The sequence below is a fragment of the Triticum urartu genome, chromosome 4 (genome assembly GCF_003073215.2).
Source record: "Triticum urartu cultivar G1812 chromosome 4, Tu2.1, whole genome shotgun sequence".
Classification (NCBI taxonomy): Eukaryota; Viridiplantae; Streptophyta; class Magnoliopsida; order Poales; family Poaceae; genus Triticum; species Triticum urartu.
Window position 1 is genome coordinate 124959285 of NC_053025.1, and position 72089 is coordinate 125031373.

At 46.6% G+C, this 72089-nt stretch overlaps 1 protein-coding gene across 3 annotated transcripts; it reads left to right on the forward strand.

The window, feature by feature from the left end:
- Window positions 1-31640: 31640 nt before the first annotated feature.
- LOC125551047 (protein ZINC INDUCED FACILITATOR-LIKE 1-like) lies at window positions 31641-42895 on the forward strand. 3 transcript variants are annotated; one of them, XM_048714198.1, is made up of 18 exons: window positions 31641-32168; window positions 32299-32502; window positions 32908-32948; window positions 33391-33451; window positions 33576-33678; window positions 33801-33903; window positions 33984-34037; window positions 34125-34187; window positions 34273-34322; window positions 34403-34478; window positions 35164-35364; window positions 40552-40639; window positions 41050-41135; window positions 41224-41331; window positions 41559-41603; window positions 41700-41788; window positions 42225-42268; window positions 42435-42895. In XM_048714198.1, exons 2-18 carry the CDS (start codon window positions 32346-32348, stop codon window positions 42536-42538), a joined length of 1473 nt encoding a protein of 490 aa, XP_048570155.1. In that variant the 5' UTR covers window positions 31641-32168; window positions 32299-32345; the 3' UTR covers window positions 42539-42895. The 3 variants fall into 3 exon arrangements, with proteins under 3 accessions (XP_048570155.1, XP_048570156.1, XP_048570157.1); XM_048714199.1 differs by lacking the exon at window positions 33391-33451; XM_048714200.1 differs by lacking the exon at window positions 31641-32168 and having other exon boundaries at window positions 32402-32502; window positions 33296-33451.
- The last annotated feature ends 29194 nt before the right edge of the window (window positions 42896-72089 follow it).

The window sequence follows — 72089 nt, forward strand, 5'->3', positions numbered from 1 at the left end:
CAAGTTGACCTCTGCCCCCGTGCTTGCTCCACCTGATACTAAGAAGGACTTCGTCATTTACTGCGACGCTTCCCGTCAAGGATTAGGCTGTGTCCTAATGCAAGAGCGCAGAGTGATTGCTTATGCCTCTCGTCAACTGCGCCCTCATGAAGAAAACTACCCAGTTCACGACCTCGAGCTTGCTGCTATCATTCATGCACTGAAGCAGTGGCGACACTACCTTCTCGGTAATCGTTGTGAGATCTTCACCGATCACCAAAGTCTGAAGTATCTGTTTACTCAGCCAGATCTGAACCTCCGTCAGCAAAGATGGATGGAGACTGTTGCAGACTTTGACGTGGGTATATCATATACCCCCGGCAAGGCTAATGTAATGGCTGATGCCTTGAGACGCAAGTCTTACTACAACCACCTCCAGGTTCACAAAGTTCAGCCCTCGCTTGTCGAAGAATTTAGAAAGCTGAACCTCCATATTGTTCCTCCTGGAGCACTCGCTCCCCCTCCCCCGGAGTTCCGCAAGATGAATCTTCTTGTTGTTACTAAGGGTTCTCTAAATACCCTGGCTGTCGTACCAGATCTCGTAGCTGGTATAAAGACTATTCAAGGTTATGACTATGAAGTCCATAAGATTAAACGCCATCTAGCAGAAGGAAAGCCCTCATTCTTCACTATCGCCGACGATGGCACCTTGTATTTCAAAGGCCGCCTAGTGGTACCATGTTCGAAGAAAAACCTGGATAAGACTAAAAGGGTTATGCAAGAAGCTCATGATACGCCTCTGTCCATCCATCCTGGTAGTACGAAGATGTACCAGGATATTCGTCAAAGATTCTGGTGGTCTAATATGAAGCAGGACATTGCTCGTTATGTTGCGGAGTGTGACGTTTGTCGCCGAATCAAAGCAGAGCATCAAAGGCCTGCTGGAACTCTGCAACCTATCTCTATTCCTGAATGAAAATGGGACCATGTTGAAATGGACTTTGTCACTGGATTTCCCAAATCGCAGAAAGGTAATGATGCTATTCTTGTCGTCATTGACCGGCTTTCCAAAGTTGCCCATTTTCTAGCGGTCAAAGAGACAATCACTGCTAGTCAGCTTGCTGCTCTCTACATGGCCAGAATTGTTTCACTTCACGGTATTCTACTAGTTATCAGTTCAGACCGTGGCAGCTTATTCACTTCAAGGTTTTGGGCGAGTTTCCAAGAAGCTATGGGAACTCATCTGTCGTTCAATACTGCGTTTCATCCTCAGTCGCAAGGACAGGTTGAACATGTCAACCAAGTTCTCGAAGACATGCTTCGAGCTTGTGTAATATCATTCGGCAAGAAATGGGAGGAATCTCTTCCATATGCCGAGTTCTCTTATAATAATAGCTATCAAGCTAGTCTGAAGATGTCCCCCTTCGAAGTGCTATATGGACGAAAGTGTCGAACCCCTCTGAACTGGTCAGAAACGGGGGAACGTCCACTCTTTGGTCCGGATATTATCCAACAGGCCGAAGAACAAGTTCGCATTATTCGCGAGAATCTCAAGACTGCTCAGTCACGTCAGAAAAGTCAGTATGGCCGTCATCACCAAGACATGGTCTATCAACCTGGCGAAAGGGCTTATCTTCGAGTTACACCAATGAAGGGTGCACACCGCTTCGGGATCAAAGGAAAGCTAGCTCCCCGCTATATTGGTCCTTTCACTATTCTCAAAAGGCGTGGAAAGGTGGCATATCAACTGGAGCTTGCGCCGAACCTTTCTCAGGTTTACGATGTGTTCCATGTGTCACAACTCCGCCGTTGCTTCAAGGATCCAATCCGAGCGGTGGATCATGAAGTGCTCGAATTGCAACAGGACCTCTCTTATAAAGAGCATCCGGTCCGCATTCTTAACCAAGCTGAACGCCGCACACGTCAGAAGGTGATCAAATTCCTCAAAGTCCAGTGGTCGAATCACTCTAAAGACGAAGCCACTTGGGAACGCGAGGACCGCCTGCGTGATGAATACCCCGCACTGTTTCCTTCTACCTCCTAAATCTCGGGACAAGATTTCTTGTAGTGGAGGAGTTTTGTAACGCCCGGGTAATCAAGCTACAGCAAAACTCTCCTAATGATGCCATGTCATCTGCGATTACTGTTACTAATCTCGGGATAATTTGAAACCGCATCAAATTCAAACTTAAAATTAAAATCGACAATAAAAGTTTTCAAAATTTAAACTAAAATGTTCGGTTTGTACTAAATATTACCTAGATAATTATGGTGTAGAAGATACAGTTTTATAAAATGCATAAATATTTTAAATGGAATAAAACAGAAAAGTAAATAAGTAAAAGAAAAGAAAATACAAAACAGAAAACAAATAGAAAAAAAAGAACTCCCCCCACTGGGCTCCGGCCCAGCAGGCCACAGCCCCACTGGGCCAACCCCCCAGGCCCAGCCGGCCGCCCCCCCTACTCTCTCCATAACCCCCCGAAACCCTAGTCGTTTCCCCCGTCGCCCCACTCGCCCCACGACTCCCTCTCGTCCCCCCCTCTCTCGCTGGATCTGGATCGGGAGGGCTCGATCCCGTCCCCGTCGCCGCCGCCCGGATCGAACCCCGCCATCGCCGTCGCCCGGAGCTCCCCCACTATACTGCCTCCTCTTCGGCGCATCGTCTCCAACCTCCTCCCCGTGCCCCACTGCCACGCTCCCTACATCTACGGTGAGGCTCGGCCTCCACCCCCCTCTCTCCCGTGCCTCACGCCCCGCTCCGGCCACAGCCTTGCCTCGCCGCTCGTACCAGCCGCCGTGGCCACGCTGCTTGCCGTCGCGCGCTGCCGGCCGCGCCCGACCGATCCTGCCGTTGCTTCTCCGCTGCCCGCACCGCGCCACCTCCTCGTGCACGCCGCAGCCGCCTCTGCGCTCCCGCGCCGCATCGGTACCCATCCACGCCCGAACGCGCCCCCCCTGACCGCACCCGCGCCCGTGGACCCCCCCCTGCTCCGGCTCCTCTCACTATCGCGCGCCCCCTGCGTCCCGCCGGTGCCTGCACCGCTCCCCAGCCTCGCCTCCAGCCTCGCGCGCTGCTCTTGCGGCTGCTTGCTGTGCTTGCACGCCGCCGCCTGGCAGCGCCCGCCTGGGTGCGCCCCACCGCATGCCCCTGCTCCCCGCGCCCTGCCTAGCTCGCCGTGGCCACCGGCCTGTCCCTGCTCTGGCGCCCTGCCGGGCTTGCCCGCCCGCTCGGGCTGCGCCCCACGCCCGTGCCCGCTAAGGCCATAGGGGCCTTTTGACAGCTGGGCCCCAAACCCCCTTTGTGTCTATGACGAAGGGGGCCCCCACCCCCCAGAACGGATTTAAAAAAAATAAGTAAATAAAATTATTAATTAATTAACCTAATTAATCTTAATTAATTAATTAACTTAATTAATTAATTAAAGAATTAATTAAACTAATTAATCTTGATTAGATTAGCCTAAGCAGATAACTAAACCCTATTTAACCTAACAGAGTATGACAGGTGGGTCCCACTGGACCCATGCATCAGTTGACCCAGTCAACCCCTGTTGACTGGTGATGCCAGCATGACATCATGCTGTTGTCATAAATCCAAATTTTGAATTAAATTAAATAATTAATTAAATTCCAGAAATTAGTAAAATCTTTAGAAAATCATATCTTTTAATCCGTAACTCGGATTAAATTATTTTCAACATGAAAGTTGCTCAGAACGACGAGACGAATCCGGATGCGCAGCCCGTTCGTCCGCCACGCATCCCTAGCATAGCGAACACGTAACTTTCCCCCTCTGGCTCATTTGTCCAAAAACGCGAAACACCGGGAATACTTTCCGGATGTTTTCCCCCTTCACCGGTACCACCTCGTACCGCATTAGGGCACACCTAGCATCACGTTTTGTCATGTCATGCATCATTATGCAGCTGTTTGCATTATATTTATTGTTTCTTCCCCCTCTTCTCTCGCTAGACACCGAGACCGACGCCGCTGCTACCCAGTACGACTACAGTGTTGACGACCCGTCTCTCTTGCCAGAGCAACCAGGCAAGCCCTGAAGGAAATATGCCCTAGAGGCAATAATAAAGTTATTATTTATTTCCTTATATCATGATAAATGTTTATTATTCATGCTAGAATTGTATTAACCGGAAACATAATACATGTGTGAATACATAGGCAAACTTAGTGTCACTAGTATGCCTCTACTTGACTAGCTCATTAATCAAAGATGGTTACGTTTCCTAACCATGAACAAAGTGTTGTTATTTGATTAACGAGGTCACATCATTAGTGGAATGATCTGATTGACATGACCCATTCCATTAGCTTAGCACCCGATCGTTTAGTATGTTGCTATTGCTTTCTTCATGACTTATACATGTTCCTATGACTATGAGATTATGCAACTCCCGTTTGCCGGAGGAACACTTTGTGTGCTACCAAACGTCACAACGTAACTGGGTGATTATAAAGGAGCTCTACAGGTGTCTCCAATGGTAGATGTTGGGTTGGCGTTTTTCGAGAATAGGATTTGTCACTCCGATTGTCGGAGAGGTATCTCTGGGCCCTCTCGGTAATGCACATCACATAAGCCTTGCAAGCATTGCAACTAATGAGTTAGTTGCGGGATGATGTATTACGGAATGAGTAAAGAGACTTGCCAGTAACGAGATTGAACTAGGTATTGGATACCGACGATCGAATCTCGGGCAAGTAACATACCGATGACAAAGGGAACAACGTATGTTGTTATGCGGTCTGACCGATAAAGATCTTCGTAGAATATGTAGGAGCCAATATGGGCATCCAGGTCCCGCTATTGGTTATTGACCGGAGACGTGTCTCGGTCATGTCTACATTGTTCTCGAACCGTAGGGTCCGCACGCTTAACGTTACGATGACAGTTATTATGAGTTTATGCATTTTGATGTACCGAAGATTGTTCGGAGTCCCGGATGTGATCATGGACATGACGAGGAGTCTCGAAATGGTCGAGACATAAAGATTGATATATTGGAAGCCTATGTTTGGATATCGGAAGTGTTCCGGGTGAAATCGGGATATTACCGGAGTACCGGGAGGTTACCGGAACCCCCCGGGAGCTATATGGGCCTTAGTGGGCTTTAGTGGAAAGGAGAAAGGGGCAGCCCAAGGTGGGACGCGAGCCTCCCCCCTCCCCTAGTCCTATTAGGACAAGGAGAGGTGGCTGGCCCCCTCTCTCTCTTTCCCCCCTCGAGGAATCCTATTCCAACTAGGATTGGGGGGGGGGAATCCTACTCCCAGAGGGAGTAGGACTCCCTTGGCGCGCCCTCCTTGGCCGGCCGCCCCCTCCCCCTTGGCTCCTTTATATACGGAGGCAAGGGGGCACCCTAGAACACACAAGTTGATCCTTGAGATCGTTCCTTAGCCGTGTGCGGTGCCCCCTGCCACCATATTCCACCTCGATCATATTGTAGCGGTGCTTAGGCGAAGCCCTGCGACGGTAGAACATCAAGATCGTCACCACGCCGTCGTGCTGATGGAACTCCTCCCCAATGCTTTGCTGGATCGGAGCCCGGGGATCGTCATCGAGCTGTACGTGTGTTAAGAACTCGGAGGTGCCGGAGTAACGGTGCTTGGATCGGTCAGATCGGGAAGACGTACGACTACTTCCTCTACGTTGCGTCAATGCTTCCGCAGTCGGTCTGCGTGGGTACGTAGACAACACTCTCCCCTCTCGTTGCTATGCATCACCATGATCTTGCGTGTACGTAGGAAATTTTTTGAAATTACTACGTTCCCCAACAGTGGCATCCGAGCCTAGGTTTTATATGTTGATGTTATATGCACGAGTAGAACACAAGTGAGTTGTGGGCGATATAAGTCATACTGCCTACCAGCATGTCATACTTTGTTTCAGCGGTATTGTTGGACGAGACGACCCGGACCAACATTACGCGTACGCTTACGCGAGACCGGTTCCCCCGACGTGCTTTGCACATAGGTGGCTTGCGGGCGACTGTCTCTCCAACTTTAGTTGAACCGAGTATGGCTACGCCCGGTCCTTGCGAAGGTTAAAACGGAGTCAAATTGGCAAACTATCGTTGTGGTTTTGATGCGTAGGTGAGATTGGTTCTTGCTTAAGCCCGTAGCAGCCACGTAAAACTTGCAACAACAAAGTAGAGGACGTCTAACTTGTTTTTGCAGGGCATGTTGTGATGTGATATGGTCAAGGCATGATGATGAATTTTATTGTATGAGATGATCATGTTTTGTAACCGAGTTATCGGCAACTGGCAGGAGCCATATGGTTGTCACTTTATTGTATGCAATGCAATCGCGATGTAATGCTTTACTTTATCACTAAGCGGTAGCGACAGTCGTGGAAGCATAAGATTGGCGAGACGACAACGATGCTACGATGGAGATCAAGGTGTCGCGCCGGTGACGATGGTGATCATGACGGTGCTTCAGAGATGGAGATCACATGCACAAGATGATGATGGCCATATCATATCACTTATATTGATTGCATGTGATGTTTATCTTTTATGCATCTTATCTTGCTTTGATTGACGGTAGCATTATAAGATGATCTCTCACTAAATTATCAAGAAGTGTTCTCCCTGAGTATGCACCGTTGCCAAAGTTCGTCGTGCCCAGACACCACGTGATGATCGGGTGTGATAAGCTCTACGTCCATCTACAATGGGTGCAAGCCAGTTTTTGCACACGCAGAATACTCAGGTTAAACTTGACGAGCCTAGCATATGCAGATATGGCCTCGGAACACGGAGACCGAAAGGTCGAGCGTGAATCATATAGTAGATATGATCAACATAACGATGTTCACCTTTGAAAACTAGTCCATCTCACGTGATGATCGGTTATGGTTTAGTTGATTTGGATCACGTGATCACTTAGAGGATTAGAGGGATGTCTATCTAAGTGGGAGTTCTTAAGTAATTTGATTAATTGAACTTAAACTTATCATGAACTTAGTACCTGATAGTATCTTGCTTGTTTATGTTGATTGTAGATAGATGGCTCGTGCTGTTGTTCCGTTGAATTTTAATGCGTTCCTTGAGAAAGCAAAGTTGAAAGATGATGGTATCAATTACACGGACTGGGTCCGTAACTTGAGGATTATCCTCATTGCTGCTCAGAAGAATTACGTCCTGGAAGCACCGCTAGGTGCCAGGCCTGCTGCTGGAGCAACACCAGATGTTATGAACATCTGGCAGAGCAAAGCTGATGACTACTCGATAGTTCAGTGTGCCATGCTTTACGGCTTAGAATCGAGACTTCAACGACGTTTTGAACGTCATGGAGCATATGAGATGTTCCAGGAGTTGAAGTTAATATTTCAAGCAAATGCCCGGATTGAGAGATATGAAGTCTCCAATAAGTTCTATAGCTGCAAGATGGAGGAGAACAGTTCTGTCAGTGAGCATATACTCAAAATGTCTGGGTATAATAATCACTTGATTCAGATGGGAGTTAATCTTCCAGATGATTGCGTCATTGACAGAATTCTCCAATCACTGCCACCAAGCTACAAGAGCTTCGTGATGAACTATAATATGCAAGGGATGAATAAGACTATTCCCGAGCTCTTCGCAATGCTGAAAGCCGCGGAGGTAGAAATCAAGAAGGAGCATCAAGTGTTGATGGTTAACAAGACCACTAGTTTCAAGAAAAAGGGCAAATGGAAGAAGAAGGGGAACTTCAAGAAGAACGGCAAGCAAGTTGCTGCTCAGGAGAAGAAACCCAAGTCTGGTCCTAAGCCTGAAACTGAGTGCTTCTACTGCAAGCAGACTGGTCACTGGAAGCGGAACTGCCCCACGTATTTGGCGGATAAGAAGGATGGCAAGGTGAACAAAGGTATATGTGATATACATGTTATTGATGTGTACCTTACTAGAGCTCGCAGTAGCACCTGGGTATTTGATACTGGTTCTGTTGCTAATATTTGCAACTCGAAACAGGGACTACGGATTAAGCGAACATTGGCAAAGGACGAGGTGACGATGCGCGTGGGAAATGGTTCCAAAGTCGATGTGATCGCGGTCGGCACGCTACCTCTACATCTACCTTCGGGATTAGTATTAGACCTAAATAATTGTTATTTGGTGCCTGCGTTGAGCATGAACATTATATCTGGATCTTGTTTGATGCGAGACGGTTATTCATTTAAATCAGAGAATAATGGTTGTTCTATTTATATGAGTAATATCTTTTATGGTCATGCACCTTTAAAGAGTGGTCTATTTTTGATGAATCTCGATAGTAGTGATACACATATTCATAATGTTGAAGCCAAAAGATGCAGAGTTGATAATGATAGTGCAACTTATTTGTGGCACTGCCGTTTAGGTCATATCGGTGTAAAACGCATGAAGAAACTCCATACTGATGGGCTTTTATAACCACTTGATTATGAATCACTTGGTACTTGCGAACCGTGCCTCATGGGCAAGATGACTAAAACACTGTCCTCCGGTACTATGGAGAGAGCAACAGATTTGTTGGAAATCATACATACAGATGTATGTGGTCCGATGAATATTGAGGCTCGTGGTGGATATCGTTATTTTCTCACCTTCACAGATGATTTAAGCAGATATGGGTATATCTACTTAATGAAACATAAGTCTGAAACATTTGAAAAGTTCAAAGAATTTTAGAGTGAAGTTGAAAATCATCGTAACAAGAAAATAAAGTTTCTACGATCTGATCGTGGAGGAGAATATTTGAGTTACGATTTTGGTGTACATTTGAAAAATTGTGGAATAGTTTCGCAACTCACGCCACCCGGAACACCACAGCGTAATGGTGTGTCCGAACGTCGTAATCGTACTTTATTAGATATGGTGCAATCTATGATGTCTCTTACAGATTTACCGCTATCATTTTGGGGTTATGCTCTAGAGACGGCCGCATTCATGTTAAATAGGGCACCATCAAAATCCGTTGAGACGACACCTTATGAACTATGGTTTGGCAAGAAACCAAAGTTGTCGTTTCTTAAAGTTTGGGGCTGCGATGCTTATGTGAAAAAGCTTCAACCTGATAAGCTCGAACCCAAATCGGAGAAATGTGTCTTCATAGGATACCCAAAGGAGACTGTTGGGTACACCTTCTATCACAGATCCGAAGGCAAGACATTCGTTGCTAAGAATGGATCCTTTCTAGAGAAGGAATTTCCCTCGAAAGAAGTGAGTGGGAGGAAAGTAGAACTTGACGAGGTAACTGTACCTGCTCCCTTATTGGAAAGTAGTACATCACAGAAAACTGTTTCAGTGACACCTACACCAGTTAGTGAGGAAGCTAATGATGATGATCATGAAACTTTAGATCAAGATACTACTGAACCTCGTAGATCAACCAGAGTGAGATCCGCACCAGAGTGGTATGGTAATCCTGTTCTGGAAGTCATGCTACTAGATCATGATGAACCAACGAACTATGAAGAAGCGATGGTGAGCCCAGATTCCGCAAAATGGCTTGAAGCTGTGAAATCTGAGATGGGATCCATGTATGAGAACAAAGTATGGACTTTGGTTGACTTGCCCGATGATCGAAAAGCAATTGAGAATAAATGGATCTTCAAGAAGAAGACTGACGCTGACGGTAATATTACTGTCTATAAAGCTCGACTTGTCGCAAAAAGTTTTCGACAAGTTCAAGGGATTGACTACGATGAGACCTTCTCACCCGTAGCGATGCTTAAGTCTGTCCGAATCATGTTAGCAATTGCCGCATTTTATGATTATGAAATTTGGCAGATGGATGTCAAAACTGCATTCCTGAATGGATTTCTGGAAGAAGAGTTGTATATGATGCAACCAAAAGGTTTTGTCGATCCAAAGGGAGCTAACAAAGTATGCAAGCTCCAGCGATCCATTTATGGACTGGTGCAAGCCTCTCGGAGTTGGAATAAACGTTTTGATAGTGTGATCAAAGCATTTGGTTTTATACAGACTTTTGGAGAAGCCTGTATTTACAAGAAAGTGAGTGGGAGCTCTGTAGCATTTCTGATATTATATGTAGATGACATATTACTGATTGGAAATGATATAGAATTTCTGGATAGCATAAAGGGATACTTGAATAAGAGTTTTTCAATGAAAGACCTCGATGAAGCTGCTTATATATTAGGCATTAAGATCTATAGAGATAGATCAAGACGCCTAATTGGACTTTCACAAAGCACATACCTTGACAAAGTTTTGAAAAAGTTCAAAATGGATCAAGCAAAGAAAGGGTTCTTGCCTGTGTTACAAGGTGTGAAATTGAGTAAGACTCAAAGCCCGACCACTGCAGAAGATAGAGAGAAAATGAAAGATGTTCCCTATGCTTCAGCCATAGGCTCTATCATGTATGCAATGCTGTGTACCAGACCTGATGTGTGCCTTGCTATAAGTTTGGCAGGGAGGTACCAAAGTAATCCAGGAGTGGATCACTGGACAGCGGTCAAGAACATCCTGAAATACCTGAAAAGGACTAAGGATATGTTTCTCGTATATGGAGGTGACAAAGAGCTCACCGTAAAAGGTTACGTTGATGCAAGCTTTGACATTGATCCGGACGATTCTAAATCGCAAACCGGATACGTGTTTACATTAAACGGTGGAGCTGTCAGTTGGTGCAGTTCTAAACAAAGCGTCGTAGCAGGATCTACATGTGAAGCGGAGTACATAACTGCTTCGGAAGCAGCGAACGAAGGAGTCTGGATGAAGGAGTTCATATCCGATCTAGGTGTCATACCTAGTGCATCGGGTCCAATGAAATTTTTTTGTGACAATACTGGTGCAATTGCCTTGGCAAAGGAATCCAGATTTCACAAGAGGACCAAGCACATCAAGAGACGCTTCAATTCCATCCAGGATCTAGTCCAGGTGGGAGACATAGAGATTTGCAAGATACATACGGATCTGAATGTTGCAGACCCGTTGACTAAGCCTCTTCCACGAGCAAAACATGATCAGCACCAAGGCTCCATGGGTGTTAGAATCATTACTGTGTAATCTAGATTATTGACTCTAGTGCAAGTGGGAGACTGAAGGAAATATGCCCTAGAGGCAATAATAAAGTTATTATTTATTTCCTTATATCATGATAAATGTTTATTATTCATGCTAGAATTGTATTAACCGGAAACATAATACATGTGTGAATACATAGACAAACTTAGTGTCACTAGTATGCCTCTACTTGACTAGATCATTAATCAAAGATGGTTATGTTTCCTAACCATGAACAAAGTGTTGTTATTTGATTAACGAGGTCACATCATTAGTGGAATGATCTGATTGACATGACCCATTCCATTAGCTTAGCACCCGATCGTTTAGTATGTTGCCATTGCTTTCTTCATGACTTATACATGTTCCTATGACTATGAGATTATACAACTCCCGTTTGCCGGAGGAACACTTTGTGTGCTACCAAACGTCACAACATAACTGGGTGATTATAAAGGATCTCTACAGGTGTCTCCAATGGTAGATGTTGGGTTGGCGTATTTCGAGAATAGGATTTGTCACTCCGATTGTCGGAGAGGTATCTCTGGGCCCCCTCGGTAATGCACATCACATAAGCCTTGCAAGCATTGCAACTAATGAGTAACTTGTGGGATGATGTATTACAGAACGAGTAAAGAGACTTGCCAGTAACGAGATTGAACTAGGTATTGGATATCGATGATCGAATCTCGGGCAAGTAACATACCGATGACAAAGGGAACAACGTATGTTGTTATGCGGTCTGACCGATAAAGATCTTCGTAGAATATGTAGGAGCCAATATGGGCATCCAGGTCCTGCTATTAGTTATTGACCGGAGACATGTATCGGTCATGTCTACATTGTTCTCGAACCGTAGGGTCCGCACGCTTAACGTTACGATGACAGTTATTATGAGTTTATGCATTTTGATGTACCGAAGATTGTTCGGAGTCCCGGATGTGATCATGGACATGACGAGGAGTCTCGAAATGGTTGAGACATAAAGATTGATATATTGGAAGCCTATGTTTGGATATCGGAAGTGTTCCGGGTGAAATCGGGATTTTACCGGAGTACCGGGAGGTTACTGGAACCCCCCGGGAGCTATATGGGCCTTAGTGGGCTTTAGTGGAAAGGAGAAAGGGGCAGCCCAAGGTGGGCCGCGCGCCTCCCCCCTCCCCTAGTCCTATTAGGACAAGGAGAGGTGGCCGGCCCCCTCTCTCTCTTTCGCCCCTCGAGGAATCCTATTCCAACTAGGATTGGGGGGGGGAATCCTACTCCCAGAGGGAGTAGGACTCCCTTGGCGCGCCCTCCTTGGCCGGCCGCCCCCTCCCCCTTGGATCCTTTATATACGGAGGTAAGGGGGCACCCTAGAACACACAAGTTGATCCTTGAGATCGTTCCTTAGCCGTGTGCGGTGCCCCCTGCCACCATATTCCACCTCGATCATATTGTAGCGGTGCTTAGGCGAAGCCCTGCGACGGTAGAACATCAAGATCGTCACCACGCCGTCGTGCTGACGGAACTCCTCCCCGATGCTTTGCTGGATCGGAGCCCGGGGATCGTCATCGAGCTGTACGTGTGTTAAGAACTCGGAGGTGCCGGAGTAACGGTGCTTGGATCGGTCGGATCGGGAAGACGTACGACTACTTCCTCTACGTTGCGTCAATGCTTCCGCAGTCGGTCTGCGTGGGTACGTAGACAACACTCTCCCCTCTCGTTGCTATGCATCACCATGATCTTGCGTGTACGTAGGAATTTTTTTGAAATTACTACGTTCCCCAACAAGCCCCCCCTTTGATCACCAAATATCGCCTACTCTTTTCTCTACTGCTTGCATTAGAGTAGTGTAGCATGTTACCGCTTTCCGTTAATCCTATTCTGATGCATGGCCTGTCCTTGCTACTACTGTTGTTACCTTTACCTGCAATCCTAATGCTTAATATAGGATGCTAGATTATCATCAGTGGCCATACATTCTTTTCCGTCTGCCATGCTATATTATCGGGCCGTGATCACTCGGGAGGTGATCACGGGTATTAACTATATACTTTATACATGATACATGTGGTGACTAAAGTCGGGTCGGCTTGTGGAGCACCCGCGAGTGATTCACGGATTGGGGGCTGAAAGGACCTTTGTCCCAACGACCCTCTGTGTGGATCTTTGTGGCGAAGTGACAGGGCAGGTTGTGACCACCTAGGAGAGAGGTGGGCCTGGCCTTGGTCGGTGTTCGCGGATACTTAACATGTTTAACGAGATCTTGGTATTTGATCTGAGTCTGGCTACTGGCCTATACGCACTAACCATCTATGCGGGGACAGTTATGGGCACTCGACGTCGTGGTATCAGCCGAAGCCTTCGTGACGTCAGCGACTGAGTGGCGCGCGCCGGATTGGACCGTAAGCCTGCTCTTGTATTAAGGGGGCTAGTTCTGCTTCCGGCCGCGTTCGCAATGTGCAGGTGTGCAAAGGGCGATGGGCCCAGACCCCTGCGCCATAGGATTTAGACCGGCGTGCTGACCTCTCTGTTGTGCCTAGGTAGGGCTGCGACGTGTTGATCTTACGAGGCCGGGCATGACCCAGGAAAGTGTGTCCGGCCAAATGGGATCGAGCGTGTTGGGTTATGTGGTGCACCCCTGCAGGGAAGTTAATCTATTCGAATAGCCGTGATCTTCGGTAACAGGACGACTTGGAGTTGTACCTTGACCTTATGACAACTAGAACCGGATACTTAATAAAATACACCCTTCAAAGTGCCAGATACAACCGGTGGTCGCTCTCTCACAGGGCGACGAGGGAAGGATCATCGGTTAGGATTATGCTATGCGATGCTACTTGGAGGACTTCAGTCTACTCTCTTCTACATGCTGCAAGACGGAGGCTGCCAGAAGCGTAGTCTTCGACAGGATTAGCTATCCCCCTCTTATTCTGGCATTCTGCAGTTCAGTCCACCGATATGGCCTTTACACTTATACCCATGCATATGTAGTGTAGCTCCTTGCTTGCGAGTACTTTGGATGAGTACTCACGGTTGCTTCTCCTTCTTTTCCTTCTATCCCTTCTACCTGGTTGTCGCAACCAGATGTTGGAGCCCAGGATCCAGACGCCACCGTCGATGACGACTCCTACTGCACCGGAGGTGCCTACTACTACGTGCTGCCCGCTGACGACGACCAGGAGTAGTTAGGAGGATCCCAGGCAGGAGGCCTACGCCTCTTTCGATCTGTATCCCAGTTTATTCTAGCCTTCTTAAGGCAAACTTGTTTAACTTATGTCTGTACTCAGATATTGTTGCTTCCGCTGACTCGTCTATGATCGAGCTCTTGTATTCGAGCCCTCGAGGCCACTGGCTTGTAATATGATGCTTGTATGACTTATTTTATTTGTAGAGTTGTGTTGTGATATCTTCCCGTGAGTCCCTGATCTTGATCGTACACGTTTGCATGTATGATTAGTGTACGATTGAATCGGGGGCGTCACACTAGCTCTCGCTCTCAATTGTGTAAAAAAACAAAAAAAAAGCTCTCGCTCTCAATTGTCTAAAACAAAAAGAGCTCTCGTTCTCAATCTTCTAAAAAAAGCTCTCTCTCTCTCTCTTAGCGAACCGATCGAGAACCAGCTCCCCAGCTCAGATATAGAGATGCACACGCAAGAGGCACGCAGCAACCCTAGCGTGCAGCAGCTGGCCAGGATGAGGCAGAGTGGCGGACGACGGCGGCTGTGACCTTTGGTGGGCGTCGAGCCAGTGGGGAGATAGGGCGCTCCCGCGCAAGGCGCAGTGGTGCAGCGAGCGGCGGCTACTTCGCATCCTTCACACCATGACCAGCAGGGCGCAGTGTGATCAGCTTCTTCACCGGTTCACCTCACCTTAATTTTTTTTCGTCCTCCGCCTCTGCTTGCAGTTGCGTGCCTGTGTAGACATGCAACTCACCCATGTTGGGACAAAACACAACAGAGTTGCGGTAGTGTTGAAGACATGCAATTGCCTCTTATAGTTGTGGCCTAGTGGGAGGCATGCAACTCACCCTGCCCCGGTTAAAATACCACATAGTTGTAGTTGCGTTGAAGAAATGTAGTTGCAGTCAGGGGCAACACTTGCAGTTGCGGACTAGGGGCAAACATGCAATTGTCGCCTCTTCCCTGACAAAGCATCACAGAGTTGCAGTTGCGTCAAAGATATGCGGTTGTGGTCGGGGGAGACACTTGTAGTTGCGACCTCGTGGGAGACATGCAACTCACCCCTGACCGAAAACACCATATAGTTGTAGTTGCATGGAAGACTTGTCGTTGCAGTTGGGGCGACACTTGCAATTGAGGCCTATTGGGAGACATGCAACTCACCCCTGACCAGACAAAACATCATATAGTTGCAGTTGCATCGAAGACATGCAGTTGCAATCGGGGACGACACTTGCAGTTGCGGCCTAGTGGGAGACATGCAACTCACCCCTGACTAGGGGCGGCACCTGCAGTTGCGACCTCATGGGAGACATGCAACTCACCACTACCGGACAAAAGACTACATACTTGTACATGTGTCGAAGACATGCAGTTTGAAAGACCGTGGATGTCGCCTAGAGGGGGGGTGAATAGGCGTTTTAAAATAATTACGATTTAGGCTTGAACAAATGCGGAATAAACCTAGCGGTTAATTTGTCAAGCACAAAACCTAAAACAACTAGGCTCACCTATGTGCACCAACAACTTATGCTAAGCAAGATAAGCAACTATGTGATAGCAAGATATATGACAAGAAACAATATGGCTATCACAAAGTAAAGTGCATAAGTAAAGAGCTCGGGTAAGAGATAACCGAGGCACGCGGAGACGATGATGTATCCCGAAGTTCACACCCTTGCGGATGCTAATCTCCGTTTGGAGCGGTGTGGAGGCACAATGCTTCCCAAGAAGCCACTAGGGCCACCGTAATCTCCTCACGCCCTCGCACAATGCAAGATGCCGTGATTCCACTAAGGGACCCTTGAGGGCGGTCACCGAACCCGTACAAATGGCAACCCTTGGGGGCGGTCAACGAACCCGTACACTTTGGCAACCCTTGGGGGCGGTCACCGGTACCCGTCAAATTGCTCGGGGCGATCTCCACAACCTAATTGGAGACCCCGACGCTTGCCCGGAGCTTTACACCACAATGATTGAGCTCCGAACAACACCAACCATCTAGGGCATCAGGGCACCCAAGAGGAACAAGCTCTAGGGTGCCCAAACACCCAAGAGTAATAAGCTTCTCAAACTTCACTTCCACGTATCACCGTGGAGAACTCAAACCGATACACCAAATGCAATGGCAAGGGCACACGGAGTGCCCAAGTCCTTCTCTCTCAAATCCCACCGGAGCAACTAATGCTAGGGAGGAAAATGAGAGGAAGAACAAGAAGGAGAACACCAAGAACTCCAAGATCTAGATCCAAGGAGTTCCCCTCACATAGAGGAGAAAGTGATTGGTGGAAATGTGGATCTAGATCTCCTCTCTCTTTTCCCTCAAAAACTAGCAAGAATCCATGAAGGGATTGAGAGTTAGCAAGCTCGAAGAAGGTCAACAATGGTGGAAGAACACGAGCTCAAAAGGTTATGTTCAAAGGGGAAGAAGACCCCCTTTTATAGCAGGGGGAAAATCCAACCATTATGTGCTCAGCCCGCACACGAGCGGTACTACCGCTCCTGGTCCCGGTACAACCGGGACTCACAGTATACGTGCAGAACCTTACCAGGCGGTACAACCGGGCGACCAGGAGGTAGCACCGGTTGAGAAGAACAACCAGACCAATCGCCCAGCCACCGCTCAACCACCGCATAGGAACAGAAGGGAGTCACCCCTGAGTGCGGTAGTCGAGCGGTACCGGGCCGGTGCAACCGCATGGCCTTGAGCGCTCGGGCGGCTAAGCCCTGAGCGGTAGAACCGCTCCGGACACCGATGGTGTTGGAAATATGCCCTAGAGGCAATAATAAATTAGTTATTATTATATTTCCTTGTTCATGATAATCGTTTATTATCCATGCTAGAATTGTATTGATAGGAAACTCAGATACATGTGTGGATACATCGACAACACCATGTCCCTAGTAAGCCTCTAGTTGACTAGCTCGTTGATCAATAGATGGTTACGATTTCCTGACCATGGACATTGGATGTCATTGATAACGGGATCACATCATTAGGAGAATGATGTGATGGACAAAGACCCAATCCTAAGCCTAGCACAAGATCATGTAGTTCGTATGCTAAAGCTTTTCTAATGTCAAGTATCATTTCCTTAGACCATGAGATTATGCAACTCCCGGATACCGTAGGAGTGCTTTGGGTGTGCCAAACGTCACAACGTAACTGGGTGGCTATAAAGGTACACTACAGGTATCTCCGAAAGTGTCTGTTGGGTTGGCACGAATCGAGACTGGGATTTGTCACTCCGTGTAAACGGAGAGGTATCTCTGGGCCCACTCGGTAGGACATCATCATAATGTGCACAATGTGATCAAGGAGTTGATCACGGGATGATGTGTTACGAAACGAGTAAAGAGACTTGCCAGTAACGAGATTGAACAAGGTATCGGGATACCGACGATCGAATCTCGGGCAAGTATCGTACCGCTAGACAAAGGGAATTGTATACGGGATTGATTAAGTCCTTGACATCGTGGTTCATCCGATGAGATCATCGTGGAACATGTGGGAGCCAACATGGGTATCCAGATCCCGCTGATGGTTATTGACTAGAGAGTCATCTCGGTCATGTCTGCATGTCTCCCGAACCCGTAGGGTCTACACACTTAAGGTTCGGTGACGCTAGGGTTATAGAGATATAAGTATGCGGTAACCCGAAACTTGTTCGGAGTCCCGGATGAGATCCCGGATGTCACGAGGAGTTCCGGAATGGTCCGGAGGTAAAGAATTATATATAGGAAGTGCTATTTCGGCTATCGGGACAAGTTTCGGGGTCACCGGTATTGTATCGGGACCACCGGAAGGGTCCCGGGGGTCCACCGGGTGGGGCCACCTGCCCCGGGGGGCCACATGGGCTGTAGGGGGTGCGCCTTGGCCTGTATGGGCCAAGGGAACCAGCCCCAAGAGGCCCATGCGCCAAGAGATAACAGAAAGGAAGAGTCCTAAAGGGGGAAGGCACCTCCGAGGTGCCTTGGGGAGGATGGACTCCTCCCTGGCCGCACCCTTCCTTGGAGGAAGGGCCAAGGCTGCCCCCCCCTCTCCCTTGGCCCTATATATAGTGGGGGGAAGGGAGGGCAGCAACACCTAAGCCCTGGCGCCTCCCTCTCCCTCCCATGACACATCTCCCTCCTCCCACAGCGCTTGGCGAAGCCCTGTTGGAATCCCGCTACTTCCACCACCACGCCGTCGTGCTGCTGGATCTCCATCAACCTCTCCTCCCCCCTTGCTGGATCAAGAAGGAGGAGACGTCGCTGCTCCGTACGTGTGTTGAACACGGAGGTGCCGTCCGTTCGGCGCTAGGATCATCGGTGATCTGGATCACGACGAGTACGACTCCATCAACCCCGTTCTCTTGAACGCTTCCGCGCGCGATCTACAAGGGTATGTAGATCCAATCCTCCCTCGTTGCTAGATGACTCCATAGATAGATCTTGGTGACACGTAGGAAAATTTTGAATTTATGCTACGTTCCCCAACAGTGGCATCATGAGCTAGGTCTATGCGTAGTTTCTATGCACGAGTAGAACACAAAGTAGTTGTGGGCGTTGATTTTGTTCAATATGCTTGCCGTTACTAGTCTTATCTTGATTCGGCGGCATCGTGGGATGAAGCGGCCCGGACCGACCTTACACGTACTCTTACGTGAGACTGGTTCCACCGACTGACATGCACTAGTTGCATAAGGTGGCTAGCGGGTGTCTGTCTCTCCCACTTTAGTCGGATCGGATTCGATGAAAAGGGTCCTTATGAAGGGTAAATAGCAATTGGCATATCACGTTGTGGTTTTTGCGTAGGTAAGAAACGTTCTTGCTAGAAACCCATAGCAGCCACGTAAAACATGCAAACAACAATTAGAGGACGTCTAACTTGTTTTTGCAGGGTATGCTATGTGATGTGATATGGCCAAAAGGATGTGATGAATGATATATGTGATGTATGAGATGATCATGTTCTTGTAATAGGAATCACGACTTGCATGTCGATGAGTATGACAACCGGCAGGAGCCATAGGAGTTGTCTTAATTTATTTATGACCTGCGTGTCAACATAAACGTCATGTAATTACTTTACTTTATTGCTAACCGTTAGCCGTAGTAGTAGAAGTAATAGTTGGCGAGGCAACTTCATGGAGACACGATGATGGAGATCATGATGATGGAGATCATGGTGTCATGCCGGTGACGATGATGATCATGGAGCCCCGAAGATGGAGATCAAGAGGAGCAAAGTGATGATGGCCATATCATGTCACTATTTGATTGCATGTGATGTTTATCATGTTTATGCATCTTGTTTACTTAGAACGATGGTAGTAAATAAGATGATCCCTCATAATAATTTCAAGAAAGTGTTCCCCCTAACTGTGCACCGTTGCGACAGTTCGTTGTTTCGAAGCACCACGTGATGATCGGGTGTTAGATTCTAACGTTCACATACAACGGGTGTAAGACAGATTTACACACGCGAAACACTTAGGTTGACTTGACGAGCCTAGCATGTACAGACATGGCCTCGGAACACAAGAGACCGAAAGGTCGAGCATGAGTCGTATGGTAGATACGATCAACATGAAGATGTTCACCGATGATGACTAGTCCGTCTCACGTGATGATTGGACACGGCCTAGTTGACTCGGATCATGTAATCACTTAGATGACTAGAGGGATGTCTATCTGAGTGGGAGTTCACAAGATGAACTTAATTATCCTGACATAGTCAAAAGGTCTTCGCAAATTATGTCGTAGCTCGCGCTTCAGTTCTACTGTTTAGATATGTTCCTAGAGAAAATTTAGTTGAAAGTTGATAGTAGTAATTATGCGGACTAGGTCCATAAACTGAGGTTTGTCCTCATTGCTTCATAGAAGGCTTATGTCCTTAATGCACCGCTCAGTGTGCTGAACCTCGAACGTTGTCTATGGATGTTGCGAACATCTGACATACACATTTTGATAACTATGTGATAGTTCAGTTAAATGGCTTAGAGTTGAGGCACCGAAGACGTTTTGAAACGTCGCGAAACATATGAGATGTTTCGAGGGCTGAAATTGGGATTTCAGGCTCGTGCCCACGTCAAGAGGTATAAGACCTCCGACGATTTTCTTAGCCTGCAAACTAAGGGAGAAAAGCTCAATTGTTGAACTTGTGCTCAGATTGTCTGAGTACAAAAATCGCTTGAATCGAGTGGGAGTTGATCTTCCAGATGAGATAGTGATGTTTCTCCGAAGTCATTACCACCAAGCTGCTAGAGCTTCGTGATGAACTATAATATATCAGGGACATATATGATGATCCGTGAGATATTCGCGATGTTTGACACCACAAAAGTAGAAATCAAGAAGGAGCATCAATTGTTGATGGTTGGTGAAACCACTAGTTTCAAGAAGGGCAAGGACACGAAGGGATACTTCATGAAACGGCAATTCAGCTGCTGCTCTAGTGAAGAAACCCAAGGTTGAACCCAAACCCGAGACTAAGTGCTTCTGTAATAAAGGGAACAGTCACTGGAGCAGAATTACCCTAGATACTTGGTAGATAAGAAGGCTGGCAAGGTCGATAGAAGTATATTGGATGTATTATGTTAATGTGTACTTTACTAGTACTCCTAGTAGCACCAGGGTATTAGATACCGGTTCGGTTGCTAAGTGTTAGTAACTCGAAATAAAAGCTACGGAATAAACGGAGACTAGCTAAAGGTGAGATGACAATATGTGTTGGAAGTATTTCCAAGGTTGATCAAATATCGTACGCTCCCTCTACCATGGAGATTGGTGTTTGCGTTGAGCATAGACATGATTGGATTATGTCTATCGCAATACGGTTATTCATTTAAAGAGAATAATGGTTACTCTGTTTATTTGAATAATACCTTCAATGGTCTTACACCTGAAATGAATGGTTTATTGAATCTCGATCGTAGTGATACACATGTTCATGCCAAAAGATAGTAATGATAGTACCACCTACTTGTGGCACTGCCACGTAAGTCATATCGGTATAAAACGCATGAAGAAGCTCCATGTTGATGGATCTTTGGGCTCACTTGTTTTGAAAGGTTTGAGACATGCGAACCATGTCTATTGGTGTATATGCATGAAGAAACTCCATGCAAATGGACCGTTTGGACTCACTTGATTTTGAATCACTTGAGACATGCAAATCATACCACATGGGCAAGATGACTGAAAGCCTCGTTTTCAGTAAAATGGAACTAGAAAGCAACTTGTTGGAAGTACTACATTTTGATGTGTGCAATCCAATGAGTGCTGAGGCATGTAGTGGATATCATTATGTTCTTACTTCACAGATGATTTGAGTAGATGTTGAGTATATTTACTTGATGAATCACGAGTCTGAATTATTGAAAGGTTCAAGTAATTTCAGGGTGAAGTTGAAATATCGTCGTGACAAGAGGATAAAATATCTATGATATGATCATAGAGATGAATATCTGAATTACGAGTTTGGCACAGAATTAAGACATTGTGGAAATTGTTTCACAACTAATACAGCCTGGAACACCATAGTGTGATGGTGTGTCCGAACATCATAACTGCACCCTATTGGATATGATGCATACCATGATGTCTCTTATCGAATTACCACGATAGTTTATGGGTTAGGCATTAGAGACAACCACATTCACTTTAAATAGGGCACCATGTAATTCCGATGAGATGACACCATATGAACTATGGTTTAGAGAAACCTAAGCTGTCATTTCTTAAAAGTTTGGGGCTGCGACGCTTATGTGAAAAAGTTTTAGGCTGATAAGATCGAACCCAAAGCGGATAAATGCATCTTCATAGGACACCCAAAACAGTTGGGTATACCTCCTGTCTCAGATCCGAAAGCAATAAGGGATTGTTTCTAGAATCGGGTCCTTTCTCGAGGAAAAGTTTCTCTCGAAAGAATTGAGTGGGAGGATGGTGGAGACTTGATGAGGTTATTGAACCGTCTCTTCAACTAGTGTGTGACAGGGCACAGGGAGTTGTTCCTGTGGCACCTACACCAATTGAAGTGGAAGCTTATGATAGTGATCATGAAACTTCAGATCAAGTCACTACCAAACCTCATGGGATGACAAGGATGCGTACTACTTCAGAGTGGTACGTAATCCTGTCTTGGAATTCATGTTGCTAGACAACAATGAACCTACGAGCTATGGAGAAGCGATGGTGGGCCTGGATTCCAAAATGGCTCGAGGCCATATAATCCGAGAGAGGATCCATATATGAAAACAAAGTGTAGACTTTGGGAGAACTACTCGATGGTCGTAAGGCTATTGAGTACAGATGGATTTTAAAAAGGAAGACGGACAATGATGGTAAGTATCACCATTAAGAAAGCTCGACTTGTCATTAAGATTTTTTCCGACAAGTTCAAGGAGTTGACTATGATGAGACTTTCTCACTCGTAGCGATGCTAAGAGTCTGTTGGAATTATATTAGCGATTACTGCATTATTTATGAAATCTTGCAGATAGGATGTCAAAAACCATTGTTTCCTCGACGATTTTCTTGAGGAAAGGTTGTATGTGATACAACCGGAAGGTTTTGTCAATCCTGAAAGATGCTAATGAGTATGCAAAGCTCCAGCAATCCTTCTAAGGACTGGAGTAAGCATCTCGGAGTTGGAATGTACGCTTTGATGAGATGATCAAAGATTTTGGGTGTATACAAAGTTTATGAGAAACTTGTATTTCCAAAGAAGTGAGTGGGAGCACTATAGAATTTCTGATGAATATATGTTGTTGACATATTGTTGATCAGAAATGACGTAGAATTTCTGGAAAGCATATAGGGTTATTTGGAAAGTGTTTTTCAATAGAAAGCCTGGATTAAGCTACTTGAACATTGAGCATCAAGATCTATAAGGATAGATCAAAACGCTTAATGGTACTTTCAAATGAGCACATACCTTGACATGATCTTGAAGGTGTTCAAGATGGATCAGTCAAAGAAGGAGTTCTTGCCTGAGTTGTAAGGTATGAAGTTAAGACTTAAAGCTCGACCACGGCAGAATAGAGAGAAAGGACGAAGGTCGTCCCCTATGCTTAAGACATAGGCTCTACAGTATGCTATGCTGTATACCGCACCTGAAATGTGCCTTGCCATGAGTCAGTCAAGGGGTACAAGAGTGATCCAAGAATGGATCACAGGACAGCGGTCAACGTTATCCTTAGTAACTAGTGGACTAAGGAATTTTCTCGATTATGGAGGTGGTAAAAGAGTTCGTCGTAAAGGGTTACGCCGATGCAAACCTTGACACTAATCCAGATTATTCTGAGTAGTAAACTGGATTCGTATAGTAGAACAGTTATTTGGAATAGCTCCAAATGTAGCGTAGTAGTTGCATCTACAAGATGACATAGAAATTTGCGAAGTACATACGGATCTGAAAGATTCGGACCCGTTGACTATAACATCTCTCACAAGCATAACATGATCAAACCCAGAACTCATCAAGTGTTAATCACATATCGATGTGAACTAGATTATTGACTCTAGTAAACTCTTTGGGTGTTAGTCACATGGGGATGTGACCTTGAGTGTTAATCACATATCGATGTGAACTGGATTATTGACTCTAGTGCAAGTGGGAGACTGTTGGAAATATGCCCTAGAGGCAATAATAAATTAGTTATTATTATATTTCCTTGTTCATGATAATCGTTTATTATCCATGCTAGAATTGTATTGATAGGAAACTCAGATACATGTGTGGATACATAGACAACACCATGTCCCTAGTAAGCCTCTAGTTGACTAGCTCGTTGATCAATAGATGGTTACGGTTTCCTGACCATGGACATTGGATGTCATTGATAATGGGTTCACATCATTAGGAGAATGATGTGATGGACAAAGACCCAATCCTAAGCCTAGCACACGATCATGTAGTTCGTATGCTAAAACTTTTCTAATGTCAAGTATCATTTCCTTAGACCATGAGATTGTGCAACTCCCGGATACCGTAGGAGTGCTTTGGGTGTGCCAAACGTCACAACGTAACTGGGTGGCTATAAAGGTACACTACAGGTATCTCCGAAAGTGTCTGTTGGGTTGGCACGAATCGAGACTGGGATTTGTCACTCCGTGTAAACGGAGAGGTATCTCTGGGCCCACTCGGTAGGACATCATCATAATGTGCACAATGTGATCAAGGAGTTGATCACGGGATGATGTGTTACGAAACGAGTAAAGAGACTTGCCGGTAACGAGATTGAACAAGGTATCGGGATACCGACGATCGAAATCTTAGGCAAGTATCGTACCGCTAGACAAAGGGAATTGTATACGGGATTGATTAAGTCCTTGACATCGTGGTTCATCCGATGAGATAATCGTGGAACATGTGGGAGCCAACATGGGTATCCAGATCCCGCTGATGGTTATTGACCGGAGAGTCATCTCGGTCATGTCTGCATGTCTCCCGAACCCGTAGGGTCTACACACTTAAGGTTCGGTGACGCTAGGGTTATAGAGATATAAGTATGCGGTAACCCGAAAGTTGTTCGGAGTCCCGGATGAGATCTCGGACGTCACGAGGAGTTCCGGAATGGTCCGGAGGTAAAGAATTATATATAGGAAGTGCTATTTCGGCTATCGGGACAAGTTTCGGGGTCACCGGTATTGTACCGGGACCACCGGAAGGGTCCCGGGGGTCCACCGGGTGGGGCCACCTGCCCCGGGGGGCCACATGGGCTGTAGGGGGTGCGCCTTGGCCTGTATGGGGGCCAAGCCAGCCCCAAGAGGCCCATGCGCCAAGAGAAGGGGAAAGGAAGAGTCCTAAAGGGGGAAGGCAGCTCCGAGGTGCCTTGGGGAGGAGGCACTCCTCCCTGGCCGCACCCTTCCTTGGAGGAAAGGCCAAGGCTGCGCCTCCCCCCTCTCCCTTGGCCCTATATATAGTGGGGGGAAGGGAGGGTCACATAACCTAAGCCCTGGCGCCTCCCTCTCCCTCCCGTGACACATCTCCCTCCTCCCGCAGCGCTTGGCAAAGCCCTGTTGGAATCCCGCTACTTCCACCACCACGCCGTCGTGCTGCTGGATCTCCATCAACCTCTCCTCCCCCCTTGCTGGATCAAGAAGGAGGAGACGTCGCTGCTCCGTACGTGTGTTGAACACGGAGGTGCCGTCCGTTCGGCGCTAGGATCATCGGTGATCTGGATCACGACGAGTACGACTCCATCAACCCCGTTCTCTTGAACGCTTCCGCGCGCGATCTACAAGGGTATGTAGATCCACTCCTCCCTCGTTGCTAGATGACTCCATAGATAGATCTTGGTGACATGTAGGAAAATTTTGAATTTATGCTACGTTCCCCAACAGGTGGTACCGGTACGACCGGACCAACCAGGCCACCACCGCCCGAGTACCGCATCAAAACAGAGGCCTGACCGGTACTTGGGCGGTGCCTGGACGGAACAACCGCCCAAGTCTTTGCTGAGCAAGTTTGCGGTACCACCGCCCGGAAGCAGCGGTACAACGGCTGAGAGCTCCAAGCGGTACTACCGCTGGGGCCAGACAAAAACCACTCTCAAGAAAACCAGAATGCCATAACTTCTGCATATGAGCTCCGAATTGAGCAAACTCAAGCTTGTTGGAAACAAGACGACGAGTAGCATCAAAACAGCGACTGGATATAGTAAGAAGAGGCAGGGGAGGTATGCCAACAAATAGAGGAGTGAAACCTCCAACCGAGAAGAACCGGCAAAACCTCCAACATCGAAAACATCATAGAAGATGCATGTGAACTCCGTTTTCGATGAACTCGAGCTTGTCATCAAGATGACCATAAGCTCTAAGACTCACAAAAAGAACCAAACAAGAACCAAGAAAGATGATGCAAGGATGCAATGGTTTGAGCTCTCTACGAACGATACGATCAAGCTACTCATCGAGAGCCCCCCTTGATAGTACGGCAATCGATCCTATAACCCGGTCTCCCAACTACCATCATGAGACCGGTAAAATAGAAAACCTATCAAGGGCAAACCTTTGCCTTGCACATGGTCCACTTGAGCTAGATGATGACAATCTTGACTCCCTCAAGTTGGACCACCTTTCTTGATTGTGTTGACTCGATGAAGACTAGTTGATTGCTCCCCCATACTCCATTATGGGTGAGCCACTCTTTCGCACATCTTCACAAGTCCATTATCACCACAAAGGACGGCAAGCTTCAAGCATTTGATCTCTTCGTGATGCTCCACTTGAACTTGCACACCGCAACCTAACCCCACAAAGAACTCTCACGAAGACTATGGGTTAGTACACAAAGCGTAATTGACAATTCTTACCATACCATGGGATCACTTGATCCCTCTCGGTACATCTTCTGCGCTTTGTGAGTTGATCAACTTGATTCACTCTTGACTTAGTCTTGATCATCCTTGAACCTTTCCAATTCTCTTCATTTGAATGATGTCTTGAAGGTAGACATGAATGATCACACAATCTTCTTCTTCAAGACATGCTTGCAATAAGCTCAACTCTCACATGACCAATCTTTGGATAATTCCTTGAATAACACCTTGGTCGACACAAACTCTCCTTGAAACCAACACATGTACTCCAAGAAAAGCCTATGGACAAAACCTTCAAATATAACTCAAGGCAACCATTAGTCCATAGAGATTGTCATCAATTACCAAAACCAAACATGGGGGCACCGCATGTTCTTTCACAGTTGCAGTCAGGGGCGACACCTGCAGTTGCGACCTAGTGGGAGACATGCAACTCACCCCTGACTGAACAAAACACCACATAGTTGCAGAGCTGTCGAAGACATGCAGTTGCGAGTGGGGTGACACTTGCAGTTGCCGCTTAGTGGGAGACATACAACTCACCCTTGACCAGGGGCGACACTTGTAGTTGCGGCCTTGTGGGAGACATGCAACTCACCGCTACCAGACAAAACACAACATAGTTGTAGTTGCGTCGAAGACATGCAGTTGTAGTCGGGGGCAACACTTCCAGTTGCGACCTAGTGCGAGACATGCAACTCACCCCTGACTGAACAAAATACCACATAGTTGCAGTTGCGTTGAAGACATGCAATTGCAGCCGGGCCGACACTTGCAGTTGCTGCCTAGTAGGAGACATGCAACTCTCCCTTGACCGGACAAAGCACCACATAGTTGCAGTTGTGTCGAGGACATGTAGTTGAAGTTGGGGTTGACAGTTGCAGTTGTGGCCTCATGGGAGACATGCAACACACCACTACCGGACAAAACACCACATAGTTGTACTTTTGTTGAAGACATGCAATTGCTGTCGGGGCGACACTTCTAGCTGTGGCCTAGTGGGAGACATGCAGCTCACCCCTAACCAAACAAAACATCACATAGTTACAATTGCCTCGAAGACATGTAGTTGAAATCGGGGTAAGCGTCATTTGAAATTGCGGCGTACTGGCATACATGCTACCGGAACCTTTCCCTAACAACACATCACCGAGGTGCAATCAGGAGTGACACTTACAATTGTGTGCCTAGTGGTAGACATGCAATCACCGTTCTATTGACAAAACACCACTTAATTGAAGTCGCGTTGAGAACATGCAATTGAAGTTGGAGTGACACTTTGAAGTTCATGCCTATTGGCGAGCATGCAAAGGCCCCATTCCCCTAATAAAACACCACAACCTTACGGTCTATGTAAATAATATGATTTCTAGTTGATTAGAGAGTGAAAAAAAAATCAGGCAACAACGTACAAGGCCATCGACACAACACACATGTCAACCACACACAAAACTTGATGTCCAAAATCCATAGCTACCAAAACGAATGAGATCTAACTAATTCTCTGTCGATCGAGAAAATGACAAATAAGAAATAGCCCAAGAAAAAAAAGAGAACTATCTAAAAAGAAAATAAACAAAAAATTGAAAAAAAGAAAAAAGAAAAAAAATAAACAGAATGAAAATAAGAAAGAAAGAAAATAAAATAAAATAAAAAGTAAGGGCAACAAACACCCGTTGACTCAAAATCTCCCATAAAAACAGGATAAAGAGGACAAAAAAGCTGCACTGCAAAAATAACCGGAATGCAACATAAGAAGCCTACAACCTTATCCCACCCGTGTTAAAAAAAGAGAGAAGACAGCTTATGATGCCTATCTGCACTACTCGCACGACAGAACTAAGTGTTACGTGACCAAATCTAAGAATTGCAATGTGTTTTTGTCAGACAGAGAAGGACGTGAATGAGATATATTATTTTTCATAAAATTATAATAATATGCAACAGAAAAACTGAAAATAAAACAAATAAACAAGGAAATAATATTACAAGAAAAGATGAACGAAAACAAAACTATAAAATAAAAAGGGACAAACAAATGAATCAAGGAAAATGCCACATTCCCCTAAAAAAAGGAAAATGCCACATAAAAATGCCAAATAACCCGGCAAAAGAAACTAACAAAAAATGGAGACGAGTAAAAAAAGGTTGGATTGCTTGGTTTCGAATGTAGCCAGGTGAAAGAGACACACACTGGAATGGGAAATGTGGAAGATGCCAAGCCCACCACGCATACCTGCACCTTTCACAAACAAAAAAAAAGCACTAAACAGGCCGGCTGTATCCCTGCACGGGCCTATTTCACAAGAAACAAACAACATGCACAGATTTTGAAGCCCCTAGTGATCTAATGCGGGGGGTGGGGAATCGACCGAGACTTGGTAAAAAATCAGTCGACTGATTTTTAGCCCCTCCGTTTCTTTTTCTTTCTTTTTTTTCTCTTAGCCCGATTGCATGCGAGCAGCCGGATGCCACCACCCGGCCATTTTCTTTTTTTTTTTTGTCACGGGCAGCTGGATTGCCGGGTTCTCCACGGAAGCCAGCGGCCGGGACGCGGCAGCAGCCGATGCCGGGGTTCCGGAAGCCGGCGTGGGGGCGAAGCCGGCGCCGGCCGCGGGCGGAGGCGACCCTGACGGGACGAGGAACCCGGCCGCGGGCGGAGCCGGAGCCGACCGGGCGGCTGAAGCCGGCGGGAGCGGAGCGGGCCTCCGGGTTGACGCAGATGGGCGCGGATGGAGCCGGCCTGGATGCGTGGAGGCGGCGTAGCAGTGGCCGGGGGTGCGGAGACGGCGCGGGAGTCGCGACCCGGCTGGGAGCAGGCCTGGCCCGCTGAACATGCAGGCGCTGGAGCCGACCCGGGCTAGCAGTCGCGCGTGGGAGGAGCATCCGGCGCGGACCTGACCGGAGCGAAGGTGAGGCAGAGCCGGCGCGCGCGCGTGGAGCAGCCCGGATGGGGACGGCCGGCCATGGGGCCGCACGCAGGCGCAGCACAGGGGGCGGCGCAGGCGCGACCAGGAGGAAGGCCGGCGAGGGCGTCGGGGGCGGCGCAGCCTAGCGGTGGTGATGCGGGAGGCCGGGGCCGGCTTGCGGGAGGAGCCGAAGGCGGGGGCACCGGGAACCTGGCGACCGCGTGGTTGAGGCGGGGGGCCGCGGGCGCTGCCGCGCGGTGATCCGGCAGCGGAAGTCGGCCCGGAACAGCGGCTGGCTGGAGGCGGCGACGCCGAGGCACACGGCGGAGTCGATGTGAGGGTGCGCGGAAGCCGGCAGGCGGGCCAGGAGGCGGCCGAGTGCGGGGCGGAGCGAGGCCGCGCGCGTGAAGTGGGGTGGAGCCGGCCGCGTAGGAGCAGGCGGCGGGGCGAGCAGAAGCCAGCAGCAGCTGGTGCGAGGTCGGGGGAGCGAGCGCCGCGGGAAGGGGCGAGCGCGCACCTGCGGGCACGCGGCCGCGAGCACCGCCGCGCGGGGCTATGCGGAGGATCGAGAGGCCGGCGCCCTGGGGCAGCAGGATGCAGGTAACGGCGGGAGCAGAGGAGCTCACTGGTGTGTGCTCGCGCGTGCGGACGGACGCGCAGCGAGGCAGAGCAGCGCAGCGGCCAGAGCGGAGCCGGAGCAAGGTGGAGGAGTGTGCGGAAGCGGCGCGGCTGGCCGGAGCGAGTGTCTGAATGGCAAGAATCCAGGCAGTATCCGTCTCGCATCCGGCCAGCGTATAAGCAGAATACGGCCATTGTCTGACTTGCGTCTCGGAAGTGTATTGGCAGTGTACAAGCGTTAGGCTTGTGTATCGCTAGTATCTGGCTATGGCTTGACCATTACATGACTTGCATATAGCTAACTTGCATATATGATATGTGGAGGAGCGAACGCGCGTTTTGGCCGGAGCACGCCGCGACGCGGAGGGAAGTAAACACGAGCAGCGCGTGGATGGACATGGCCGACCGAAACAAGGCGCCGCGCACGGCGCGCGCGTGAACGGATGACTGACGTTGCGGTGGTGATGACAAAGAGGCCGACGGCGAGGACGCGCCACCCCTTGCGACCGCTCTGGGGGCAGGTCGATGTCGAGGCCCCGAGTGCTACCGAAGAGACGGCGCGACGCCGTGGCCGAGGCGATGAAAAAAAAGGGTCCCGCCCGGACTGCTAAACCAGCAACAGCGCGGTAGCATAGTACCGCCCCACGGTGGGCGCTAAATGTCGTGGTATTCTCACGGGGGAGGGGGGTTTGCAAGACGACATATGCTATAAGGTGGCTTCGTGTGAGGGCAAGACTGCTGTCGAAATATTTAGGGACGGGTATGCGAGTAGCACGCGCTAGTTTACCCAGATTCGGGGCTCTTCGGAGAGATAACACCCTACTCCTGCATGTCTGAGTATATGTGGAATATCTGTAGTACAGAGTGCTCCTGAAGCTGTATCTAGATGAGTGCTATATGCTACTAGCCTCATGTATGTATCTGTTGCCGGGATGAGCAAGCATGCTCTAGTGGCCGAATGAGTGTGTGCTCATACGTGTGTGAGGATGGATGGATGGCTAGCTATATATAGTGTGTAGTGGGCATGGGACATGGCGTTGGCTGTAAGCTATCTTGGGTAGCTTACAAGCCAAGCCATGTATGAGGCATGGTGCATGTGATGCTTGTCTCCTGGGCACTTATAGAATAGTGCCAAGGAGACAGGTACACTATAGATGATGGCGTTGCGGTACAGCTGTCTCGTCCGCGGTATGGCCGTCCCGTCGGGGTCTTGTTGGTGTCGGGTCAGGCTGCAGTCGGCAGCCGGCTGGTTGGCGTAGTCGGCAGCCGGCTGGTTGGCGTGGTCGGCAGCCGGCCGGGCAGAGCAATCGGACGGGGAGCCGACAGAAACGGCCGGGCAGTCGGACTGAGGGCTTTGCTAGCCCCGATATCTTGATTTATTGTCTCGCCGTCTTCGGAGTATTCGTGTCTAATTACTCTGACAACTTTTTAACAGGCTTGAAAAAGATTAGGCATGTAAAGATCAAGGGATGGGAGAGAGCATTGTTTGGAAGACGGCACGTGCGACCGACAAGATGCCATACAATGATCGGGATTAGGTGATATGAGACAGAGAGTATTTCCAAAGTCTTGCACATCCCAATCAACCGTATAATTACGGTGATGGAGCTAGCTCCTGGGGATGAGCCATCCTCTGTTTAATAGTTGCGTCTTCCAGGTTAAGACAAACCACAACCGATCACATGTATACTTGCGCAGCCCACTCTACAGGTTTTGGGAGGAGAGAGAGAGAGAGAGAAAATGTCCATGGCCGCCAGCGATCGAGGCAGGCCACCGTTGATGAAGACGGGGGAGAAGGTGGCGGGCGCGCGGTGTAGCATGAGGGGCCCGGGAGGCTGGGATGCTGCGTCCACGTCTCTCAACAAGATTCGAGAACTGGGAGCATCGTTTTCGGTTCATGTCGGCATTTATTTTCGTGTGATGATGTGTTGGAATCGGAAATCCTGGCTATCGAGGAAGGCCTTATGCTGGCCTCACAATGGGGCAGCCTCACAATAGACATCGTATCTTATCGGATTGTGTCGAAGCAGTTAGGATGATGCAGAGTACAAAACAAGATTCAAGAACACATACATCGTACAGAACCAGCACACATGTAGGAGTACATATCAAAGCACTATTTGGAGAACAGACACGAGAGACTGGCAAGACGCCACGCACGCGGATCAACTAGGATTGCAGGTGAAACCACAGCATAAACCAGTTCCGAGGACAACATTATATGCATGTCTCAATCAACTTGTGCCCACGGTCGGTGAGCACATGCATAAAAACCACCCCATCGCCCTCGTTTATTAATCGCGCTGCACAGATCGAGTGGAGCTGAGCCACTGAGCGGCGAGCCTGGATAAAGGATCGATGGCCGGCGGCGAGGCAGCAGCACCGTTGCTGGAGAAGAAGGAGGCGGTCTACCGTGAAGGGTGCCCAGGATGCGCCGTGGAGCGGAGGAAGGCGCTGAACCCCGGCGTCCCCTACAAGGAGTTCTTCCACATCTGGACCATCATCCTCGCCTCATGTATGTATCTACCTAGCTACTGGTTACTTCTGCATCACATCTCTCTCTGGGAGAGCTTCGTCTAGCTAAACTGGACGAGGCCAGGTGATGTGAAGCAGAGCATTTTGAGTGGTAGTTGTTCTGTTTTGGTACCATCTCAGAAGATCGGTATGTCAGTTTGGCAGCTTAAGCTGCTGCAGTAATCCATGGCAGAATCAACGAGGAGCATCAGTTTCTGAAATGTCTGCCTAATTAATTCCTGAACAATGATACCAATTATTATGCATGATTGCAGCTACCCTTGTTCTTACAATATACAGTACTTATGCACGATTTTATCTACCTTTGCTCTATTTTTGTGCCATCTGTTAATTTGAGCATCAATGTAAAAGGTGTATTTTTAACTCTTTGCCATTCTCATTCTAGGTTTGCCAGTATCGTCGCTATTCCCCTTCTTGTATTTCATGGTACGTATTGGTAATGTAAAAGAAATAACATAACATTTGGGATCAAAAGAGTACAAAACTCGGCCCATGGAATTATGTGAGTACATCGGCTTTTTTTCAAGACATTAAGCTTTGCATTGTAGGAAATGTTTAATAATGAATCTTGAAACTATAAATACGCTCTAGTTTTGTCTATGTACTACATAGTTTGTGTCTGCATTACATATTCATTTGTCATGTTGTTATTTAGTTCTCCAAGGTTGTAATACGTTATGATATCATTTTACTGACATAAATTGCATGCTATCTGCAGTATGGAACAGTGTTTTGTACATTAGTCCTGACTTGGTTATTTATGTTAATAATAGTGTAGTACTGTATCTATGCAAATGTCGGCCCAACATTATCCATGACCAAAGGTATCCTTTGAAACATATTGTGTGATACTCCTCTCAAATAATAGATACGAGACTTGCACATTGCCAAAACAGTAGAGGACATTGGATTCTATGCTGGGTTTGTAGGTAAGACCCTTCCAAATTGTTGGAACTCTAAGTTCCAAGAGTGTTATATTTACAGATAATACAAACGTGTTGGGCACTCTCACTCTAGGAAGAATGACCAATGGCCTATTCTGAATCTTTGTAGGCGCCTCCTACATGCTTGGTAGAACTTTAACCTCCACTGCTTGGGGGATGGTAGCAGACCGCATTGGGAGAAAGCCAGTTATTGTGCTTGGAATTTTCTCCGTGTTAGTATACTTCTTCTATGTTTGCATAAGAATGAATTTAGGTACTAGCTAGCGGTATTTTGCTTTCACTATATTTATATGACACATCCCAAATTGATGATGTGAAATTTATAATATCTCAGGCTTCTATTCAGCGCTTTGTTTGGACTAAGTGTGCATTACTGGATGGCAATATCTACACGATTTCTTCTTGGTTCTTTGAATGGCATAATTGGACCTATAAGAGTATGTTGGTTGTATGCTCTGAAGTTTTATTTGCCATTTGAACAAGTTACGGCTGTTTACTTGGCAATTGATCGTTGCAGGCTTATGCTATTGAAGTTTGTCGACCAGAGCACCACGCTATTGCATTATCACTTGTAACTTACACATTATGCTCCAAACATTTTCCATTGTACTCTAATTCTATAGTTTAGATAATGCATTCAATTTTTTTGTATGAATAGGTTAGCACAGCATGGGCAATAGGTCTCATTGTAGGACCAACGATTGGCGGGTATCTTGCACAGGTATCCATGGAAACTGTAGTAGTACATGAGTTACTGTATCCTATATTAATCAATCCATATTATGTTACATTTACTTTTTTGGTAGCCTACAGAAAAATATCCAAAGTTATTTCCCGTCGACTCATTATTCGGAAGGTATTTTTTGTTATTGTGAAGTTATTTACCGTCGACTCATTATCCTTCAACTTACTAACTACTGAAATATTGTTTTTTAGGTTCCCATATTTCTTACCTTGTCTGTGTATATCAGTCTTCAGCTTTCCTGTTCTAATAAGCTGCATTTGGCTCCCAGTATGTGTCGTTAATCCACAATGTTCTCATTGCTTATACATTTTGCTGCAAATGTGCGAACAAAATATTCATCACATAAAGATTCTTTTTACAAAGTACCCTAATGTAGGGTGGTCTAAATATTGGGAAGTACCTGATGGTTGTGCACTAATCCGATGGTATGCTAGGATCAGTAGTCCGATGTCTAGTCATGTCAAAGATTTTATTGTAATCAAGCTCATCGTTTTACCATTCCAACTTTTATCACCAACTTTTGGGTTCAGTAAATGTTAGATTATACAATTATGACTTATTTTTTATTTTCCTATGTAGGAGTATTACTAGTACAAGTATTCTGCGAAACATGATACATTTTGATGCATGTCTCTAGCTGTATAGTTACCAATAATGAATAGTAAGGTTCACCAATACATTTTGTGTGCTCCTAAACTCTTAGCAATTTAACCAAAATATGTGATAAGTTTCACAAGATAATGCATAACCACATATTGTACTACTTATCACTTGATTCTAGTTTTCCCTTTTTTCACTAGTAAAGTATCCCCTGAAAACAAGGCATGCATGCAGCTGATTCGCTAGACCTAAAGGCCTTACTTGATTTGGTCCTAATTTGATAAGATCCATTGTGCACTTCATGCTATCTTTAGCTCTTAATAACATAACTATAACATTACATAAATTTCAGGAGACACTACATAACCACAACAGTGACAAAAAGGAAGATCAAGCGAGTGAATCTTTGACTGCAATTGTTTCTAATTCAGAAGAGATTGTCGAGCATAATATTACTTCAACAAAGAAAAACAATGTATTGAAGAACTGGCCATTGATGTCATCTATTATTCTGTTCTGTATCGTGTCCTTTGATGACATGGCATATTCAGAGGTATTCTTTGAAACGGGTTTGCTTGAAAACTTGTTGTTTCCAATGTCTCGTTTATGGTGTTTCTAATAGCTCTTTTATGGTGTTACTTTAAAACTGGATGTTTTCAACAAAAAATATGGTCTCATTGAGCCTTAGATAAACTAATAGCAAACACATCCATAGTGAAAGGCATGATTAATTGTTCATATTGTTTTCTTTGATACAATGATGATAATTATTTTAACAAGTTAGACACGGCATGAATAATCATATGTTATGTTGTCTAAGCTAGATAAATTTTCCAAATAGTTTGTATTATATTATATAAAACACAACTAACAACATTACATACACATCATTTTCTTATCGCATGAGTTAATTATTTATCATCATTGATGATCGAGTTGGTTAAGCCAAAATACCATTGATACAACAAAATGAATAATCTCCATACTTTTTTTCAGTATATCTTAGTACTCCTTGCTTTAGTCACCATGGTCAATAAATCATGTTGGAGTTGTGTCGAATATAGTGTACAAGGTAGGTTACAGTTGAACTTATAGTTGTATTGTGTTTAGATAGGATATGTAGTCGTGTCCTAGTAGGACACTTGTATCCTAGGCCTCTCATATATAGCGGGGCTAGACATACGATGTAACATATGCCAACATAATAGCACAGGAACGTGGGGGAGCCGGCAGCATGTGCCGGTGTCCAGGGCAACCTGGTGCGGTATTGTGGCGGTGTCATGGGGAGGAGCGCCCATAGTCATGCCCCGAGAATGTAGCCATATCGGTGAACCTCGTTAACAAATCTCGATGTCGTGCTCGTGTGATTGCTTGGTCCTCGGATGATCGACGATATGCCTTAAATTTATTCTAACAAGTGGTATCATGAGCTAGGTTATTTGAAGATCGTTGTGTTGATCAAGAGGTGGCCGAACCGTGTTGATTTCGTTCGTCGTGAACGGCGTTCGTGGGTATCGGCGTAATCGGACAGCGGCGGAAAAGAAGCAACGGAAAGCTGGCAGAGTTCTCAACGAGATCAGAAAGCAGCAACAAGGGATGCGCGGCGATCGATCTGGATCGATCGGGCGAGCGTACAGGCGCGCGTGCGCATGGCAGCCGGGAGGCTGCGGCCAAGCGAGGCGATACGGCCAAAGGCCAAGTTGGACGCGGTTGGACGGACGACCGCTTGCTGGTCCATGGCTGACTGGTACGCGCTGGGCTACCCTGATGGTTGAGATAGCTGGCTTGTTCGCTGGTGGCACGGCGGCAAGAGACTTCAGAGATTTGTTTGGACCAAAACGGAGACCGAGTCTCCACGTGACACGGAGATAGGCAGGCAAATCAATCGGCGGAAGGACAAAATCCATCAGCGAAAGAGGGGCTTGGCAAAAGCAATAGCTAGCTTCACGAGTTGTGCATTGGAGCTACGTGAAAAGACCAAGTTTGGCTGAATTTTGCTATTAGTACATGGGGTGTACCTCATCAGGTTTTGCTCGTGTACTTGAGGCATTGCAGTGGAAGCTCGGTTAATTTTTCATAGCGCCAGTCATACGAAGAGTTATGGCGCCAACGGGTACCTAATTTGAGGTGAAGAAGTTCACGGAATCGAAAACCTTGAGTTATGGCAGACACGTGTGAAAGATTTGTTGGAACAACAGGGATGCTTGAACGCGTTGCGGGAAGTCATGCCAGCTGAGATGAAATTAGCATGTGATGGATGGAAATTCGTGTAAGAAGATTTTGGAGTCTCGAGCGTGTCATACAGTCGAACAAGTTCGGCTGGGTCGGACTGGACAGTCTGACGGGATCGACGCAAGTCGATTGGTACAGAAGATGGTGATGGGATTGGCGACGACGACATAGGAGCGTGATACTGATGATGACCGACTTCTGGGCGTGGACACATGTGGCGCAGGCCCCGAGGGTTTGTGTGGCTTCGACAAGACTATGGCGCGGGGTTGATTCAAGACGGTGTACACACGGAGCTTGGAGTCAACGGGGCGCAGGGTGGCACGTACAACCACCATGGAGTCATGTTGAAGGTGGAGCTGGATTGAGGGGCTACGATGTAAGGATCGGGGAATCGAAGCCTATTCAGCAAGGGGGGAAAGCGAGTGACATGCAGTTTTGACCGGAGCCCGGTGGTCTGATGAAAGCGTGAAGCTCGTCATCGGTCGGTGATAATCGGTGGTACTCTGCAGTGAAGGTTGAGTGGCGTGGGTTCGCGACCCTTGAGACTCGATTAGGACAGCGGAGGCTCGACGCGGTAATAGCGGCGAGGCATGCGGTATGCATGGGGCATGGAGACGGGCCAGAGCTCTGGTGGTCATACATGTGATGAGACAATTGCGAATTTGACTCGGGATGACTACAAGCAATGGTGAAATTCCTTCAAGTTTTAGATAGGCGGTCAAGAAAGAAGCGGTGATGTTGAGTTCAGGTAGCTCTTACGTGTGACACCCAATATATGAGTTGTTCACTTTCACGCAGGTCAGTGATCATTGTGTGATAGCGTTAGACTGATACTCTGGAAGTTGGGAGCACAAACTAACTAGAGTAACAAAGAACTTAATTTTGCTCGAGTGTTGACTGTGGTCAAGAAAAGAAGGAACTACAAGTTGTAGGTGGAGTCACATGGAGTCTTGGAGTAGCAGCGATACTCATGGGATAAGCTCAAGTCCAATGTATATGAAAGTTTGACGCATTGACAAATTCAGGGTGGTGGAAAATATTCGCCAAAGTGAAGTTTGTTGGAGTTGTGTTGAATATAGTGTACAAGGTAGGTTACAGTTGGACTTATAGTTGTTTTGTGTTTAGACAGAATATGTAGTCGTGTCCCAGCAAGACACTTGTATCCTAGACCTCTCATATATAGCGGGGCTAGACATACGATATAATCTATGTCAACATAATAACACAGGAACGCGGGGGAGCCGGCAGCATGTGCCGGCGTCCAAGGTGATCTGGTGCGGTATTATGGTGGTGTCATGGAGAAGAGCGTCCATAGTCATGTCCTGAAAATATAGACATATCGATGAACCTTGTTAACAAATCTCGATATCGTGTTCATATGATTGATTGGTCCTTAGATGATCGATAGCATGCCTTGAATTTATTCTAACAAATCAGTTGGCCCCTGCGTCGCCCGAGCGGTGACACGGGCGGCGACCTCAACTTCTCAGGGCAAACCACCCCTCCCCTCCTGCTTCCCCTTCCCCTCACCGCTGTCGGCCAGTCCCGCCAGGGCAAAGCCCTGTGTGGCGCTCGGCAGCAGCAGGGAGGTTATTCTCTCCCTCCCATGCCATGTTACGGTGCTCGTGGGATCCATCGCTGATCTGCGTTCGCCGGCGCCGCCGTGGGTCAGTGCCCTCCTCTGCCGGCTGAGTACAGGGACCGTAGCCAACAGGGATATGGTCGCGTACCTGGCCGTGGTGTGGTTGGTCTTTGGCTGGGCCATCTCACATCCAATCTGGATGGATGGCCGCCTGATTGGACTACCTCCCGCGATGGCAGCTATGGCCAGGTGGGCTGCAACTACTCCGGTGGTGTCAGCCGGTCCAGGTGGGCTGCCGTTGCTCCTGACCGCCGGGTTTCGACCCGCCTCCACTCTCTCGTGGTTGGCTTGGTCTGGACTCGACGGGTGTGCGCCGAGGACGTTGCACTAGTTTGCATTGTTGTGGGTCGTGCTAGGCCGGCTTTGAGCTAGGTGGAGGGAAAGGACCAGCCGGTGGCCCTAGTGGTCTTCGCCCGAAGGGAAAGGACCAGCCGGCGGCCTAGTGTCTGTTCTATGAAAAAGGGTTTTTCCCTGCTTTATAGGATTTTTCCCTGCTTTATATTATATAAAAGCAACGAACCAATCATCCAACACATCAGTATAAAGTACAATCAAATCATAAAGTCACGCTAGGGCACAACAGGACAAGCCCCAAACAAAGCTAAAAAGAGCTAATCTGGCTCGGAAGGTGGTGGCGGTGGAGGCGATGGTGGAGCAAAAGCCGACGCCGAGGAACGAAGACCCGCAATGATGTTGTCGATGACGTCTCGGTCGCGCCACTTGCTAAGCGGTCTCCAGAGCTGTAAGAAGCCACACATTTTATAGATCGCATCAGTCACACAGCACGGAATCACGCGTTCGATGACTAGTTTATTGCGGATACACCAGAGGGTCCAAGCTAGGGTACCCAAAGCCACCAGTGAGTTCCGGACTAGCCATCAATGAGTTCCAGACTTATCCTTCGAAGGAAAATAAGGCCTGGCATATATGGCGCTCTTTGGACATTTTGATTGGATAAGGGCTGGCCGTGTGCACCCGCAACATTAGCATAACCAGCTTCATCGGGTATCACGAAGCATTGTATTGTCGACACCTTGGGACATGTCAGTACCAAGATTTTCAAGGGATCAACACATGCGGAGAATGCCATGGCGTGGAGGACCTGCAAGTGGCGAGGCGAGGTCTTGATGAGATTGAGACTTTGCTTCACATGCAGTTGTTCAGACTTGGCTTGCGGGATATGTTCCCGTCCAGACCGGACACGAGTTTCTGTGAGTCTGGTGGTACATGACTTACAGTAGTGGCCTCCGCAAGTGGAGGCGGCAGCATTGGAGGACTTTTTTGTTGGTGGTGCTCCTCTGAGTAACGAGTCATGATTTTCATGGTGAAAATCTAAGATCTGGCCTTTATTGGTTGTGCCTGGTAGTGGCCTTGTTGAAAACATTATTTTGGGAACGTGGTCTTTCTCAAGGGTGAAAATCTAAGATATTTGATTGGGCAACGACAACGCTTGTGCATTGTTTCCTTCCTGGATGTGTTGCTTTTGGAGAACCTCCTTTGCAGTCCGAGTGCTGTCTTTGGTGGTGGTTAGAGTGCTACTACTGCGGGTGATTGATCACCGTGGCGGCGTCTTTTTCCTTTTTTTTGTTCTTTTTTATTTTCTTTTTTGGTTGTGTAGATCCTGAATGTTTTTAGACATCTTGTTGATGTAGAGGCTGGATGTAATTGATATCGGCTTGATATTAATATACTCCCCTTTAAAAAAATGGTTGATAAATACGTTCAGATTATCCCACTGTAAACTATGTGAAAGAAGAAAAAAATTGTCCTTTGGGACATTTCGTTTGTGCCAATAGTCAAAATTAGTGTAGCCTGAAAATTTAGTTTCTATCACCTTGACACTTATGTTTCGGATCACATATTTAGATATTCTCCTTATGGGCTGAAAGTGACAGAAAGTATGGTGGACTAAGTTTCTCGTCTGAGGATGTTGGTCAGGTTCTTGCAATTACAGGTATGGATGTTTGTTCTATATTATAATAATCTGCATAACCTTAATATGCATCGGTACTTTAGTCCACTTCTTGTTCCTTATTTCATATGGCATCCCTTGTTTGAGTTGATATGCTGGTGCAGTAGAGAAACTGAACAGCACACACCATGGTTGGCAAGATCAAGTTAAACAATTTTTAGTTGACAAGAGAAAGAGAAACAATTTTGTACTCACAACTCGAATTATGTTGTCTTGCGGGTATGAAATTGTTGAATTATGATATGTTGTACGATATGCTGGAGTGTCTTCACTACGATATGAAAATATGCTAATGCCCCTTACCTTTTATAAGAACCCCTAGTTTAAAATAATATTGTTCTAATTTCATACTACAATACTTGTAACTAATGATTTCATATGTTCGTGTATAGGTGTTAGCATTCTTGTATATCAAACATTTATTTTCCCACGTATTATCAGAGTTTTGGGACCAATCAATACTTCTCGTGTTGCAATTGTGAGTTCAAGTTATACATGATTGTATTTCAATGGAAGTTCACTTTTCATTTGAATCGACTAAATATTAATGTGGACTAATTTTGCAGAGTCTGTCTGTGGTGCTTCTGTTTACATATGCACCAATCACACATCTCTCAAGACCTTGGTCGTCAATAGCAGTAAACATCGCATCGATTCTTAAAAATAATTTTCTCGTGAGTATCCATATCCTAAATTTTAGTATGGCATTTTTAAGAATTTATGAACACCTTGATACATGATTCTTTTCTATCTTTGCAATGACTAATGCGAAGTGTTTTTATGACAACAACCTCCTTTTGTAACTACTACCTTATCGTGTACAATGATTTTTTTAAAATATATACATCAATTTTTTTCTCAGTATTCTTACTAACATCGTCCATTTTCACATACTTATCAGATTACCATTGTTACTAGTTCTTTCATTCTTCAGAATAATTCTGTGGTACGTGTCTTTATATTTTATTCAATTACATTTCGTGCAGTTACATTTTCTGCAGCTTTGTAATTGTCTCTAACTCTCTATACATGGGACTGACAGACTCAAGATCAAAGAGCAACTGCAAATGGCTTAGGCACCACTTTAATGTCCTTTTGTAAAACATTCGCGCCAGCAGGAGCTGGAATTGTGTAAGTATAAATGCATATTATGTTAATATTTCATAGGAACATAAGCTCTTGGCTTCTATTTTAGAGCGACATCAGATACATTTTCTCATATTTCAACCGCCGCACATCAAATTTCCGGGAAAAACATAAGCCATATCATTCATCCTTAATTAGGTTTAAACTTTTTTAGATAGGGGAGTTACTATTTACACCAAAGATATAAATATAGTGACCAATAGGGTTGGAACTACATATGTTAAAACTAGATCAAAGTTAGTTTCAATTACTTTTTACGTGTACTACGAATACAATGTAATCCTAGTGATCACTGTACTTATATCATTGATGGAAATGGCACCAATTTAGTTTGTTTCTAAGATAAATTAATCATCCACAAAAGTGTGTAACATGTAAAGGTTCTAATGTTCACATATTTAATAATTATCTGGTAATGCAGGTTTTCATGGGCACAAAAACGCCAACATGTTTTCTTTTTTCCAGGTAAATTATATGGAATGAGTGCTTTATCATTTAAAATAATAAATGAACAAATTGATTTGTTTAGTTTGTTTTGACGGGTATATGCTTTTATGTATAATTAGACAAGTAAAATTCTGCAAACATCCTATTCTTGTTAACTCCTCTTTTTTGGTTTTGCTATATGTAGGTGACCAGATGTTGTTTTTTCTTTTGGCCATTGTCGAGCTTGTGGGACTTGTTTGGACATTCAAGCCATTTCTTGTTGTGCCCCATCAGTTTTCTTCAAATTAGCACTCTAGATTTGTATTCCCTCTGTTTGGAATTATTTGTCTTGGAAATGGATGTATCTAGAACTAAAATACGTCTAGATACATCCATTTCTTTGACAAGTAATTTCGAACGGAGGGAGTATGTGTTATTATGAGTGCACGCCTGTATTGTACTCTTCTTACAAAACTGTATCCATACTTTGGCGGTATACGCAGTTTGAATCGGGTTGTAATGTAATTACGCGGTTAGGATTGCGGAGTAGCTGAAATAAGTAGAAAGTCATTTTCAAGTGCCATTATTATCTCCCTGCAAAAAAATACTGCCATTATTTATTAATTACAGAAAAATACTATGAAAAAATACTACGAATCAAATGCATCCCTATTGTCCAATTGTCATGGAGCTTTTTCTTTTGGGAAATCCTACTTTGTATACGTGTGCATGTGTGCACTCTGCTGTTGCGGCATCCTAATGAAATGTTTTCCTTGTAGAGAGAGCACATGCATGAATGCAGGATTCTACACATCATGCTGACATCATCATATTAATTGTTTTCTTTGCTTTTTTAAAAAATTATCTCGCAAATAGTTAATTTGATTAGTGATCCGTTTTCTTCAATGACTTCGTCTCAATGAGGTCATCAAAACAAACCCCCACTTTCAATCATTTTTACACCATCGCCAGCTGCCAGATGATTCTTGTTTCAAGATGATTGTCTCGACTCTCGAAGATTGTGTACAGCTACTGTGCAACAGTTTTGTATGTTTTAAAACATTGTGATGCTATGGACAACTAGAGAGTCAATATCTAATGTTAACAATAAGTAAGAAGTGGCATCACTCCTCTCCCACATTGAGCTCGACCGTGTCTGAAGGAGCAAGCATGCCCCCCTCGGCCGGCCGGCGAAGCTCGCTCGCCTCTTACATATCGGTTCAGCCGCTTGATAGACCGATGGGCGATGGCTGCGCAAGTTTTTTCTTTGCGAAGAGAGACACGGAGACCAACTGGACGAAGGGCACTCACGTGTCTATGGCTGGGTCAACCCACATTTTTTTGGAGCGGTAGCTGGGTGACCCCACATGGAATGGTTAATCTGCACAAAAACGTTTTGCTCAGTCGCAATGCTATAGCCCAGTAAGCCCAAATAATAGCGCAAATAGCGGCAGATCGCTAATTTTGTCATGAGAGGAGCGGCCGGCCCCGTGATGCTAAACGACAAGTTTCACGGATAGATCAAATGGCCAAAAGTTCCTAAGCATGTAGATCTGACGGCTGAAAACATTGATGGCTTGAGAGGGCTGGAAAAGTGCACAGTTTTAATGTCTCTAAATCGTAATAATGATAGGGCAAATCTCGAAAACTCATCTCATACTCCCTTCATTCAGCAGCAAATTTTCTTTGTGCTAAGCAAAAGTAATCAAAAGGGCTAAACTTAATAGGATAAGAATCCCCAAGATCGATCTCGGGAGGAATTGGTTCCTCCTTCGGCCCTTCATATTGTATGACCGACTCATCATTATAAGCATTCTTTTGAAAAAAAGTCACGAGCTCGTGTCCAAGAGAGAAACCCAATCCATTGTTTTATATAGCAAAATTATCATTAAGCTCAGAAATCTTATCAACTAAAATATCGGTAGGGACTCTCTTTCTTAAATTTTCATTATAAGCAACATGATCTAGATATCCTAAACGCATTATGTCCTCTTGATTAAAAAGCATTCCCTCTATGGGAGGACGACCACCATCTACTTTATAATGCGCAAAATTTTCACTAGCTTCTTTCATAATAAACCTAAACTCATGAGCTAGAAATATAGTGGCGGCACGCTTAACAGAAGAATGCTCAATATTTGAAAACTCTAAAAAGATCCTTTGTATGGAAGGATGCATATGAACAGATTGTCTTTCAAGCTCAACTATGAGCAAAGATATAGCATCCACAAGGCTTAGTTTTATGGAGAATAGAACCACCCAAAGTGGGAAGCACACCGACACAAGTAAAGAAATCTTGAATAACACCTTTTCCAATAATATTGCCGCTACCTATGCGAAGCTTTTTAGTGTGTAGAATAGTAAATTCTTCATGAGGATTAGTATTGGCAAAAGCATCAAAATTTTGCTCATCGTTACTACTATCTTTTTCATCGATAACCTCCCCAATTTCAGACATGGTTGACGGCAAATAGATCTAGCAAACGAGTAACCAAAAGGCAAACAAAGAAGACGAATGGAAGATGGGCGAAGAGAAGGCAAATCTTTTCAAAAATCATTTTAAAAGCGGGGGAGAGGAAAACGAGAGGCGAATGGCGAATAATGTAATGCAATAGATGAGTGTTTATGATGGGTACTTGGTATGTCTTGACTTGCCGTAGATCTCCCCGGCAACGGCGCCAGAAATTCTTCCTACTACTTCTTGAGCTTGCGTTGGTTTTTTCCTTGAAGAGGAAAGGGTGATGTAGCAAAGTAGAGTAAGTATTTGCTACCTCTTGAGCACTGCGTTGGTTTTCCCTTGAAGAGGAAAGGGTGATGCAGTAAAGTAGCGTAAGTATTTCCCTCAGTTTTTGAGAACCAAGGTATCAATCCAGTAGGAGACTACATGCAAGTCCCTCGTACCTACACAAACAAATAAGAACCTCGCAACCAACGCGATAAAGGGGTTGTCAATCCCTTCACGGTCACTTACGAGAGTGAGATCTGGTGGAGATAATAATAATAAGATAAATATTTTTGGTATTTTTATGATATAGATTGAAAGTAAAGATCGCGAAATAAAATAGATTGGAAACTTATATGATAAAAGATAGACCTAGAGGCCATAGGTTTCACTATTGGCTTCTCTCAAGATAGCATAAGTATTACGGTGGGTGGACAAATTACTGTCGAGCAATTGATAGAAAAGTGCTGTAACACCCCGGATATAACTTTCCCAATTTGTACTCCAACTCTTGCCGTTTCCGGCATTAAGTTATTTTATTTTCTCGAGTTCGGGTCTTTGTCTCCGTGTGTTGTTATCGTTGTCATGCATCTCATATCATGTCATCATGTGCATTTTATTTGCATACATGTTCGTCTCATGCATCCGAGCTTTTTCCCCGTTGTCCGTTTTGCATTCTGGCGCTTCGTTCTCCTCCGGTGGTCATTTCTAACTTTATTTTGTGTGTGGGGATTAAACATTTCCGGATTGGACCGAGACTTGCCAAGCGGCCTTGGTTTACTACCGGTAGACCGCCTGTCAACTTTCGTATCATTTGGACTTCGTTTGATACCCCAACGGTTAACCGAGGGACCGAAAAGGCCTCGTGTGTGTTGCAGCCCAACACCCCTCCAATTTGGCCTAAAACCCACCTAACTCTGCTCCATCATCTAGAGCGTTCGATCATGATCGCGTGGCCGAAAACCGCACCTCATTTGGACTCTCCTAGCTCCCTCCACCTCTATTTAAAGACCACTCCCCGAAATTTTCGGGCAAACCCTAGATCTCTCCCTCACCTCGCGCACCGGACAAAATTCCTGCCGACGGACATTGTCCGGCCGTCCCCGCCGCCGCCACGTGGCAACCTCCTATTCACCCGCCTCCCTCTCTCTCCACCGCCGCCGCCGGAGCCTGCCGCGGCCCGTGGCTGGCCCGCCCGCGCCCGCGCACGGGCCAGAGGAGCCGCCGCCGCCGCCTCCTTCTTCCTCCTCCGCTCGACGCCCCTCGCTGCCCATCGCCGGCGCGCGCGCCGCCGCCCGCCGCCCGGCTCGGCCGCCGCCAACCGCGCCGCCCCGACGCGCCAGGCCGCCGCCGCCTTCGCCCATCGCCACCAACCGCCGCAGCCGCCCGCTCCGCCCCCTACGGAGCACTCCGGCGAGCGCCACCGCTCCGGCCGCCCCCCCTTCTACTCCGGCGACGAGCTCCGGTGAGGATCCGGCGATCCTCGATCCGTGCGCCAGATCTAGATTCGGATGAACAGTAAACCCTAGAGGTTGATTTTTTTGTCTAAGTCCCGAAATTCCAGATCCGTATGCACATGTTCGTCAGGCTGTAACTTTGCATCCGTAACTCCGATTTATGCATATAGCATATCAAAATGTTCATCTCAGAGAGTAAATCATTTCATTACATTGCATCATTTTCATTTGAGTTAATCTTGATGCCCGAAATGCTGTTAGAAGAGGGCTACTTGAGATAATTGTCAGATCTACTATTCCATTTAGCTTTTTGTCATTTTTGCCATGATTATTGTCTGCATGCTATGCCCTGATGCTCTACATGTGTTTCGTTAAGGGTTTTGTCATCTTTCCAGAGGGGCAACCCATGTATTTTTGTGATGTGTGTGGTGACTTGTGCAAGCTTGCAAAGTGGTGCACTTGCTAATTCTGTTTTCAGGGACTTAGTGATTTCACTAAGTCTTGGAGTTGTTTATCTCATGATGTCATATGTTCATGTTGTTTTCTAGTGATCCGTGCCTCTTTTGAGGATGATCAGTAAGGATGTTTTGTTAATATTGTAGTGCTCTATCCATCCATGTCTTTGTTTGCAATTATGGAGCACGCTAGCTTGAGTCAATCGAGCTCTACTTTTGCTACTTTGTGAATCTGGGCAAATTGTCAACTTGTTTGCAATTTTGTTGGTGATGTTGTAGTTGATCCGTGCATGCTCTACTATTGTTCTTGCCATATCTAGCTTGCATTTTGTGCCTTCTTGATGGGTGTATGCTTGTTTTGCCATGACTTGCACCGTAGTGAGTGCATCGACCTCGTAAACATGCCTACTTGAGTTATATTTCAGCATGTGTCAGTTTTCACTAAGTCTGAAAACTGATTATGTTTTTGCTATGTTCACGTGCTTGCAATTGTATTTTCTGATCCCTTTTGGCTCAAGGTCACTAAGGGACTTTTGTTAAGCTCTTTGAGTAGCTCCAGGCCATGCTTTACTTTGCCATGATCAGGTCCTGTAGCATGTAGTTTTGTTGCTCCGAAGAGGGCTACCTGATCTTTTCCAGACAAGTGTTGATTTCACCAAGTCTGTAATCTGTTTGTCATATGCATTTTTGCCATGCTTGTTTGAACCTGTTAATGGATGAATTGGCCGTAGATCAGTGCTAGACTTTTGTTAAGCATCTTGTGTGCATCCCTGCCATGTATTTTGTTGTCATGTTTGGTTGCTGTAGCATGTTCATTTCGTTGCATTTAGATGCCTACTTGCTGTAAATCGCAGACCGGTGTCATTTTTGAATCGCTTGCCATTTCCAAACCGTAACTCCGATTCCGGCGTTCTTTATATCGTTTTCAAGCGATTTCGTCTCATCTTTCTAGTGGCACACTTGTATTTCCAAGTTGAGGCCAGGTTCATGCTTTTCCTGTCATATCTTGCATTTTGCATCCCGCATCGCATCCCGCATAGCATATCATCTTTGCATTGTGTTGTTTGAGTTTGCACGTGGTTGATTGTGACCTTGTTGCTTGTTTGTCTTGTTTGGGTAGAGCCGGGAGACGAGTTCGCTAATGAGGAGTCCGTTTAGTTTGCTTTCGAGGATCCAGTCAACTCTGACAACTGTGCAGGCAAGATGATCATACCCTCGAAATCACTACTATCTTTGCTATGCTAGTTTGCTCGCTCTTTTGCTATGCCAATGCTACAATGCCTACCACTTGATTTCAACCCTCCCAAATTGCCATGTCAAACCTCTAACCCACCATGTCCTAGCAAACCGTTGATTGGCTATGTTACCACTTTGCTCAGCCCCTCTTATAGCGTTGCTAGTTGCAGGTGAAGATTGGAGGCCGTTCCTTGTTAGAACATTTATTTTACTTGTTAGGATATCATTATATTATCTTGTTATATTAATGCATCTATATACTTGGTAAAGGGTGGAAGGCTCAGCCTCTCGCCTAGTGTTTTGTTCCACTCTTGCCGCCCTAGTTTCCGTCATATCGGTGTTATGTTCCCGGATTTTGCGTTCCTTACGCGGTTGGGTTATAATGGGAACCCCTTGATATTTCGCCTTGATTAAAGCTTTTCCAGCAATGTCCAACCTTGGTTTTACCATTCGCCACCTAGCCTCTTTTTCCCTTGGGTTTCCGGAGCCCAAGGGTCATCTTATTTTAACCCCCCCGGGCCAGTGCTCCCTCTGAGTGTTGATCCAAATAGAGCCACTTGCAGCGCCACCTCGGGGCAACTTGAGGGTTGGTTTTAGTTGTACGTAGTGTTCATCTGAGTGTGCCCTGAGAAAGAGATATGTGCAGCTCCTATCGGGATTTGTCGGCACATTCGAGCGGTGTTGCTGGATTTGTTTTAACCTGTCTAAGTGTCTTGAGTAACCGAGATACCGAGTCTGATCGGAACGTCTTGGGAGGAGGTCTATTCCTTCGTTGACCGTGAGAGCTTGTCATGGGCTAAGTTGGGACTCCCCTGCAGGGATTTGAACTTCCGAAAGCCGTGCCCGCGGTTATGGGCAGATGGGAATTTGTTAATGTCCGGTTGTAGATAACTTGAACCTTAACTTAATTAAAATGAATCAACTGAGTGTGTTACCGTGATGGCCTCTTCTCGGTGGAGTCCGGGAAGCGGACACGGTGTTGGAGTAATGTTTGAGCAGGTTGCTCTCTAGTTTCTCGCTCGCGCTTTGCCTCCTCTTCTCGCTCCCTTTTGCGAATAAGTTAGCCACCATACTTGCTAGTCGCTTGCTGCAGCTCCACTCATATTTTACCTTACCTTACCTATAAGCTTAAATAGTCTTGATCGCGAGGGTGCGAGATTGCTGAGTCCCTGTGGCTCAGAGATTACTATTACACCAGATGCAGGGCCTGATGATTCCGCTCCAGGAGACGCGTATGAGCTCAAGTGGGAGTTCGACGAAGACTCTCAACGTTACTATGTTTCCTTTCCCGATGATCAGTAGTGGTGCCCAGTTGGGGGTGAACGGGACCGTGTAGCTTGTTGGGTTCTCTTTTATTTTGGCGCCGTAGTCGGGCCATGAGTGTTTGGACGATGTAATGTTATTTATGTACTTGATTGACGTGGCGAGTGTAAGCCAACTATGTTATCTCCCCTTTCATTATTATATTACATGGGATGTTGTGAAGATTGCCTAACTTGCGACATATGCCTTCAATGCGATTATGCCTCTAAGTCATGCCTCGACACGTGGGATATATAGTCGCATCGAGGGTGTTACAAGTGCATAATTATGAGAATATCTAGGCATGATCATGTATATAGACATCACGTCCGAGACAAGTAGACCGAAATGATTCTGCATCTACTACTATTACTCCACACATCAACCGCTATCCAATATGCATATAGAGTATTAAGTTCATAAGAACAGAGTAACGCATTAAGCAAGATGACATGATGTAGAGGGATAAACTCAAGCAATATGATATAAACCCCATCTTTTTATCCTCGATGGCAACAATACAATACATGCCTTGCTGCCCCTGCTGTCACTGGGAAAGGACACCGCAAGATTGAACCCAAAGCTAAGTGATGAGGACACGAACCTGGGGTAGGGTAATAGGCCTGACCTATACGTCCTACCTAAGGTCCTTGTCCTAAGAACAAATAAGTTCAAGAATCAGAAGAAGGGATCCAGCAAAGGTGTCGAATGAAGTCCGCTCGACCTACCATTCACTCGGAGACCTCTCTTTATCCAGGTCACTTGACCATGAAACCACTCAACGTATAAGAAGACCTAAAGCCGCTCTACACAGCAACGGTCGGGTATTTACTCATATATTTAATGATCGTTTGTAGCACTTCAATACAGGCGTTACCTGTAACGCCACCCCTTTATGTACATTGAATCCTATGTAATGGAGGGGAGCTGGGGTCCTGGCGCACCCTATATAAGCCGCCCCCCTCCTCTGGGACAAGGGTTTGCACCCCCTATAACACACATGCTCATAATCCAGTCGACCGCCTCCGGGCTCCGAGACGTAGGGATATTACTTCCTCTGAGAAGGGCCTGAACTCGTTAAACCTGCATGTACAACTCCTCCATAGTAGGATCTTGTCTCTACATTCCTACCCCCATTCTACTGTCAGACTTAGAACCACGACAGTTGGCGCCCACCGCGGGGCAGGTGTCTTAGCGATTTGTTGGAGAAGTTGCAATTTTTCCGATCCCCTTCATCATGGTTTCAGGTGGAGGTTTGACTGAGGGCCGCGAGATCCGTCTCGGCGTGCTCGTGTTTGTTGCCGACGACTCCGCTTGGCTTCAGGAGGCTCCACTTGACGTCAACGCACTCCCTGTCCGCGAGGCAATGCACTTTCGTGCGTGTGTCCGCTGCATCCTCCTGCGGCAGCCGTCGACCCAGTATCGGTCGGCTCCTGTAGCTTCCCCCCTTCCTGCAGCCCGCCGGAGCAAACGTTCCGGTCGATCAAGGCTTCAGTGGTGGGTGAGGCATGCGGTGGCTCGCCAGTCGGCCACCCCCCAATTCGCGGCAATCGAGCCCGATGAAACTCTCTACGGCCTGTTCGACTGGCTCCGTAGAGATTGCATCCGAGTGTGACAGCAGCGACCCCGTGGCGGAAGTCTTGATGGTCAATGGACCACGTAGTCCTCCTGGCTTCACCCGCGAAGACGGAGGCGACGGTGGCGGTGATCCGTCGCGTGTCCACGAAGAGTATCGACCCGAATCCCTCTCTTCACAGAGGAGGGAGGAACTTCGCCGTCGGAACATGGATGCACTTCACACTCCCATCATTGGAGAAACCCATGAGGCCCATGCCTTAGAGGAGGCACGCCTGGCCAACTTGGCTGAGCACACTCGACGAGCGTGCTCGGCAGTGCGCTCCCGAATCCAGTCAACGTCAACTTTTTCCTCCTCCGACTCAGGTATACCGAACTCCAATCCAGAATCTCGCAGCTGCGGCCCGAATAGCGGAGTCAATCCAACCTTCCCAGTTAGAAGCTGGTCGAGGTTTGATGCAGATCCGGGCCTTGTTCCGAGCCGCGGGAGAACAAAATACAGTTGTATCTCAGTCGCGGAATAGGATTCACAGCAGATCCGTCGTTGCAGACACAGTCCAGTCGGCTCACAGCCCAAGATCGCCCCCGAGGCATGAGGGACGTGGAGACCAACGAGATCAGTACAGAAACCGTGAGCAGTATGATCATCGACTCGATCATGATGATCGTCGTCGAGTGCCCGCGCCTCCCCCAAGGAGTGGATCATACGTGCCTCGGCAGCTGGATGACAGACGCCCTCACAGTGGTGGGCGAAGAATTCTAGTCGACCCAAGTGAACCGGGCTTTGATGCGAGATCTATTCTCATTCAGGGTCTGGTCGACAGGAACAGAGCTCACAGAGAAGGCCCCGACATAGATTTTCCAACCAGCAGCAGAGTGCATGTCTCAGGCCCAGAGTGCTTCAGCAGAGCCATCAGGTCTGCGGTGATTCCTCCCAACTGCGGATTGGCTACTGGAGTTAGTAAGTTCACTGGTGAGTCCAAGCCAGACACTTGGCTCGAGGATTATCGAGTGGCTGTACAGATCGGTGGCGGCAACGATGAAGTGGCCACGAAGCATCTTCCTTTGATGCTAGAGGGCTCGGCCAGGGTGTGGCTGAATCAGTTAGCTCCTGGTAGTATTTATACTTGGGAAGATCTTGCTCGGGTATTTGTCAAAACATTTGAAGGTACTTGCAAGCGGCCAGCAAGGTTGACAGAATTACAGTGTTGCGTTCAGAAACCGAATGAAATTTGAGGGATTATATCCAGAGATGGATCACGTTGCACCACACAGTGGAGAATGTGTCAGATCACCAAGAAATTTGTGCCTTCAAAGAAGGCGTTAAGTATCGGGAGTTGAATCTGAAATTCGGTCGGACAAGAGATATGACTCTGACTCGGATGATGGAGATTGCCACCAAGTACGCCAATGGTGAAGAAGAAGACCGACTCCGGAGTGGCAAGCACAAAGCAGTCGCCCACGAAACCGGAGGAGGAAACTCCAGTCGAAAGCAGAAGCGCAAAGCCGAGCCAGCCGCTCCTGGTGAAGCCTTAGCCGTGACTCAGGCGAAGTTCAAGGGGAAACCTAAAGGACCGTGGAACCCTAAGAAAGTAAAAGATCAAGATGGAAATTATGTGCTGGATTTACCATGCCACATTCACACCAAGAAAGATGAGGAGGGTAATTTCATTTACCGAAAGCATACCACTCGACAGTGTCGACTCCTAATCCAGCAATTCCGGGAGAAACAGCCCAAGGAAAAGGAGAAGGAAGCAGACAAAGTTGAGGATGAGGAGGAGGACGATGATGGTTACCCCCACGTCAATTCCACTCTGATGATTTTCGCTGATGTTGAGAGTAAGAGTCGACTGAAAGTCATCAACAGAGAAGTAAACATGGTCGCCCCGGTGACACCCAGTTATTTGAAGTGGTCTCAGACTGCCATTACATTCGACCAGTCCGATCACCCAACGCACATAGCCACCCCTGGGAGGCAAGCGTTGGTGGTCGACCTAGTGGTCGAAGGCACCCGATTGACTAAGGTTCTGATGGATGGTGGCAGTGGCCTGAATATACTGTATGCGGAGACGTTGAAAGGAATGTGCATTCCGATGTCCAGACTCAGTGAAAGCAATATGAGTTTCCATGGAGTCATTCCAAGCAAGAAGGCTGCATCACTCGGCCAGATTGCTCTTGACGTGGTTTTCGGTGATTCCAAGAATTACCGCAAAGAAAAGTTGACATTTGAAGTTGTGGATTTCCAGAGTGCTTATCACGCTATTCTGGGCAGGCCAGCTTATGCACGTTTTATGGCTCAACCATGCTATGTGTACCTCAAATTGAAGATGCCTGGTCCTAAGGGTGTGATCACTAGTAATAGAAAGAAGGCAGAAGAATGCTTCCAGAAGGGCTCGAAGATCGCCGATGCGCAGATGGCCGTAGTGGAATTGCAGGAATATCAGAAAAATGCAGACCCGAGTGATTTGCTGCGAGCTAAGAAGCCTGCCACAGATTCAGCATTTCAGTCGTCCGGTGAAACGAAACCGATTCATGTTCACCCGACTGATCCCAATGCTGCTTCGACCCACATTTCAACAACACTCGACTCCAAATAGGAAGAAGCGCTCATCCAGTTCCTCCGTGAGAACTGGGACATCTTTGCATGGAAACCTTCTGACAAGAAGCTTACTGGTTGTTTGGCTGCCCTAAGTCGATTCATTTCTCGCCTCGGTGAAAATGCACTGCCTCTTTACTGACTAATGAAGAAGTCAGATAAGTTCGAGTGGACTCCTGAAACTGATGCAACATTTGCAGAGCTTAAAGCCCTGCTTTCCACCCAGCCGGTGCTTGCTGCCCCAATCAGCAAAGAGCCTTTACTACTTTACATTGCAGCCACTGGACAAGTCGTCAGTACAGTACTTACGGTCGAGCGGGAAGAAGAAGGAAAAGCTTACAAAATTCAGCGCCCAGTATACTATGTTTCTGTAGTTTTGACTCCATCAAAGCAAAGATATCCACATTATCAGAAGCTTGTTTATGGGATCTATATGACCACGAAGAAGGTTGCACATTACTTCTCTGATCACTCCATTACAATCATCAGCGACGCTCCGTTATCAGAGATTCTGAACAATAGAGATGCAACTGGTCGAGTGGCAAAGTGGGCGATTGAACTCCTTCCCTTATATATCAAGTTCAAGGCAAAGAAAGCTATCAAGTCCCAAGCAATAGCAGATTTCCTCGCCGAGTGGATAGAACAACAACTGCCGACTCAAGTACACTCGGAGCACTGGACCATGTTCTTTGATGGTTCCAAGATGCTGAATGGTTCCGGTGCTGGGGTAGTACTGGTATCCCCCCGAGGAGACAAGCTCGGATATGTCCTCCAGATTCACTTTGATTCCTCCAATAACGAAGCAGAATATGAAGCACTCTTGTATGGGTTGCGTATGGCCATTTCACTCGACGCCCGTCGCCTCATGGTCTATGGCAACTCAGATTTGGTAGTCAATCAAGTGGAAGTGGGACGTTAGAAGCCCAGCCATGACTGGTTGCTGCAACACAGTGAGAAAGTTGGAAAAGAAGTTTGAGGGGTTAGAGCTCCATCATATCCCCCGACTGAAAAATCAAGCAGCAGATGATTTAGCGATAGGCTCCAAGAGAGAAGCCATTCCCAGTAATGTGTTCCTGGAGCATATTCATGCACCTTCAGTTCAAGAAGATCCCTTCAATGAAGAACCCCCGCAGCCTAAGAGTGCCACAGATTCGACTGAAGTCGAGGTCCCGACCGTGGTCGACTTGGTCATGGAGGTGTTGGTCATCACTCCCGACTGGACAGTACCATACATTGCATATATCCTTAGGAAAGAGCTCCCAGAAGACGAAGAAGAGGCTCGGCAGATCGTCCATCGATCCAATGCCTTTACTGTAATAAGAGGACAACTGTTCAGAGAAAGTGCAACTGGGGTTAGCCAGAAATGCATAACACCAGAAGAAGGCCGAGTGATCCTCCACGACATCCATTCGGGGACCTGTGGTCACCATGCGTCCTCTCGGACCATTGTGGATAAAGCATACCGAGCTGGATTCTATTGGCCATGAGCAAATGGAATGGCGAAAGACATAGTCGACAGATGTGAAGGCTGCCAGTTCTACTCCAATATGTCGCACAAACCTGCATCAACCCTGAAGACCATCCCACTCGTCTGGCCCTTTGCGGTTTGGGGATTGGACATGGTTGGTACACTGAGGACTGGTAGGAGCAGCTTCACTCATGTGCTTGTAGTAGTCGATAAGTTTACCAAATGGATTGAAGCCAAGCCTATTAAGAATCTTGAAGCTAGTACTGCTGCCAGCTTCATCAGAGAGTTGATTTTAAGATATGGGGTTCCACACAACATCATCACTGACAACAGATCGAACTTCAATTCTGATGAGTTCAGAACCTTCTGCGCCTCACAAGGCACATGAGTCGACTATGCTTCAGTCACCCATCCCCAGTCGGATGGACAAGCAGAAAGAGAAAATGGCCTAATTCTCAAAGGACTGAAACCCCCACTGATGCGAGATCTCAAGCACGCAGCAGGCGCCTGGGTTGATGAGCTTCCATTAGTTCTTTGGGGATTGAGAACAACTCCTAATCGGTCAACTGGCCGAACTCCATTCTTCTTGGTCTATGGGGTTGAAGCTGTTTTACCGAGTGACTTGCTTCATAATGCACCACGAGTTGAGCTCTTCTTTGAAGATGAAGCAGAACAAGCTCGGCAAGGCGCAGTCGACCTCCTAGAGGAGGAAAGAGAGATGGCCTTGATCCGGTCGACCATTTATCAACAAGACATGCGTCGATTCCATGCTAGACACATGAAGGGTCGAGCCTTTCAAGAGGGAGACTTGGTTCTTCGAGTGGATCAGCAGAAACCACACAAGCTCGCCCCAGCCTGGGAAGGTCCCTTCATTGTCACCAGAGTGCTCCACAATGGAGCATACCATCTTCACAGTATCGAGCATAGAAAGGACGAGCCACGGGCTTGGAACGTGGAGCTGCTCCGCCCCTTTTATACTTAAGTACTCGTTCGAATAAAATGTAATAAGAAATACCTTTGTAATTTTTTTATCAAAGACAAGAGCCTTACAGTCCTCTGGCACAATTGTTGTTGCTTTTGTTTACGTCTGAAAACCCCCAGTGGGTGACTTAGCTACAAATCCGTTTCGCCTAAGTTCGAAAGAAAATCCTACCGAGTGGTGAGCCAGCCTCCCACTCGGGGGCTTAGCTGCGAACCCGTTTCACCTAAGTTTTCAAAATCCTACCGAGTGATGAGCCAGTCTCCCACTCGGGGGCTTAGCTACAGTCCAGTACTCGCCTAAGTTTGAAAAAATCCTACCGAGTGGTGAGCAATCCTCCCACTCGGAGGCTTAGCTGCAGTGCAGTACTTGCCTAAGTTTGTAAAATCCTACCGAGTGGTGAGCAATCCTCCCACTCGGGGGCTTAGCTGCAGTCCAGTACTCGCCTAAGTTTGAAAAAATCCTACCGAGTGGTGAGCAATCCTCCCACTCGGAGGCTTAGCTGCAGTCCAGTACTCGCCTAAGTTTGTAAAATCCTACTGAGTGGTGAGCAATCCTCCCACTCGGGGGCTTAGCTGCAGTCCAGTACTCGCCTAAGTTTGTAAAATCCTACCGAGTGGTGAGCAATCCTCCCACTCGGGGGCTCAGCTGCAGTCCAGTACTCGCCTAAGTTTGTAAAATCCTACCGAGTGGTGAGCAATCCTCCCACTCGGGGGCTTAGCTGCAGTACAGTACTCGCCTAAGTTTGTAAAATCCTACCGAGTGGTGAGCAACCCTCCCACTCGGGGGCTTAGCTGCAGTCCAGTACTCGCCTAAGTTCGAAAAATCCTACCGAGTGGAGAGCAACCCTCGCACTCGGGGGCTTAGCTGCAGTCTAGTACTCGCCTAAGTTTGAAAACTCCTACCGAGTGGAGAGCAACCCTCCCACTCGGGGGCTTAGCTATAGTCCAGTACTCGCCTAAGTTTGAAAAATCCTACCGAGTGGAGAGCAACCCTCCCACTCGGGGGCTTAGTTGCAGTCCAGTACTCGCCTAAGTTCGAAACACATCCCTATCCGCAAGGACGATGAGGTGCAGGTCGACTGCAACCTTCTCCTTCGGAGCTACGCCACAAGTACAATGTGCACTCCATCCCTATCCACAAGGACGACGAGGTGCAGGTCGACTGCAATGCGTGCTCCGTCCCTATCTGCAAGGACGATGAAGTGCAGGTCGACTGGAGTCATCACCTCAGAGCTGCATCTCAAGCACAAAGATTATTCCGAGCGAAGAACAAAGTCCACTCGAAGGTAAACGCAAGCATATTCGGAAATAAACCAAGTTCTGATAAATCCTAAAGTACCGAACGACAGATCAAAAGTATTCGAGCATCAAGCCCGAAGAAGTTTAACAGTTACATAATCACTCGGCATTCCGAGGCAAATAAAAGTGAGGCATAATGTTTTTTTGGTCACGCATCAGGAGAAGGACTGTCTGGGTCGCAGAAACTGTCAAGGTCAATGTTGTCTGCAATGCGAGTGGCGGCATCAAGGAAGGTGTCCATGAAAGACTGGAAAGTGTGCCTCTTCGTGTTAGCAACCTTGAGTTCCGCAAGCTTGTCTTCTTTGACGTCCTTGCAGTGCACTCGGACCAAAGACAACGCGACATCAGCACCACAGCGAGCGGATGACTTCTTCCATTCTTGCACATGCTCGGGGATTTGATTCAGTCGATTCATCAGGGACTCAAGGTCTTGAGATAGTTCCGCCTGAGGCCAGAGTTCAGCATCAGCCCGAGTAATCGCAGCTTTCAGGCGGGCAAGAAAGCAACCGCACTGTCCATGCGAGATTCCAACCGCAACACGTTCATCGCAACATCATCCTTGACTGGACAGTTTATGGGATCAAGACCCGTCTCGACCCTCCCAGTTTCTGCTTCAAAGTCTTGGCAAAATTCTGCACAGTTGAGTGAATGGTGAGTCAACGGTATAATTAGACTTGGCAGTCGATAGAAATAATACAGGTTAATCAGTACCTTCAAGTTTCAAAACCAGCTTTGCAGCAAGCTGGCCCAGATAAGACTCTAGTTCGCCATTCTTGGCCTTGAGACCCCCAAGCTCGTCGGTCAGTTTCTCCTTGTCCTTCTTCAGTTGCTCGACCTCCCGATTGGCATCAGAAACATCAGTCTTCAGCTTGGAGTTTTCTTCTTCTAACTTGCCGACTGAAGCAAGCTTCTTGTCAGCAAGTGCTGTTTTATCGCGCACCTCCTTCTGTGCTGCAGCAAGATCTAGATCCTTCTTCTCCAAATCCTGCTTCATTTTCTCTAAAGAAACAACATTCTTTAGACGGGCTTGGAGTTGGCGGTTTTCACTACGTACATCTGCTCGAGTAGAGTCACTCGGTTCAAAAAATGGAAAGGAAAAGTGCCAGCAGTGGGATATACAGTTAGCGATTGGTTACCTCCCATGGCGGCTACTTCGTCACGAGCGGTCTTGAGATTCTTCTTGGCCAATTCCAGATCAAGGTTGAGGCTGATTTGTTATTTGTTCATTGCAGAAAGTTGAGCCCCAAGATCACAAGATTTCTGTAGTTAAAGCCATATCAGTCGACAGAGATAAAAGACATCACAATGATAGCTACTCTAAGACTACCACCGAATCAAACATTCAATGGCAGTCTCGGGGACTACACCCAGTGGGTGCACTTAGCGTGCCCCCACTGATGTTGTAAAAAAAGAGAGGTTCAGATTCTCAGACCACAGTCGACTGCCCGCAGCCAACTATGGTCTCGGGGACTACACCTAGTGGGTGCACTCAGCGTGCCCCCACTGGTTTTGGTTCCACTCAGCGTGGCCTGCCCAGAAAGTTCCTATTCTCAGACCACAGTCGACTGCCCGCAGTCAACTATGGTCTCGGGGACTACACCCAGTGGGTGCACTCAGCGTGCCCCCACTAGTGCAAAGATTCAGCTTGAATCGACACAAAGAGACATACAAATTTCAAAACAGTCACACCCCAGTGGGTGATTAGACAAGAAATACGGTCGATCGGAAAATCAACTAACCTGGACATTGGCTTGCAGAGCAGCTCCAGCATTGAAGGCTACCTGACTAGCCTCATGCACCACTTTCATTTGCCCCATCACAAGATTCAACTGAAGAAGAGCTTCCTTGGCAGCAGTCGGTGGATCGTCCGGAGTTTGATATGCAGTAAAAAGTGATGAAGGCAGAGCAATCGAAGCAGCCGCCGGATCTGAAGCAGAGAGTTGTATCGGCGCAGTAGAAGTCTGAGCAGCTGATCCCGAGGGGCAATCAGTCGACAGTGGAATATCGAAGGTGACGTTGGTTCGAGCCGGATCTGTCGAGCGCTCGACCGTCGTCCCAGGCGTCATAGTCGACCGAAGAACCTGGACTTCAGGCACCTTCCCGCCCAGTTCCTTGTCCTTCCTCCTCCTCCCTCTCAGTGGTACTTCTTCTTCATCGTCCGGGAGCACAACAACGTCTCATGGAACTGCAATAAACAGAGAAAGCCATAAGGATAACTGACAAACCGACCAGTCGACCTAATGAATTCGAATCAGGCACACTTAGTGGCTTTGGAGGTGACGGCGTCGTCAGCTTCCTCGTCGGCTGGAGTCTTGTCAATATCCATACCAGTCGCAGCAGAGGTCGGGCTATACAGGCTCATCATCCACTTGGTCAGAACAATAAAAACCGATCGGAACAAGAAAATACGAGAAGAACGTTTACCCAGAGGCAATAGGGACGTCCATCTTGATTCTAGGCAAGGTCTTCCGAGCCTTAGAAGGATTAATTTTGGGCTGCTTGGTGACCTTCTCAGTCAATTCTGGAGTTGAGGATCGGGCGTGCTTGTGAGATGGATCATTCGACGCCACGGCTTTGCCGCGCTTGCTCGCGGGATCATGGCGCAGCTTCGATCGACGTTCAGAACAAGGCGGTGAGTCGGCCACTTCCTCATCGTCCGACTCGTCGCTCTGGTTTTCATCATCGTCAGCAGGGAACTCCCACTCACCGCTCTCCTCGGCACTGTCCTCGCCCTCGTGGTCTTGCTCCAGAGCTTGTTCACCATTGGGCATTGAATACATTTCCGTGTAGATCTGCAAAACAAGGGACCAATCATAAATCAGTCGGATCAATAGCCAGTCAGAAAATACGTTCAAAAACTCAGTTATGATGACCAGACCTTGTCTGGCAGGTTGCTGTTGCTGAAAGGGTCGACTCTCCTAGCACCTCTGGGGTTGTCCTTGTGTTTCGGTGATACCCATCAACCACTCGGCCACTGTTTTGGCCTCCACCTCCTCCGGATGAACCCGAGCAGTGTCGCCAGCCCCGAAGTACATACACATGGAGTGGTCACGAGCTTGGAGAGGTTGGATCCGCCGACTGAGGAACACCTCGAGCAGGTCCATACCGGTGACACCTTGATTGATCAGTTGGACTACTTTCTCGACTAGCATGCCTGTCTCCGACTTCTCCGCAACGGTCACTTTCAATGAAGATGGAGTTTGAATGCGGTCAAAAGAGAAAGGGGGGAGCCCGGTCGTCTGGCCTGGGGTCATGATATCCTGGCAGTAGAACCAGGTCGACTGCCAGCCCCTGACCGACTCCGGAAGTGTCATCAGGGGAAAATAATTCCTCTTCCTCTTCTGAATACCCAGACCCCCACACATCTGGATAACGTGGGTCTTCTCATCGTTCAAGTTTTCTTTCTTCATAGTTTGGATCGAATGGTAAAAATGTGCTTGAAAAGACCCCAGTGCGGTCGGCACCCCAGGAAATTCTCACACATGGAGACGAAAGCAGCGAGATATGTGATGGTATTGGGAGTAAAATGGTGGAGTTGGGCACCAAAGAAATTTAGGAAACCTCGAAAGAAGGGGTGTGGTGGAAGCGAGAAGCCGTGGTTGACATGAGTGGCGACCAGAACACACTCACCCGGTCACAGCTGCGGCTCCGTTTCCCCCCTCGGCAGACGCACAGACTTATGGACGATCAGCCCTAACTCGGCCATATCATCCAAGTCCTCCTACTGAAGCGAAGATCGGATCCAGTCTCCTTGGATCCAACCTGACGGCAGCCCCGAGCGCGATGAAGACCCCCGATTCATCTTCTTGTTCTTCGCCGCCCCCAGCGCCTTCATCGCACGCTCTACCGCCGCCGTTTTATCCCTCCCCATAGCGGCAGAGCAGCGGCGTCGAGAGTGGTTGGGCAGTACGGAGTGGAGATGCGAGGGGAAGAAGAAGGGAAATGGACACTCATGACCCACAAGTGTAGGGGATCTACCGTAGTCCTTTCGATAAGTAAGAGTGTCGAACCCAACGAGGAGCAGAAGGAAATGATAAACTGTTTTCAGCAAGGTATTCTTTGCAAGTACTGTAATAAGTGGTAACAGATAGTTTTGTGATGAGATAATTTGTAACGAGCAACAAGTAACAAAAGTAAATAAATTGCAGCAAGGTGGCCCAATCCTTTTTGTAGCAAAGGACAAGCCTGGACAAACTCTTATATAAGGAAAAGCGCTCCCGAGGACACATGGGAATATCGTCAAGCTGGTTTTCATCACGCTCATATGATTCGCGTTCGGTACTTTGATAATTTGACATGTGGGTGGACTGGTGCTTGGGTGCTATTCTTACTTGAACAAGCATCCCACTTATGATTAACCTCTATTGCAAGCATCTGCAACTACAACAAAAGTATTAAGGTAAACCTAACCATAGCATGAAACATATGGATCCAAATCAGCCCCTTACGAAGCAACGCATAAACTAGAGTTTAAGCTTCTGTCACTCTAGCAACCCATCATCTACTTATTACTTCCCAATGACTTCCTCTAGGCCCAAATAATGGTGAAGTGTTATGTAGTCGACGTTCACATAACACCACTAGAGGCTAGACAACATACATCTCATCAAAATATCGAACGGATACCAAATTCACATGATTACTAATAGCAAGACTTCTCCCTTGTCCTCAGGAACAAACGTAACTACTCACAAAGCATAAACATGTTCATAATCAGAGGGGTATTAATATGCATATAGGATCTGAACATATGATCTTCCACCAATTAAACCAACTAGCATCAACTACAAGGAGTAATTAACACTACTAGCACCAATCCCGGACTTGGAGACAAGAATTGGATACAAGAGATGAACTAGGGTTTTGAGATGAGATGGTGCTGATGAAGATGTTGATGGATATTGCCCCCTCCCGATGAGAGGAGCGTTGGTGATTTAGATGGCGATGATTTCCCCCTCCGGGACGGAAGTTTCCCCGGCAGAACAGCTCTGCCGGAGCTCTAGATTGGATCCGTCAAGGTTCCGCCTCGTGGCGGCGGAGTTTCGTCCCGAAAGGTTGCTTCTTATTTTTTTCTCGACGAAAGACTTCATATAGGAGAAGATGGTCATCGGAGAGCCACCAGGGGCCCACGAGGTAGGGGGCGCGCCCTAGGGGGGCGGGCGCCCCCACCCTCGTGAGAAGGGTGTGGACCCCCTGGTCTTCATCTTTGGCGAGGATTTTTCATTATTTACTATAAGGTGTTCCATGGAGTTTCAGGACTTTTGGAGTTGTGCAGAATAGGTCTCTAATATTTGCTCCTTTTCCAGCCCAGAATTCCAGCTGCCGGCATTCTCCCTCCTTATGTAAACCTTGTAAAATAAGAGAGAATAGCCATAAGTATTGTGACATAATGTGAAATAACAACCCATAATGCAATAAATATTGATATAAAAGCATGATGCAAAATGGACGTATCAACTCCCCCAAGCTTAGACCTCGCTTGTCCTCAAGCGAAAAGCCGAAATCGAAAAATATGTCCACATGTTTAGAGATGAAGGTGTTGATAAAAATAAAATACGTACATGAGGGCATCATGATCATTCTTATAACAGTAACTTATATAATTTTTGTCATATGATCTCTAATGCTAGAGTAATAATTCAATCACAATATCAAGTACGAATCGTAAACTTCATTGAAAACTAACAAACTACAATCTCAGTCATTGAAGCAATTGCAATTTATCATAACATAGGAAAGAGTCAATGTATAAGAGCTTTTTAGCAAGTCCACATACTCAACTATCATATAATCTTTCACAATTGCTGACACTCGCGTAATACTTATGGGTATGGAGTTTTAATCGGACACAGAGAAAGATAGGGGCTTATAGTTTTGCCTCCCAACGTTTTACCTTAAGGGTAATGTCAACAATAATAGTTCATGAAAACTCACATCCAATTAGCCATATATACCAGGATCTTTCCAACATACTGTGCTTGCCAAAGGATAAAGTGTAAAAAGGAAGGGTGAAAATCACCACGACTCTTGCATAAGGTAGAAGATAACAATAAAAGATAGGCCCTTCGCAGAGGGAAGCAGAGCTTGCCATGCGCTTTTATGGTTGGATGCACAATATCTTAATGCGAAAGAACGTCACTTTATATTGCCCCTTGTGATATGAACCTTTATTATGCAGTCCGTCGCTTTTATTACTTCCACATCACAAGATCGTATAAAGCTTATTTCTCCCACACCAATCAATCATACATATTTAGAGAGCAATTTTTATTGCTTTGCACCGATGACAACTTACATGAAGGATCTTATTCAATCCATAGGTAGATATGGTGGACTCTCATGGCAAAACTGGTTTAAGGGTATTTGGAAGCACAAGTAGTATCTCTACTTGGTGCAATGAATTTGGCTAGCATGAGGGGGAAAGGCAAGCTCAACATGTTGGAGGATCCAGGACAATATAATTTATCTCAGATGTTAGAAAACATAACCCATTACGTTGTCTTCCTTGTCCAATGTCAACTCTTTAGCATGTCATATTTTAATGAGTGATCACAATCATAAAAGATGTCCAATATAGTATATCTATATGTGAAGACCTCTCTCTCTTTATTACTTCCTATTAATTGCAACGATGACCAAAACTATGCTTGTCAACTCTCAACAATTTTTATTCATCATACTTTTTCTATGTGAGCTCATTACTCTCCACGAGATCCATATGATCTCTTTGTTTCCTTTTTATTACTTTCTCTTTTCTTTTATTCACTTAGGATCATGGCAAAATAATCAAGCCCTTGACTCAACACTAATCTTTATTATATAGCTCACGGACTCGATTACATAGAAGGATAATAAAGCAAAACTCACAACTAGATCATGCCACAAACTTTATTCTACTAGATCAAAATATTACTAATAAGATCGAACTAAGGAAAACGGTAAAGATAAAAGTGATGGTGATGCGATACCGGGGCACTCCCCAAGCTTGGCAGTTGCCAAGTGGAGTGCCCATACCCAGATACTCAATTCTTCTTTGTTGGAGGAGACGATGGAGGTGTTGTTGATGATGGATAGTCGCACATCGAGCGTAGAAGGTCTTCTAACTTGCGGATAATGCCCTTGAGTGCGATGATATGCTCCTTCAACAAAATATTTTCACGTGTGAGATACTTATTTTGTATACGAGCCAACTCAATCATCTTGAAAGCTTCGATTTCTGTAGGGGTAAGAAGATTATGATCCAGTTGAATGGTGTCTTCTATTGCTGGAACTTGGTCCTCCATGGCCTTCTTGATCCCTTCATCCTTGTTGATCTCCATAGGTTCTTCTCTCTTCAGCTCTATCTTGATTAGCCAAGCATCGTGTAACACCCCGGATGTAATTTACCTTATTTATATTCCAACTCTTGCCATTTTCGGCAATAAGTTATATTATTTCCTCGTTGTCGGGTTTTTTTCTCCGTGTGTTTTGTCTTTGTCATGCATCTCATATCATGTCATCTTGTGCATTGCATTTGCATACGTGTTCGTCTCATGCATCCGAGCATTTTCCCCGTTGTCCGTTTTGCATTCCGGCGCTCCTATGTCCTCCGGTGTCCCTTTCTACCTCTTTTCGTGTGCGGGCATTATACATTTCTGGATTGGACTGAGACTTGCCATGCGGCCTTGGTTTACTACGGGTAGACCGCCTGTCAAGTTTCGTACCATTTGGACTTCATTTGATACTCCAATGGTTAACCGAGGGACCGAAAAGGCCTCGTGTGTGTTGCAGCCCAACACCCCTCCAAAGTGGCCCAAAACCCACCTAAACCTCCTCCATCATCTAGAGCGTTCCTTACACGGTTGGGTTATAATGGGAACCCCTTGACAGTTCGCATTGAATAAAACTCTTCCTGCATGGCCCAACATTGGTTTTACCATTCTCCACCTAGCCTTTTTCCCTTGGATTTCGTGGACTCAAGGGTCATCTTTATTTTTTAGCCCCCCGGGCCAGTGCTTCTCTAAGTGTTGGTCCAACTGAGCGATGTCTGGGGCTACCAGGGGCAACTCTGGGCTGGCCTACCCGACGTCTGGCTCATCTGAGTGTGCCCTGAGAACGAGATATGTGCAACTCCTATCGGGATTTGTCGGCACATTCGGGCGGCTTTGCTGGTTTAGTTTTACCATTGTCGAGATGTCTTGTAACCGGGATGCCGAGCCTGATCGGATTGTCTTGGGAGAAGGAATATCCTTCATTGACCGTGAGAGCTTGTGATGGGCAAAGTTGGGACTCCCCTGCAGGGATTTGAACTTTTGAAAGTCGTGCCCACGATTATGGGCAGATGGGAATTTGTTAATGTCTGGTTGTAGATAACCTGAAACTTAACTTCATTAAAATACACCACCCGCGTGTGTAACCGTGATGGTCTCTTCTCGGCGGAGTCCGGAAGCGAACACGGTGTTGGAGTAATGCTTGACGTAGGTTGTTCTAGGATCACTTCTTGATCATAGTTGTTCGACCGTGCTTTTGCCTCCTCTTCTCGCTTTCTTTTGCGAATATGTTAGCCACCATATATGCTAGTCGCTTGCTGCAGCTCCACATCATACCTTACCCTTCCTATAAGCTTAAATAGTCTTGATCGCGAGGGTGTGAGATTGCTGAGTCCCCATGACTCACAGATTCCTTCCTAAACCAGATGGAGGGACCGATGTTATCGTTCCAGATGATATGACTGAGCTCAAGTGGGATTTTGATGAAGACTCTCGTCGTTACTACGCGTATTTCCTAGATGATCAGTAGTGGTGCCCAGTTGGGGCGATCGGGGACTTTGTCGCATTTGGGGGTTGATCTTTATTTTGGTTCCGTAGTCGGACCTTGAGTGTATTGGATGAATGTAATGTCTTATTTATGTATTTGTGTGACGTGGCGAGTGTAAGCCAACTATGTACCTTTCCCCTTTATTTGTTTACATGGGTTGTAGTGAAGATTACCTCACTTGCGACACTGCTTTCAATGCGGTTATGCCTCTAAGTCGTTCTTCGACACGTGGGAGATATAGCCGCATCGAGGGCGTTACTAGTTGGTAATCAGAGCCTTCCCCGACCTTAGGACCCCCCTGCTTGATCGAATCGCTGGCGTTGTTGAGTCTAGAAAAATGTTTTGAGTCGTTTAGGATTATATATATCAGAGAGTTAGGAATTCTTTTTACTCCTCAGTCCCTTCGTCACTCTGGTGAGGCATCCTGACGTAGAGTTTTGACTCTTCTCTTCTCAAATTTCACTAAAAAAATTAGGATCACGCGGGTATCTTGGAATCGTTCCGATGGTTTTGTGACGAGAACATTGTTCTTGGTTCCTCCTGACATTTAGGGGTTGTGGCAGTGTCCCGGGGAGTTGAGCTCCGAGGTGTTGTCGTCACAATTTTATCGTTGAGATTGTGGAATACCTGAGTTTCGCCGACATCGAAAATCTCTTTTATGCAGTTGTTGGTGAGATAACCTCGACGCCACCCAGTACTGGGGCGGGAGTTCGGGAGTATTGCCATAACTTGTATAACGGATGCTTTTCGAAGGTTGAGGTAAATGATTTCCTAAGGTTTCTTGGTTATGTGTTGAAGGATGGATACAGCTGGATGTAGGATTTGCTAGCTTTGGGTGAGATATTATGCTTCCCCTGTATCCCCAACACCTGATTGCATAACCGGAAAGGTTCGGGAGTTTCATAGGTGGGAATTCATGTAGCTCTAGTTCTTGTTCCGCGGATATTTGGTTTGTGATTGGGTAATCCTCACCAAGTATTTGTTCTTGTCTGTACCTTGTTGTTTTTCTTCTACCTCTATTCAAGTGGCTTCTCAATTTATGGAAATGTGACCATTTCAGTTGGAATGCATTCGTTCATTTTGTTCGGATGTGAAGACTATATGTTGCAATTTCAATCTGTTTGATTCAGCTTGAATATTTGTCTGTCAAGATGCTAACGGATGTCACCCTCTTCAGGATGGCTCCTGCTAAGGGTCAGAATCAGAATCAGGATCCGCCACCACCACCTCCACCTCCGGAGGCATGGCAAGATGTGATGGCCGCTACCAATGCAAACACGCAGCTGATCTTGCAAATTCTGCAAGAGCGCAACCAAGGGAATCATGGCCATGGCAACAATCAGAATCAGTTTGCTACACTCAACCAATTCCTCGCTAACCAGCCAAAGACCTTCAGCAACTGTGTCGAGGCCTCAGACGCTGATGATTGGCTCGTGGATATATGCAAGCATTTCGAGTGCAGCAACATCAGGCCTGAGGACTTTGTCAAGTTTGCCTCCTTCCAACTCAAAGACCAAGCTGCAAAATGGTTTCAGCAATACAAAGATTCCAGAGGAGGCCGTGTGATTACCTGGGATGAATTCCGTCAAGACTTCAGAGCTCATCACATTCCTCAGAGTTTTGTTGAAAGCAAGCGTGAGGAATTCCGCAACCTGAAGCAAGCCAGCTTGTCTGTTTACCAGTATAACATTCTGTTCCAGAGGCTCGCTCGTTTCGCCAAGCAAGACGTCCTTGACGAGAAGAGCATGATTTATCAGTTCAGGGGTGGCCTCAGAGAAGATCTCCAACTAGCTCTCGTCCTTTTTGAGCCTAAGAAGTACGATGAGTTCTACAATATGGCAATGAAGCAAGAGACTGCTCAACTCAAGTGCGATGCTTCCAAGAAGTGAGTCAGAGATGCAACTCCTTCTTCCTCAACTCAAGTGGCTAAGCAGCAAAAGTATTGGCTGCCTCCTCTTCCGTTCCGTCAGCCTTATCAGCAGAAGAGCAAAGGTGGCAATGGATCTTCCCACCCACCCAACCCAGGCTTTCAGAACAAGACTTCGTCTCAAGCTCCAAGATCAAGTGCTCCGTATCACCGTCCGCTCTCGGAGGTCACGTGCAACAAGTGTCAGCAAAAGGGTCACTATGCCAACAAATGCTTCAATCAGAGGCGTCTTCCTCCTCCTCCTGTGAGATCTGCTAGCACCACAGTGGTCAAGCATAACCCCAAGTCTGCTAAGGTCAACTTGATGAATGCAGCTTAGGCAGAGGACTCGTCAGATGTCATCATGGGTAACCTTCCTATTAACGATATTCCTGCAAAAGTTCATTTTGACACTGGTGCATCGCATTGTTTCATCTCGAGTCCTTTTGTATCTAAGCATGAGTTGCCTTTACAAGATTTGCCTAGGCAGTTATCAGTTGTTTCTCCAGGTAAATTCATGAATGCAAGTGCTATGATCCCGGATGTTACTATCATGTTGGGCGACTATAAGTTTCTATCCTCTCCAGTGGTCCTTGGTAACTCGGATATCGATCTTATTCTTGGAATGGACTGGCTTTCTAAGCACAAGGCTCAGCTTGATTGTGCCGCCAGGCAGATTCAATTGACTCATTCGTTTGAGGATGTAATTGTCTTTGCCGCAAGGGATGATACCATCCGACTATTTTCTCTCAATGAGAAGGGCGAGCTGGATGCCATCTCTCAAATTCCAGTCGTTTGTGAATATCAAGACGTCTTTCCAGAAGAGCTTCCAGGAATGCCTCCGCACCGGCCAGTTGAATTCGTCATCGATCTTGAGCCTGGCACGGAACCTGTTTGCAAACATCCTTACAAGCTTGGACCTGAAGAGTTGAAGGAGCTGAAGAAGCAACTCGATATTCAAGAGCGAATGGGTCTCATCCGACCAAGTTCTTTTCCATGGGGTTGTGGAGTTCTTTTTGTGAAGAAGAAGGATGGAATGGACCGACTCTATGTTGACTACCGTCCATTGAACAAGAAGACCATAAAGAACAAGTACCCACTTCCCAACATCAATGAGATGTTTGAACAACTCAAAGGTGCTCAAGTATTCTCCAAGCTTGATCTCCGTATGGGCTATCATCAGATTCGCATTCGTGAGCAAGATATCCCTAAGACAGCATTCAGAACAAGCTATGGTTCATATGAATACACTGTCATGTCTTTCGGCCTCATCAATGCTCCTCCGACATTCTCTCGCATGATGGACTTCATCTTCAACGCCTACACAAATGACTTCGTCTTGGTCTACCTCAATGACATTTTGGTCTTTTCCAAGAACAAGGAGGATCATGCCAAGCACTTGCGTTTGGTGCTGGATAAGCTCACAGAACATCAGTTCTATGCGAAGTTTTCAAAGTGCGAGTTTTGGCTCGATGAGGTTCTCTACCTTGGGCATATCATTTCTGCCAAGGGCATAGCGGTGAATCCTGAGAAGGTGTCTGCAATTGTGAATTGGGAACCACCTCAGAACGTGAAGCAACTCCGCAACTTCCTTGGGCTCGCAAGCTATTGCCGAAGGTTCGTTGAGAACTTCTCAAAGATCGCGAAGCCTCTTTCCAACCTTCTCTAGAAGCATGTGAAGTTCGTCTGGTCTCCTGAATGTGACATCGCTTTCAACACCCTGAAAGAGAAGTTAGTCACTGCTCCAGTTCTGACTCCTCCTGATGAATCCAAACCGTTTGAGGTCTTCTGTGATGCTTCCCTTCAAGGTCTTGGTGCAGTATTGATGCAAGAGAAGAAAGTTGTGGCCTATACCTCTCGCCAGTTGAAGCCCAACGAAAAGAACTACCCCACTCATGACCTCGAGTTGGCGGTAGTTGTGCATGCTATTTTAACTTGGAGACATCTCTTATTGGGAAGAAAAGTGGACATCTTCATTGATCATAAGAGTCTCAAGTACATCTTCACTCAGCCTAATCTCAACCTCAGGCAGACTCGTTGGGTCGAAATGATTCAAGAGTATAATCCGAGTATCGAATATACTCTAGGCAAGGCCAATGTTATTGTTGACGTATTGAGCAGGAAGGCTTACTGCAACAGTTTGATTATCAAGCCTTACCAACCCGAGCTTTGTGAAGCTTTCCGCAAACTCAATCTGCAAATTGTTCCTCAAGGTTTCCTCGCCAACCTCCAAGTCTCTCCTACTTTGGAAGATCAGATTCGCGAGGCTCAACTTCTTGATGCTATGGTGAAGAAGGTGAAGATTGGGATTGCCAAGAGTCAACCTAAGTACAAGTGCTATCGTCTTGATGACAAGGATACTCTATTCTTCGAGGATCGCATTGTTGTGCCTAAAGGTGAACTTCGTAAAGTTATTATGAACGAGGCTCACAATTCACTCCTCTCTATCCACCCTGAAAGTACAAAGATGTACCATGACCTCAAGCAGTCGTATTGGTGGACTCGAATGAAGCGCGAGATTGCTCAGTTCGTGAATGAATGTGATGTCTACAGAAGAGTGAAGGCAGAACACCAATGACCAGCTGGTCTCCTCCAACCTCTTGCCATTCCAGAATGGAAGTTTGACATATTGAGATGGACTTCGTGACTGGATTTCCAAAGTCCAAGCGTGGCAATGATGCTATCTTCGTTGTCATCGACAAACTCACTAAAGTGGCTCATTTTCTTCCTATCAAAGAATCTATCACAGCAGCTCAATTGGCAGAGCTATATACCTCCCGGATTGTCTCTTTGCACGGCATTCCGCAGTTGATTTCAGATCATGGCAGCATCTTCACCTCTAAGTTTTGGGATTCTTTTCAGAAGGCCATGGGCACCAACATCCGTTTCAGCACAACTTTTCATCCTCAAACTAGTGGCCAAGTCGAGCGAGTAAATCAGATTCTTGAAGATATGCTTAGGGTTTGCGTCATCTCTTTCGGTATGAAGTGGGAAGATTGTCTTCCATATGCCGAGTTCTCCTACAACAACAGCTTTCAAGCGAGTTTAGGCAAGGCCCCATTCGAAATTCTCTATGGCAGGAAGTGACGTACTCCTCTTAATTGGTCACAGACTGGTGAACGTCAACTTCTTGGCAATGACTTGATCACAGAGGCAGAAGAGATATGCAAAGTCATTCGCGATAATCTCAAAGCCGCGCAATCGTGCCAGAAGAGCTACTATGATAGTAAGCATCATGACTTGGCTTTTGAGATTGGAGACCATGTCTACCTCCGCGTCTCTCCAATGAAAGGTACTCGTTGCTTCGGTATCAAAGGGAAGCTTGCCCCTAGATACATGGGTCCTTTCAAGATCGTCAGCAAGAGAGGCGATCTCGCCTATGAACTTGAGCTTCCCTCCAACTTTGCAAACATGCACGACGTGTTTCATGTCTCTCAGCTCCGCAAGTGTTTCAAGACTCCTGACCGCACAGTCAACTTCGAAGACAGTGATCTCCAAGAAGACCTGTCTTATCATGAGCACCCAGTTGCTATTCTTGAAGAAACTGAGCGCAAGACTCGCAACAAGTCTATCAAATTCCTGAAAGTCAAGTGGTCACATCATTCCGACCGTGAAGCCACCTGGGAATGCGAGGATCACCTCCGTTCTGAGTACCCGGAGTTTTTCCAGTCCTAGATCTCGGGAGGAGATCCTTTCGTAGTGGTGGAGTGTTGTAACACCCCAGATGTAATTTACCTTATTTATATTCCAACTCTTGCCATTTTCAGCACTAAGTTATATTATTTCCTCGTTGTCGAGTTTTTGTCTCCGTGTGTTTTGTCTTTGTCATGCATCTCATATCATGTCATCATGTGCATTGCATTTGCATACGTGTTCGTCTCATGCATCCGAGCATTTTCCCCGTTGTCCATTTTGCATTCCGGCGCTCCTATGTCCTCCGGTGTCCCTTTCTACCTCTTTTCGTGTGCGGGCATTATACATTTCCAGATTGGACCGAGACTTTCCATGCGGCCATCGTTTACTACGGGTAGACCGCCTGTCAAGTTTCGCACCATTTGGACTTCATT

Coding starts and splice junctions, on each gene's coding strand:
- LOC125551047 (XM_048714198.1), top strand. CDS start 32,346: ATGGCCGGCGGCGAGGCAGCAGCACCGTTGCTGGAGAAGAAGGAGGCG. Junction 33,679..33,800: donor GTGCTTGGAATTTTCTCCGT/GTTAGTATACTT, acceptor ATAATATCTCAG/GCTTCTATTCAGCGCTTTGT. Junction 34,323..34,402: donor GTCGACTCATTATTCGGAAG/GTATTTTTTGTT, acceptor ATTGTTTTTTAG/GTTCCCATATTTCTTACCTT.